The sequence below is a fragment of the Sorex fumeus genome, unplaced genomic scaffold (genome assembly GCF_029834395.1).
Source record: "Sorex fumeus unplaced genomic scaffold, SorFum_2.1 ptg000024l, whole genome shotgun sequence".
NCBI classification, from domain to species: Eukaryota; Metazoa; Chordata; class Mammalia; order Eulipotyphla; family Soricidae; genus Sorex; species Sorex fumeus.
In genome coordinates, this window is record NW_026606081.1 from 21,490,001 (window position 1) to 21,555,055 (window position 65,055).

The window sequence follows — 65,055 nt, forward strand, 5'->3', positions numbered from 1 at the left end:
GGCGGAGAAGGCAGCTTTCAGGGGACCGAAAGCAGGCTCGGTTGTGCTGGGACCCAGAGAGCCAGGGAGACCTGGCAAGGGGCCCTGTCCACTGCCACGCAGCACAGTGCCAGGCGCCCACCTTCCTTGGGAACCAAAAACAGACCCAAGTAATGCAGGGGCGAGGAGGCAGAATCTGGGTAAATTCTGGTGGGCACGGGGAGTTGGTCCTGAGGATGTTCCAGAGAGGAGGCCGAGACCCCCAGACACTGGCACACCTGCCCCTAGGGTCACACCTGGTAAAGGTGGGCCACAGTTTAAGGTGGGAGATGCCCCAGGCTGCAAAGCAGAAGGACTTTCATTGGTAGGTTGCTGGCAGGTGTGGCATGGTTGCTGTTGTGAGGGTGGTATGGTTGGGTTGTGGTTATTAGTGTGGTTGCGGTTTACGGTGTGGTTGTGGCTGTGGGTGTGGTTATGGTTGTGGTGGTCGGTGTGATTGTGGCTGTGGGCATAGTCGTGGTTGTTATTGTGGGGGTGGGGTGTGGTCATGGCTGCGGTTGTTAGTGTAGATATAGTTGTGGTCATGGCTGTGGTTGTTAGGGTGGCTGTGGGTGTGTTATGGTTGTGGTGGTTGGTGTGGTCGTGGCTGTGGGCATGGTTGTGGTTGTTACTGTGAGGGTGGGCTTGTGGTAGTGGTTGTGGTTGTTAGTGTGGTTATGGTTGTGGTCATGGTTGTGGTTGCTGGCATGGTTGTGTTTATGGTCATGGTTGTGGTTGTTAATATGGTTATGGTTGTGGTTGTGGTTGTTAGCATGGTTATGTTTGTGGTCGTGGTTGTGGTTGTTAGTCTGGTTGTGATTGTGGTTGTTAGTGTGGTTATGATTATGGTCATGATTGTGGTTGTTAGTGTGGTTATGGTTGTGGTTGTGGTTGTTAGTGGTTATGGTTGTGGTCATGGTTGTGGTTGTTGGTGTGGTTGTGGTTGTGGTTGTTAGTATGGCTGTAGGTGTGGTTACGGTTGTGGTGGTTGGTGTGGACGTGGCTGTGGGCATGGTTGTGTTGTTACTGTTGGGGTGGGCATGTCGTCCTGGGGAAGATCAGAGTCTTCGTTCCCTCCGGGCCCAGATTGTGACTGTATTTTGTTTCCATTAAGCGGCTCGTGGGGAGGGTGTGTGGCTTATTCCTGATTTGGCGAGAACAAACAGTGAACCCCAACCCTGGCTCCCTCGCCTGCTCGCCAGCTGTCACTCTCACCCTCCCCCGGCCCTGCTGATTTCTAACGGCAAGGCCTGGGTTCAGGACGGGAGCCCCAGCTCTCATGCTGGGCCCTCGGGATCTCCACTTCTGGCATCCTTCGCACTCGGTGCCGCCGTGGGAAAATGAGGGCTGGTCATGTTGAGCTGCACCCACATTGTCTGGTATGTGTACGTTCGAAGCTCACCTTCCTTCCCCATTGTAAATGCCCATCAGTGCCCAGTCAGGACTCCTTCCTGGCCTGCTTCTGAGTTTCTGCCTCGAACCCGCCATGCCACATGCAAATCTCCTGCCCTGCTTGCCTGTGCTGGTGGCATTGTATGCTCCTGCTATCCCCCATGGAGGTGCTCGGGCCAGGATCCAACACCTCCTTGGAGCTAATACTCTTTCCTCCGGTCAAAAGCTGGCCATTTGCTTTTCCGATTTAAGGTAAAGGTAAAGGTAAAGGCCCTCCCGTTGATCGTCGATTTGCTCGAGCGGGCCCAGTAACGTCTCCATTGGAGACTTTGTTGTTACTGTGTCTGGCATATCGAATACTCTCGGTAGCTTGCCAGGCTCTCCGAGAGGGGCTGAGGAATCGAACTCGGGTCGGCCATGTTGGCCGCTTGTAAGGCGAACGCCCTACCCCCTGTGCTATGGCTCCAGTCCGATTTAATTTTAAAATATTAATTTTTATGCTTATCTCAACAGTATAAATTTGGGGAGAATTTTGGGAGTATCTAAGTTTTTAATTTTCAAAATGTGTGTAAAATCTTATAAATGACAATAATCCACATAGACTCAAAGTCTCAAATAATTTCATGAGCTCTGGATTGCGCTAACGCTGAACTGTTGGGGCCGGAGCAATGGCAGAACGGAGAGAGCGTTTGCCTTGCACGTGGCAACCCAGGTTCGATTCCCAGCATCCCATATGGTCCCCCAAGCACCTCCAGGAGTCATTCCTGAGTGCGGAGCCAGGAATAACCCCTGAGCATCGCTGGGCGTGACCCAAAAAGCAAAAAAATAAAAATAAAAAAAATAAAGCAGAACTGTTTGCTCATGAAATCTATTCACTGGCACCAAGTAAGAGGAAGAGTCACTCCTTGGCCCAAAGGTCTTCATGCCTGGCAACCTTTGTCTGACCCAATGATGGCCCACAATCCCCCAGCCCCACACCCTACCGAACCCCACACCCTCCCACCAGCACAGGGTCAGCAGTTCTGTGTGAATATCAGTGAGCGAGTGATACTGTCACCCAGTGGGGTGTATCCACGACAAAAAAAAGTTTGTGGCATCTCATGTGAGAGGAGAGGAGAGAAGAATCATCTTTCTCATTTTTCAGACATTTTCGAGGGAGGAGTCAGGGCCAGATCCAGCAGTTCTCAGGACTGACTCCTGGCTCAGTGCTCAGGGCTGACTCCTGGCTCTGTGCTCAGGGTCACTCCCGGCTCTGTGCTCAGGGGTCACTCCTGGCTCTGTGCTCAGGGTCATTCCTGGCTCTGTGCTCAGGGTCATTCCTGGCTCTGTGCTCAGGGCTTACTCCCGGCTCTGTGCTCAGGGCCACTCCTGGTATTGAGCAAGGAACCAAGCAGTGCTGGACCCCAGGTCAGCCAGGTGCAGGCCAAGCTTCCCTCGTGCAGCCTCTCCAGTCCCACTTGTTCATGCTTTTACAGCACTCTGACATCACTGTGCAAGGAACTAACTAAATATTCCAATTCAAAAGATAAATGCCTGTGAAAAGAGGAAGTAATGTCAAAGGTGTCACCAGAAAAGGATAGAAAATAAATACACTAAATTCCTGGGACCATAACCCCATTCTTTTATAAGTGCCACAGATGAACAAATATTTTTCTGAGCGCATGAGGCAAAGAACTGAAAACAAACCCTCCAGATTTATATTTTGAGGACTCAACATTCTTAAGATTCCTGGTAAAAAACCCATTTCCAAAACTGCTTTATGAAGAGGAAGAAAATGGAAACCAATCAAGGTGTGACCCCCCCCCGCTTCTCTCCAAAAGACAGTTTCCAGATGCTTCCTCTGCTGAGTTATTTCCAATCTCATCATAAATCAGCTCCTACCTTTAAGTGTCTCCAGACCAGAGAGGCAGCGCTTCCCACCTGAGTTCCTTGGGACAGGTGGCATAGTGACACCCAGTGACTCCTGACCAGGCCAGTGTGTCATGAGATCATTCACACACGAAGGAGCTCTCTGGCTCAAGAGCTCATTTGGTTCTCATGGTGGCATGTGAAATAGTTGCTATGACCCCCTCTTCGTGGATAAGAGAACTTGAGGGTAAGTGGCCCCTCCAAGACCCACAGCAGTAAGCGGCGTGTCTCTGAGGTCACCCATTTTGTGGCACGAGCTGTTGACCTCGGGTCCCTCAATTCCGAAGCCAACATGTGCCTCTCTCAGGGATAAATGAGCCCACCCTCTGAGCTTGAGGACTGGCAGGTCTAACTTAGAAGCAGGTTCAAGGATAAAAGAGCAGAAGGGACACACAGATAGGAGGAGAAAGCAGATACGGCCAGAGGAGGTTTGTCGAGAAGCCAGTGCCATGCTGACAGGCCCTGGCCCGCATGCACTCAGGGGCGAGGCCAATGGGAGCAAATGCGGATATTGAGTGGGTGGCCGTGGACTGGACTCCAGGCAGGGGCCCCGGTCAGCAGAAATGGAGAAAACAATTAAGTCGAATCAAGACGGCCATGGCACATGGGAGCCTTGTGGACAGCAGGTATGAGCCGGGGGTGTGGGGGCGACTAAAACCTCATGGGAAGGGGGGTGTTTCGGTCCGCCCTTCACGCCCTACCGAGGCCACCAGTTGCCCCCCACGAGCGGCTCTCCAGCACGGCCACGACTCCAGAACACAGAAACCAATTTCTTAACTATCTGACTTTCAGTAGAAATACTTCCAGGGTCAATAGGTAAAATAGCAGAAATCCAAAACCAACATTTAATTCTTGAACCCAGCTGTAGAAAGCAAATCACTTCACAATGCTTTTTCAGCATGTCTAATTTGGGGGGGGGTAAACTCTAAATAATAGTGGTGAATCTTTTATTGAAACAGTGAATCTAATCAAAGCAGATAGAGTGTTAACTAGAATTCATCTGCTTCACAGGGACTGGGAGGGGTGGGGGGTGGGGCTTTATTGGGGTTCTTCATGGTAAAAAATAAGTATTGGTAAAGGGAAATGTGTTTGATATTTGCATGACTGAGACCTAAACCTGAAAGCTTTGTAACCTTTCCCACAGTGATTCAATAAATAAATAAAGACCGGTCATGGAAGCCATTCAAAGGTGGCGTACTGGGGAAGCCACCCGGGCAGTCTGTGCTGGAAACTTCTGAGCTGACAGGCGCTTGGGGAGCCACACCCGGGCTCTGGCCCCGGCATGTGGTTTCACCGGGCTGCACTGCTGGTGGCTCTGCCAGCTGAATGCCAATGAAGTGTGCGGCTCACGATGGGGGTGTGTTGCTTCTGTTCATTTCTACCGAATACTTGACAACTGCACTAACCCTCAGACTCGCAAGACACTCCAAGACTGAGGCATGTGGGTGTGGGTGCCTCCGTGACTGTCCCTGACGAGCCAAATGTGGGTGCAGAGGGCAGGGGAAGGAGCCACCCAGAGCTTCTAGGGACCCCGTTACCGTGGCTAAAACGGAGGCGTTGGGAGCTGTCCCCAGCCATGACCCCAGATGGTGACACGGGGGCCACAAACACCTGTGTGTGAGGGTCGGTCACTCATGAAGCAGCACCGGGCGGGGGAAGGGCACCTGTGGCATCAAAGGTGGGCAGGGCTGGGCTGTGCAGCGGGTGGCGCAGAGAGGAGCCCCCCAGTCAGACGGACAGTGGGGCAGTGGAGGTCACAGGACGCGACCTGGCACAGACACTCCAGGCCCCCAGGAGGGGCACGCAAACACCCCTGCCCTCGGCGGGATGCTAGGGGGAGCCACCCCTCCTCCCTTGTCTTCACATAGGGTCCGCCCTGACCTCAGGTCCCTGTCAGGACACTCACGGGGGCCCAGGGCAGAGCTGGACATGGCTGTCAGCCTCAGGCAGGAATGTGCCCCAGCGGGTCTGGGTGGCGCTTATCAGGTGACCTGTGAGTCAGGCACTGACCCCTCGCACTGCCCGGCCATGCCAGTGACCGCAGGCTGAGACTCGAGGCAGGCACACAGGGGTCAGGGGCAGGCCATGTGCATGGCTGACCCTGGTTCAATCCCCCGAGTCCCACCAGGAGTTATCCCTGAGCCCTGCCAGGTGTGACCCCCCAGCCCAAGAAAGAACCCAAACTAACAGAGAATGTTGGAACCCACAAGCATCCCACACACAAACCGGCCCAACCTGACCGTGGAACAGTGAGGCAAGCCCACCCTTGAGCCTCTGAGTGACCCACACTGGCTCATCCACTGCGGTCAGTGGCCCTCCTGTCCTACCGCAGCCTCCCTCGGAGAGGCAGAGAGGACAGTGACGATGGGCCGGCAGAGCGTGCTTGCAGCAAGCAGAGGGGGCCCAGCCCCAGGCGTGGTCCTGACTGCAGTCACAGGTCACCTGTTGTCATTGGCCCCAAGACCAATGACAACAGACCTGCAATGGCAGTAAGGGAGAGAGGGCAGGCGTGGGGCGGGAGCCTTGCGGGGGCAGATTCCCACCCCCAGCTGCCCCCGAGCACCACCCCAGGACCTGGGGTTCCCAAACTCCACCCTGTGACCCCTAACACTGCCCTATGACCTGGGGATCCCCAACTCCACCCCATGACCTGGGGATCCCAACTCCACCCCGTGACTAGGCAGTTTCAGGCACCGCAGGCCCGTGTCCTGTACCACCAGCCCAGTTGGCCAGAAGTTGCCGTGGCCCCTGCCCTGGGCCCCTGGGCATGGCTGGGAGCCCCCTAAGTGCTCTCACAGCATTTCCACGCGTTCCCTACTGCTTGCTGGTCGTCTGTTCTGTCTTTCCCGGGTGCTGCCTGAAGCCGTGGCCATGGCTGGCCACTGTGTGGGCCCCTCCGGGAGTGTGTCCCTGGGGCGGCCCCTCGCCTGGGGTCAAGTTCCCTTTCTCTCCTCCAGATAAGGCAGAGTGACTGGCTGAAGTGTGGTTGGTTGGGTTTTGTTCTGTTTCCAGAATGGTTTTGGTCTGTCAAGCCTTTATCGGCGTAGGCCAGTGAAATGCAATGTTTCCCGTGGTGGTCAGTGGCCTCCCGGCCACTGGAGGTCCGTTTGCCTGCCGTAAGTCAGTCACCGTGAACAAGTCTCTGTGTCCGTATCCGTCCCTAACATGGCCACTCAGCTGTCTCAGCAGGCCTGGGTCAGACAAAGTCCAGTCCGGGTCAGCAGAACCTCTGTGAGCCAGGCAGCAGAGACCAGACCCAACTGAACCGAAGCAGGCTCGGGGCCTGCTCTTTCTGGCCACAAGCTAAGCTTTGGGTTTTTTTCTTTTGTTTTGTTTTGTTTTGTTGCTTTTTGGGTCACACCTGGGGATGCACCGGGGTTATTCCTGGCTCTGCACTCAGGAATTATCCCTGGTGGTGCTCAGGGGACCATATGGGATGCTGGGAATCGAACCCTGCGTTGGCTGCGTGCAAGGCAAACGCCCTACCCGCTGTGCTACTGCTCCAGCCCCTAAGCTTTGGTTTTTAAATGTCTTTAATAACTGTAACAACAACAACAACAACAAACAAACAAATAAACAGAAGAGAGCAAGAGAAGCGTGTGTGGGCAAAGCCTGACCTTTACCCCGACCCGGCCTAGAGCAACTCCAGGCTCGCCTTGGCCCCAAATCCCATCAATAAGAGGCCCCGGCGGGCTCTGGCCTGGAGCAGAGGGCAGCGAGCGGCTAGTCCTGGGGGGTCAGACGTGGCCCATCCGAGTTCCACTCCCGGTGAGTAAAGGCGTCGTGGCCCAGGTGCGCAGGGGCTTCCTCAGGGCTGGGTCTATTTGCCCTTCACAGAGGGGCAGTGACCGGTGGGTCTTGGGTTCCCTGAGCCACTGTCCTTTTTGACCTGTCGGAGCTTTCTTCCCTAGCCATATTGCTTGTCTTTTCCCATTTCCTTTGCGGTGTTTTTCGGCAAACAGAATTTAATTTGCAATTAAGTGCGTGGTCTCTGTTGGCTTTGAGTCTGGTCCTTATCAGAAGCCATAAAGATACTGAGTTATTGGAGTGACGTGGGCACCCTCCTGGCCTCCCCTCTCCCCCGGGACTGGCAGGAGCGTCAGGGAGTTCAAGCTGGGAGTGACCCCAGCACCCCCACGGGTGTGGCCATAATCTGCTTCCCTTTGACTTCAAGGCCCTCTCACGCCTCCCCTGAGCAGCTTCCGCAGGAGGGAGAGAGCCTGGACCCTTCCCTCATCCCAAGGTAACACCCAGTGGCCGCCCCTCCTGGCTCTTGTTCCCTTTGGTTTGCCAAGCCCAGGCGCCACAGCCAAGTGTTGGCTGCCTTGTCTGTTTGGTTTGGTTTGGGGGACACACCCAGCAGTGCTCAGGGCTGACTCCTGGCTCTGTGCTCAGGGCTGACTCCCGGCTCTGTGCTCAGGGTCGATTCCCGGCTCTGTATCAGGGCTGACTCTTGGCTCTGTGCTCAGGGTCACCCCTGGTGGAGCTCTGGGACCCTGTAGGGTGTCGGGGATGGAAGCTGGGTCGTCTGTGTGCCAACAAGTGCTGTCCCTGCCATGCTATCACTCTGGGCCCAAGGGTCAGTTAATGTTCCTCCTCTCAGTGATGGCATTCTCACTCACAAATACGACCCTGTCCTAAAATGGTTTAATGAATTGCGTTGCGGGGCTGGGGTGATAGCACAGCGGGTAGGGCATTTGCCTTGCACGCGGCCGACCCGGGTTCGATTCCCAACATCCCATATGGTCCCCTGAGCACCACCAGGAGTAATTCCTGAGTGTAGAGCCAAGAGTAACCCCTGTGCATTGCCGGGTGTGACCCAAAAAGCAAAAAAAAAAAAAAATGAATTGCGTTGCTTTTCATTCTGCTCTCCAACCAAAAAGGACTTTATCAGTATTTTCTTCTTTCTTTTTTCTTTTCTTCCTCTCTCAGTTGGTCTCTCTCCCTCCACCTTTATCTCCCCCCTCTCTTTCTCTCTCTCCCCTCCTCCTCCTCCTCCTCCTCCTCCTCCTCCTTCTTTTCCTCCTCCTCCTCTATCCCTCTCTCATTCTCTCCCTCCTCTGTACTTCTGCTTTCTTCTTTCTCTTTCTTTTCAACTGCCCCGTCTTGACTTTGAGGGAGCTTTCCGGGTCACATTCAGACATTCCCCCTTTTTGCTTGCTGAGACGCTGCCTTAGTGTTTTGTGCTTCTAAACTCGTGACTTTGATTTCCACTTCGCTTTCGAACTCGTCTGTTCTCCTCGAGGTGAATGGTGGCCTTGAGATGAATCGGCGAGTAGTCTTTCTCCATACGGACTTCCCACGCGTGCCAGCCGTGTGCCCATCCTCTGGCGTGGACGCACCCAGGCCCCGCCATGGCCAGGTCTGTTTCCTCTGGCTGGATCTCAGGGGAGACTCCAGCTCTTTGCTGATCACGTGACCTGTGCTGATGGATGACTTGCGCTCTCGATTTTTTCCATTTCATCCCAATTTGGGAACACGTGGGCTTCAGTGGCCCCCTCGCCGTTCTCTTAGCTTTCCACATCCGCTTCGTGTCCGCTAGTCTCTCCTGGGGGCAGTTCGCTGGCTGACCGTCGTCTCAGAGATTCAAGCTCGCATTGTCCGGCTGTCCCCCCTGGCTGATGGCCTCTGTGAAGTCGTCACTTTACACTTTGTTCCATTTCTTCCATTTTCACGGCTTCCTTCTGCTAATCGCTGTCTCGTTCCCCAGCTGGACACTCACCAAGTAAGACAGTTTCCTTCTGAAGTCAGCACCTCAGGGGCTGTGCTTCCTGCCACTCTCCTCTTGGATCTGGGACCTGCTGGGCCGCCTGGCTGTTTGTTCAGGCTCCCTGGCTGCCTTCCCTGGGCCCGGTGCTGTAAAGCCAGTGGAGTGGATGGTCTCCAGCCTCTTCCCTCCTCCTGCAGGGCCAGGAACGCTTGCTCCGAATGAGAACTCCTGGAGGTGATCGCGTTTATGATGTCATGCATGACAGTGCTGGGGAAAGCGTGGGCTGTGCGGCCAGACTCCAGGGTCCAGGTATTGCCCTGGACACGGCCAACTGCAGCCCTGAGTGCAACCTAGGAGACCGTCCGGCACTGGCGAGGTGGCCCAGGGTCCCAAAATGGTCTGGTTGTTGGCCAGAGAGTCCCCAGCGCCACGTGGCTGAAAAGTCATGTCCTGGGGACGTGGGCCGAGGGAAGGAGCCCAAGCCCCCGAGTACCACGGGGGACCCCGTCCCTGTGTCTTCTCTGGCTCTAGGGGGTGAAGGGCTCAGTGAGGGGCGGAGAGATGAGACGGCAGCAAGGTGCTGGCCGGGCATGAGTGGACCTGGGGTGGGTCTCCAGGAGCCTGTGCTCAGGGCCGTGTGTGGTGCTGGAGTCTGAGCCCAGATCAGCCTCTCCAGCCCCTCGGTTGCCTTTTTTAGGTTCCCTTCCAGCGAACTCTAGCTTACTTCGCTGTTAGAACGTGGCTTGTAGCACTCTGGTGGGTTATTTTGGCGGGGAGTGTAGGAACTCACACGCATGAGTAACTTTAACTCCTTCCCCACATGAGAGGGGGGCAGAGACCGACAGCCGTGACCCCCAAGGGACACCCTGTTGTCTGGGGTCTGGCTTGGCCTTTCTCCCCCGCACGGAGTGGGGTTCAGGGTTTGCATAGACTCACCTGGACACCTTCTCTACTCTCTGCTCACTTGCCCGACCACACACACGGCCTTGGTCAGGCCTTGCACTGTCACCTGAGTCCTCTCCTCAGAGGCTCCTTGGGAGAGCCGGGTGTGCCACTCCCTCCACGTTGGTCTTGCCGGGTCCAGCTGGACGCACTCGGCCAAACCTCGCCTTCTGGCCACAGAGTCCGGTAAACCCTGGCCCGACTGCCAGCCACCTTCTGGATCTTGGGGTGTCCTGTGAAGCCTCTGGATGCAGATGGACCTCCTGAGGGGAAAAAGACCAGGGGCCATGAGAGGGAGGAAGAGAGGGACGCTGAGGGGTGCCTTCCCATGCTTCCTTTCTGCGATTCTGAGGGCGCTTGTGACTCAGTGCCCCAGGCAAGTTTGCTCTGGGGTTCTCCTGCCTGCCTCCTGGACTTAGGGTCTTTGTCCAAGACCCCTGGGCCCCACGTCCAGCCCTCGGCCTGTGGTCAGTGCCAGCCCCTTCGTGCTCCTGGTTTTCTCTGCCTTCCTTTCACTTTCTTGCTGGAGGCTCACTAGTGCCTTTATTTGTTTTCAAAAAAAAACTGTCACTGTCCTCCCGTTGTTCATCGATTTGCTCGAGCGGACCCAGTAATGTTGTGAGACTTATGTATTGAATACGCCACACAGGGAGTTTGCCAGGCTCTGCCGTGCAGGCGAGATACTCTCAGTAGCTTGCCAGGCTCTCCAAGATGGGCGGAAGAATAGAATTCAGGTCTGCCAGGTTGGCTGCATGTAAGGCAGATGCCTTACCTGCTGTGCTATCCCTCCAGCCCTTTATTTATTTTTTTAAATTTATTTATTTATTTATTTTGCTTTTTGGGTCACACCCGGCAATGCACAGGGGTTACTCCTGGCTCTGCACTCAGGAGTTAACTCCTGGCGGTGCTCAGGGGACCATATGGGATGCTGGGAATCGAACCTGGGTCGGCCGCGTGCAAGGCAAACGCCTTACCTGCTGTGCTATCTCTCCAGCCCCTGCTCCAGCCCTTTAAAAAAAAACTATGATTTTCAAAGTTATTGACAGTTGAGTTTTAGGCATTTGTTTCGACACCAACCCCACCATTGCTGGTGCGTGGGGGGGGACCTTTTAAACACATTCCCCAGCTCTGCTCTTGTAGAGGCCGGCAGGCTGCGGGGCAGTGTCCGTCCCGACCCTCGGCAGGCCACGGACATCACAGCCCCAGCTTAGATACCCTCTGGGTGACCTTGGAAACCTCTGCCCAGCCGTGGGCAGCCCTGCGAGCTCAGTTCTCCGAGTGTCACCTAGTGCTCTGTCGATTCCTGCCATGTGCCCACTCTGGGAAGAGCCCCAGTCCCCCTGTCCCGGAGTCGTCACTTGCACCTTGTAGCCGTGAGGGGAGCACATATGAGATAAAGAGACAACCCCCCCGCCCCCAGCTGAAAACCCATGTCTGAAAGTGATGAAACCTCTTTGGGGTTTTATTTGGTTTTTTTGGTTTGTTTTTTTTTGCTTTTTGCTTTTGCCCTGTACTCTGAAGATGCTCATTCCCTTTTTTCTGCCTAAAAACCAAAGCAGGGCTGGAGCTATAGCACAGCGGGTAGGGCTTTTGCCTTGCACGCGGCCGACCCGGGTTTGATTCCCAGCATCCCATATGGTCCCCTGAGCACCGCCAGGAGTAACTCCTGAGTGCAGAGCCAGGAGTAACCTCTGTGCATCGCCAGGTGTGACCCAAAAAAGCAAAATAAATAAATAAATATATTCTGAAGATGCTCATTCCCTTTTTTCTGTCTAAAAACCAAAGCAGGGAAAATTTCTGAACCACTTCCTGCGGTCTTTTTTCCCCTCTGTTTTCCGCAACTAGATCAAACTAAAACTACGATGTATGCTCGGGGACTGAGGAGACTGAAAAATCTTCATTCACAAACCTGGGATAGAATGAAGGTCTTTAATGAGACCCCAGGAGATGGCCCAAAGGGCTGGAGCATGACCTTGGCACGGGGTGGAGCCTGAGTCTGAGTCTGAGTGAGCACTGCAGGCTGGGCACCCAGCAGAGCCGCGGGCTGCAGAGGGGCCTCAGCGGCAGTGACCCCGCATCTGGAGCACTGCCGGAGTTCTCCCGCCAAAAACATAGAGAAAAAAGTCAGAAATGTTCTTTGTTTTCTTCTTTCTGCTCTGAACTTATAGGTATTATAAACAAATCAGGCCAAACAAATCTTGTATTCTGTTAAACTGTAAAAATACACTATAGCTTTCCAAAGGAAACTTTCTCTTTAAAATTTTTTTTTGCAAATTGAAAAATAGAATCTCCCTTGAAATTTTGAATCATCGAAGTGTTAATTCGAGGCATATGAGTTCAACCTTGTGTTTCCTGTTGAAATATAAACGTGGGAATTCTTTTACCCCAGACAGTCCTTCCCACCACCAACAGTCATTATTATGTTAATCAGTAGAAATGCATCCAATGTTTAATGTGCGCTGGGTGCTGTAAGAAAGAACCAGAACTGGGTACAAGAAAAAAATGAAAGGACTTCTCTAATTCATTTTTATTCGCCGCTAATTATGTAAGACCCAAATAACATTTTGGTAATTTAGCTGCAAAGCAATAAAGACTAAGCCGTGAAGTGTTTAAAAATGTCGATTTCCTTGAGAATGAATTTTCCTAAATTAACCCTTCTTGTCACTGAGGAAACGTGTGTGTGTGAGTGTGTGCATGTGTGTGTGCACTCACACAAACACGCACATGCACACACATGCATGCACACACATTCATACACATGCACTACACATGCCTGTGCATCCACTACACATGCCTGTGCATGTGAGGCTGAGCTGAGGTCTGTCCCCTCCGGCCGGGATTCCGAGGCCACAGCCGCCATAGCTCGGGGCACACCCCAGCAGCACACCCAGTTCTGAGCTCTCTCAGAGGTAAGTTCCGGTGCTCACACCTGCCCACCAAACAGCCGCAAAGGGAGGGCTTGGGCCCTGGGCACCCCGACCCAGCCAGCGGTGTCTGTGGTGGCTCTGGGGACCAGCAGGAGCCTCGTGCTCACAGGGTGGGGGTGTCAGTCCCACAGCGGGTTTCTGAAGGGCCACAGAGCCGAGAGACCGCACTGCCTTCTGACACGGCCAAAGATCACCCGGCACTTGGAGTTGGCCGGTCTCAGTGCTGCCCCCATCCACCCAACCACCTTTCACCTTGACCAGCCACCTGCCTCCTCCCCGGCCTCCCGCGGCCCTGCCCGTGGCCTCGGTCCCCTCCTGGGCACAATACAGGCTTCCTAGAGGCTGTGCCCTGAGCCACAAGTCTGGGACGTGGGTAAACACGTTTCCTCTCTGTTCCTGAATCTTAGGTGCACAGTTCGAATTTCAGAGGATGCTGGGGAATGTTAACTTCCCCCAAGTCCCTGCCACGCTCCTTTAGGGAGTGACCAGGGCGGCTACAGGGTGTCCGCAACGTGTACCCACAGGGTGTGGAGAGCCAAGAGGGCCCAGCACTAGCTGTCCCTGTGCCCACCACGGTTCAGAGACCGCTTCACTCTGCAGATATCTCTCCCCTGTGCAGGGATCACTGTTTCCTTGGCACTTGTCCTGTTTCTTGCTTTGCTCCACTTTCTACTATAAAAAAAAAAAAAGAGAGAGAGAAGAATGTGTCGGGCGGGGTGAGACTGTCCAGGAGGGAATAATCTGGATATTACCAGCGAATCATTCCCACCTGTGTTCCAGTATGACAGGGGGAGGGGGGAGACAGGGAGAGACAGAGGCAGGGGAGAGAGAGAGGAGAGGGAGAGGGATAGAGATGTGTGTGTGTGAGCGATTGTGTGAGTGTGTGTGGATGAACTTGTGTGTGTAAGAGAGAGACATATGTGAGTGTGTGTGAGTTTTTGTGTTTGTGTGTGAGTGTATGTATGTGTGGGAATGTATGTGTTTGTGTGTGGAATGTATATGTATGGTGTGTAAGAGACAGAAACACGTGAGTTTGTGTGTTTGAGTGTGTTGGTGAGTGTGTGAATTTGTATGTGAGTATGTGTGTGTGTGTTTGTGAGTGTGAGTGTGTGAGTGTGTGTTTGTATGTGAGAGTGTGAGGTGAGTACATGTGTGTTTGTGTGTGAATGTACGTGTGTGAGTGTGTGTGAGTGTGTGTGAGTGTGTGAGTGTATGTATGTGTTTGTGTGAGTGTGTGAATGTGTTGAGTGCATGTATGTGTTTGGGTGAGTGTGAGTGTGTGTTTGTGAGTGTGTGAGTGTTTGAGTGTGTGAGAGTGTATGTGTGTGTGTGTGTGTGAATGTGCGAGTGTGTGTGAGTGTGTGGGCATGTGCGAGTGTAAGAGAGAGATCCTACGAAAAGATCTTACGAGAGAAAAGAGATCAAAGTTAAAACTCCTTGAATACTTGGCATTGAATCATTGAGCTAAAAGCCATGGAAGGGGAAAAAAAGCAGAACAAAACAAGCCCGGGCTGTCTCGGCCAGAGCTCCCGACTCGGGACGCGGCGGCTCCGGGTCTGTGGCCGGCGGGAGCGCGCGGCTGCGGGGCGGCGGGGCCGGCGCGGGCGAGGCCCTGGACGTCGCGGTGCCCGGTGCCCGGTGCTCGCTGCCCGGTGCCCGCGGAGACTGAGGGGCCGGGGCCGCGGGCGGGAGAGGGCGGCCCGGCGGGGAGGGCGCGGGCCGGGAGGGCGGCGCGGGCCGCCGCGCTCAGGGGCCACCCGCGCTGCCCGGGGCACCGGCGCCGCCCCCTCCCGCGGGTCCTGCGGCGGGCGGGGGCGGGGGCGACGCGCCGGGCGCCGGGATGCGCCGGGGGCGAGGCGGGGCCGGGCAGCTCCGCGCTCCCCGCCGCGGTGAGTGTCTCGGCGGCCCGGGGCTCCGACCTGCCCGGGGTCCGCTGGGCGGCGGCGCAGGCCGCTGGGGCGCAGGGTCCCGGGGGGGCGCTCAAGTCTCCGAGATTCACAGGGTTGGGGCGGGCGCGCAGGGTCCCGGGGGGCGCGCGGGGTCCTGGAGGGCGCGCAGGGTCCCGGGGGGCGCGCGGGGTTGGAGCGGGCGCGCAGAGTCCTGGGGGGCGCGCGGAATCCCGGGGGGGGGGGGTGCATGCGGGGCTCGGGGCGCGTGCGCGGGGTCCCGGGGGCTGAGCTGGGTCTTGGAGGGCGCGCGGAGTCCCGGGGGGTGCGCGGGGTCCCAGGTGGCGCGCGGGATTCGGGGAAGGCACGCGGGGCCCGGGGGGCGCGCTGGGACCCGGGGGGTGGCGCGGGGCTCGGGGCGGGAGCTCAGGCTGCCTTGGGGAGGGCCTGGCCCGGCGAGCGTTGGACGAGACACGTGGGCTTCGAGCTGCAACTTCTCCGGAATCCCACCGTGAGTCCCGCCGGCACCGGAGCTGGGCGCTGGGTTGGTCGGAAAAGGCGAGCCTCGAGGGGTGGGGTGTCCGGCGGGACGCGGCTGGCGGGGAGGGTGGGGTGCGCCCAGCAGAGGCTCCAGGAGAGCCCAAGATCCGGGGCGAGCGCGGGGTGCGGAGCGAGCGGGAAAGGAAGGGGTCCCAGGGCGAGCGCGGGGTCGGGGCGCGCAGGAGGTCCGGAGATAGAGCGGAGTCCGGGGCGATCGGGGGATCCGGGGCGCGCGCGGAATCGGGGGCGCGCGCGGGGTCGGGGGCGATCAGGGGTCCCAGGGCGAGCGCGGGGTCGGGGGCGGGCGCGAGGTCGGGGGGGCGATCAGGAGATCCCGGGCGAGCGCGGGGTCCGGAGCGAGCGGGAAGGGGAGGGGTCCCAGGGCGAGCGCGGGGTCGGGGCGCGCAGGGGGTCCCGGAGAGCTCGGGGTCGGGGGCGATAGGGGTCCGGGGCGCGCGGTGCAGATTCTGGCCAGGCCGTGCGCCCGGACCCCGCGCGCGGGGCTGTCGCGGTCAGGAGACCGCGGCGAGTCGGGGTCTGTTCGGCCGCGGGGGATCAGCGGCGCGCGCGGGCGGGTGGGGGGGCCGGGCGGGGCTCGGACCGTCGCCGCCGCGCCCTGAGCGCATCCGCGCTCCGGCCCGACTCACCTCGGCTGCTCCCAGCCGCCCCCTGAGCCCAGCCGCCCTCCCACCTCCACGTCTTGCTTTGCTTTGAGCCGCGATTTCGTTCCCGTTATATAATTTATGCGGCTGCTCGCGCTTCGCGTCGGGTGCAGCCAGCACAAGTTTCCGGGGTGCGGATCCATCCCGGAGAGTTGGTGCAGCCCGACCGGTCTCTGGGTAAGGACTTGCCCAGGTCCGATGCCTCTGGCTGCCCAGTGGGAGACAAAGGTCACCAACTCCTGGAAAAACCGGCCGAGTCCGGCTACCTTTGGACCTGCGGGCAGGCAGCTGGCGGCCAAGGCGTCCAGTTCCCCCTCCCTGTCCTGGGCACCCGGGCCTGGGGTCTCCTGGGTCTGGGCTGGTATCTCCAGGACACCACCAAGGTGCAGCTTCTGCCCTGCCTAGGAGCGGGAGCGGAGTCGGGGTTCCCCTTGGGTGCCCCTTCCCACCCATCCACCTACAAGCCCTTCGGTCCTGCTTGCATCTCGGTACAGTTGGCCCCGGAGCTGCAGAGCCAGGAATGCAGCCATGTATGCTATGAAGGGTCCAGCAGCCAGGCCCTCGAGCTCCCCGGGGACCTTGGGAATTGAGGCTGGCAGTAGCCATTCGTCCTCTCCTTCCCAGCCCCTGCAGGGCATGTGGTGACCCTCTGTCTCGGCGCCGTGCAGGGACGGTGTGTGAAGGAAGGCCTGTTTGCTCAGTCTGCTTCATACGGGACTCCAGACTTCACTGTGTCCTACTTAGTGTCTGCCACTGCACGTGTAACCGCCCGCTGCCGCCTGCCTGAAGTGCTCGAAGGGCTGGGCTGAGTACAGGGGTCAGCATTTGCCCTTCGCATTCCAACCCCAGTCCGATCCCCAGCGCCCCATGTGGTGCCCTGAACACCTTGAGCACGGAGCCAGGAACCCTGAGCACTGCTGGGTGTGATCCAAAAAAAACAAAACGAGGCTGAGAGTGAGCAGCCCGGGGTTTGGCCCCAGCCCCGAGGGCTGCCAGGGAGGCTCCGGGCTCTTGAGTAATGTAATGACTTAAGGCAGATGGAGAAAGAGTCCCCGGGGACATGCGGGGGGGAGGGGGTCTTTGCCTGCTCGGAACAACATGGCAGCCGCCAGGAGCTCCCCGGGCCTCCCCGACAGCCGAGTGCGGGAAACCAAGGAGAACCCAGGGCGCGTCTCCCCAAGGACACAGCTCGCCCGTTGCTGGTTCCGTGAGCAGCCTGACTGCAGCTTCCAAGGAGGAGCATGAGGAGAGAAAAGGGCCCCACAGGAACCTCCTCTGGGTGTCTCCGGGGGTCCCTGGAGATTCTCCAGCGAGTGAGCTGAGCAGCCTGAGAGCCCCTTGGCTCAGTGTCCTCTGTTTCCTCACTGCCTCCCTCCCGGCCGTGTCCCCGTCTGCAGCCTCCAGCCTGTGCTTCTCTCCCGCGGCCTGCACCTGTCTCTGCTTCGAGATGGAGCGTTGAGTCCCCGGGAGCGGCTGAGTCCGGAGGAGTCTGCCCCCACACAGCCACCCTCGCGGCACTCACAGAGAACGTGGTGTTTTCATGGCCTGATAAACTGTTCTGGCTTCTGAGCCTGTCCTGGTTGTGGTCCCGTGTAACCATGAGGACGGGGTGTCTGAGACTCGCCCGGCAGCCGTAAAGTCACCTGTGATCCACGTACTGCTCCCTGGGGAGGTTGGATTCTGGCGTCCGCTGGAGACCAGATCTCAGCCTCTGTCCATGCTGGTGCCTCCGTGTCATGCAGAGAGCCCTCGCAGCCAGGGTCACGGGCCCTAGGCCCGTGTCGGCAGCCTCTTCAGGTCACACACCTTATCTTTATGACACTAGCGACAGCTCATCAATTCCGTACAGCCACGCAGAAAAACCCAAGTGCTAAATGGTCGATGGCTGCTGACATCACCAGGCCTCTCCAAACAAGCAAGGGAAAATGTGTGTTCTGCTTCAGTTTCTTTGTTTGGGTTTGATTTGGGGGCTGCCTCCGCAGTCCTAACCGCTGACTCCCGACTCTGTGCTCAGGGATCACTCTTGGCAGTGCTCGGGGGACCATAGGGGAGTGCAGGGGGCTACACCTGGTATGTTCAGCTCTGTCCCTCACTCTTGCCGCCTCCTTTCTGCGTGCTGGTCTCGTAGCACTTGTGGCGGGACAGAAGTTTTATTTCAAACTGTGACTGCTGTGATCTCTACAGCATACTCACTAGCTCTACTGGTTAGCGGTCACCTGGACGTCCTCAGCCCAGTCTGTGAGGGGTGCCGTTGAGAGAGTCATAGCCACCTCAAAGAGGGGATGGGTTCATCCAGGCCAGGCCCCGAGAACAGCTCTGGAAGGGTGCTGGGAAGCCCAGTACCGCTGACCGCTGCCAGCTCTGCCCCCCATCCCAGCAGGGAGGTGACCCACATTGCTGACCGCTGTTGGCCACTGCCCTCAGCCCAGCCAGGAGGCAGAACCATCCCTGCAGCTTCCTTCTTTTTTGCTTTTTGGGTCACACCCAGTGATGCTCAGGGGTTACTCCTGGCTCTGCACTCAGGAATCACTCTTGGCAGTGCTTGGGAAACCATATGGGATGCTAGGAATCGAATCCGGGTTGGCCATGTGCAAGGCAAACGCCCTCCCCACTGTGCTATTGCTCTGGCCCTGTGGTTTCTTTCTTCAGCTGCATGATGAGGGAAGAAAGATGGCCCATGGTTTTCCTCTTCCGTGGAAGCTGCTGACTCTGATGAAGTGGGGAGATGTTCTCACAGGATTCTCTGGGAGGTGGCCATGTGCCCCGGGTTCCCCCGGAGGTGGCCGTGTGCCCTGGGTTCTCTGGGAGGTGGCCGCGTGCCCCGGGTTCTCTGGGAGGTTTTCGTGGGAGCTGCTCTGGACTCTGAAAGTGAGTGTCATTTATAAATTAGAAGTGTTTGCCCTTTGGTTATCACATTGTTGCTTAGTCAAGACCAGGAAGAGTCAGTCATTGGTCTCCCATGGAGGAATGAGATAGTACCGCACCTTTGGCTCTGTCCAAAGTTCAGACGCGTGTCGAAGCAGACTTAAGGCCCCGGCCGAGGACTCAGCCAAGGGGCCCACGCAAGCCTCCCGCTGCTGTGCTGGCCTGACTCTGCCCACACCCACAGGCAGCCCCAGTGACCAGGACCTGCACGGGTCATTTGTTTTCAGAATCAGACTCTCGACTTTCACTGAAAATACGCTGATTTTTCACAAAGCATACGTAAGCGTCCTCGGCCGCCTGTGCTCACCCGCTGTGCTTTGATTCGCGCTGAGTCCTCTCCTCTCCTTGCAGACGCTAGGTGATGGGTCTGTCCGAAAGTGAGAGGGACATAGCAGACATGTGCTCATCCAAGCCCCGGAGGCGGTACGGGTCACCACTGGAGATCAGCCTGTCAGTGCTGGTCCTGCTGCTGACCATCATTGCGGTCACCATGATCGTCCTCTACGCCACCTACGACGGTGAGTGGCACCCGCTCGAGTGCAGGCCGTGGGGGCAGCGGGACGCGAGGAGCCAGGCTGGGACTCTAACGGCCTCCTGGAGTCAGGGAAGCCGCTGTCCTCAGTAGCAGTCAGGACAGGGCAGCTGCTGCGTAAAGCGAGAGGGCACCTCAGACCCGCAGTCCGCCTGAGTGGGGAGAGAGGCAAGAAAAACGCATCTGGAATGAGAGCGGCTGACCTGGGTTCGATCCCGACATCCGGCCGACCCGGGTTCGATCCCGACATCCCCTAGGGTCCCCTGGGCCCTGCCAGGTTGGCCTCCAAACAGAACAGTTACGTTTTTCCTCATGAAGGACAGCTCAGATGCAGACTGACCTCTGGAGATCCCTGCTGCTTTTGTAACTACTGACAGTGACCCAGAATGTTCAGAGTCTCCCTGTAGAGCTTTTAGATGGGCAAAAGGGAAAGTGAAGGCAGAAGGTGCCTTACAGATGCTCACACCCCTCCCCCATCCCTTCCTTTCCAGATGGCATCTGCAAGTCCTCAGAATGCATCAAGTCAGGTGAGAGCTGCATGGGGTATCTGGGCTCTTGGTGCTGGGGGGCTCAGAGTCGGCGGCTCCGGAGAGGAAGCCTGATGGCCAGGCCTGAGGCATTGCGGGCCAGAGGAGGGGCTGGCTGGACTCTGCGGGGCACTAACCCCTCCATTGCTTGAGCCAAGACGGCCTCAGGACTGGTCAGCTGGTAGGCGGATCCCCAGTTGGACCGCAGTAGAGGTGACGAGGCACCCGGTGGTCTGTGGGTCTGATGGCCCGGGCAGGTGAGCGTTCCTGAACAGAGCTGCCACCAGGCTCTCTGCTCACGGGCAGTGCTGACCCAGGCAGCCCTGGGCTTGGGTCAGGCACTGGGTATCGGCTCCAGCCTTGGGCATACTTGTGTCCCCGTGGGAGAAGATGGGTGGACACAGGCCGTCCCTTGGGGTGGAGTCTGGAGACAGAGGAGAGGCAGCTGGAACCTGGCTTGTGCCCAAGCCTGGGCTTCTGCCCTGACCCAGGAGGTGGCCACTTGGGCTCAGTGGCCAGTGAGACAGGGAGGGTCTGTGCTTCGGCTTCTCGGCTGGCCCCCGGGTGTGCCCATGGCTCCCTGCCCCCCCCGTCCTGTCCAGGCACCTGAGATGGACAATTATCTGGACGTCCATCATCTGCTCACGAGCAGTGCTGACCCAGGCAGGAACTGCCGCATTGCCTGAGCTTCCACACTCCCTGCTGGCCTCTCTAGGCGCCGCCTGTGGCCTCGCCATGCCCAGTGCCAATCACAGCCCCCACAGCTCTGCCCCTCGCCCTGTCACCTTGCTAGTGTCACTGCGGCCAGCTCCCGGCCAGGTGGGCCCAGAGCCCTGAGTTGGGGCTGAGCTGTCACCTCAAATGTGGTCTTGGCTTCCCTGGCAAGTGTCCGCTCGTGAGTCTGAGCCGTGTCCTTCCCTGGCCTAGGAGAGGGGTTGTGTCAGGGGACACCACCGGCAGAACAGCCTTGGGGCACGAGGGGCTGGCGGTGTCCCTCGCGGTGGTGGCGTCTGCGGGCAGGGCGTGTGGGTGTAGAATCCACGGGCAGAGATGGCTCTCGCTGGGCAGGAGAAAGGGAACCGAGGGGAAGCGTAAGGAAGGGGACGCGGGAAGAGGACCGAAGCAGGAGTGCAGGCCCCCCCCCACCCCGAGAGGCTGCTCAGGCCAGTGCCCACCCCAAACCCACCCCAGGCCCCAGGAGGGCTCTGGTGGGCACCACCCCCTCCCCAGCCCTGCCCTGTGGGCCCTTCGTGTGCTGTCCACTCTCCTCTGCTGCCCTGGGGACACGGGCGGGGGTCCAGCGGCCATGGGAGGATCGAGAGCTCGGGCTAAAGCCTCCGCCTTGCAGAAGGGGGGCCGGCTCAGGGACCCCCAGCCCCACTAGGGGTGAGCCCCGAGCACCTCTGGGTGACCCAAAACCCAAAAAGCAAATTGTGGAACACAGCAGCTGAACGCGCCGGGACGTGGACAGGGGACTCAGCCCCGATCGCTGCTGGGGGTGGGGTCTCTGGCTGGGCTCATGCGCGGGGCCAGGTCCCCTGTCCACCTGCCTGGCCACGCCCCTGCCGCCTGCAACCCAGGGCCTCTCCCAGCTCCTGCCTGGTCAGCAGTGCCCAGATGAGCCCCAGCTCTGACCCTGTGGCCAGCAGGGCCGCTCTCCCAGGCTGCCCGAGCCCCACCCAGGTCCTGTGACCCAGCCGCCTCCTCGGGCAGACTCTGCTCTGGTGATGGGGCCAGGGGCCCTGTGGGGCGGGGAGAAACCTTGTCCCCAGTGGCCAGGGCCTTCTGCAGTTCCAGAGGACAAGAGGGAGGGCAGGGCAGAGGGGCAGAGGTAAGCATCATGGTCATGCGCCCAGGGCAGGGCAAGGCCAGTGCACCCCATGGCCCTCCTGGATGCTGACCTTAAGAACCAAAGCGCTGGGCCAGAGAGAGAGCCCAAGTGGTTAGGGCTCTGCCTCATGCGTGTCCCGCCCCGGCTCACTCCCAGCTCCTCCGGGCCCCGAATACTGCTCGGGGTGGCCCATGCAGGGCTGGAGTAGGACCCTGTCCTCAGGCCCAGTCAGCTGAGAGTCTCTGGGGGCCTGTGCACCACTGGGACTCCTCCTACAACGAGATGACGAATGTGCGCCGTCGGCACCACAGCGGGTGGGGACAAGGCTGGGGACGGTCCCCCAGGCACTATCTTAGGGAAGATGTTCAGGCCTGGGCTGGGACCAGGCAGCCTTGTGGTCAGCAGGCAGGGGGCAGCGGGGCGGGTGGTCAGCAGGAGAAGGGCCACAGGGCAGGTGGTCAGAGGTGGGCAGCGTTTCTTCCTGTCCTGCCTCAGCCCCACTGCAGGAGTGGCCCCCGAGTCGGGAGCACTGTCAGCCTGGGGGGTCCTTGTGGGCCTTGGGTGCGGGACCCGAGTGAACCCCTCTGGCCTGGCGCTTTCGAGCCTCACCCCCTCATCCCTGCCTCTGATTCTTGCAGGAAGCCACGGGGCCGTGAGCACCACACACCAGGCAGGGGAGGGGCCCGGACAGTCACCTGGGGGCCCGGGGACACGTCATGGCCCCTGCTGGCAGTGGGCACAGGGGACCTGAGGGCAGCGCCAGGCCAGACAACTGAGGGGCAACACCCACTGGGCCCAGAGGAAGCCGGGATTGTGCCAGGACCAAGCGAGCATTGCGCCAGGATTGTGCCGGGCTGCACAGAAGTGGGGCAGAGGCCGTGGAGAGCCTAAGCTGCCCGCTACCCACTCATGGGGGATGGCGCAGGCCCTGGAGACATGGGGGGGGAGGGTTCAGGGGAGGAAGTGGGGGGGTGTTGCTCCGTCCCTGTCAGCCGGGTTGCTGGGAGCATGGGTCATAGCGGAGACAGATGCAGGGTCTGTTTCTGTTGAACTTTTCTTGGTCAGTCGATTGGATAAGGGCCACACCAGCAGTGCTCAGGGTCACTCCCGGCTCTGTGCTCAGGGCTGACTCCCAGCTGTGTTCAGGGCTGACTCCTGGCTCTGTGCTCAGGGCTGACTCCTGGCTGGCTCTGTGCTTAGGGTTCACTCCTGGCTCTGTTCAGGGCTGACTCCTGGCTCTGTGCTCAGGGTTCACTCCCAGCTGTGCTCAGGGCTCACTCCTGGCTCTGTGCTAGGGGTCACTCCCGGCTCTGTGCTTGGGGTCTCTGGTGGGGTTCAGGGCCCTCTTTGGTGCCAGTCCTGGCAGCGAGAAGTGCAGCTGCCATAGCTGTAGGCCACAGTGCCTGTCCGGGCCAGTGGGCAGGTGGCAGGCCTGAGGTGGGGTGACTCAGCAGGTGGTTGCAGGTGGGAGGCGGCCAGTGCGCCCAGCGGGCACTGGGCAGTGAGTGGTCCCACTGGGGCGGACTCAAGCGGGGAGCACTCAGCCCTCGTGAGCCCCTACTGGCGCAGGGGCCCTCAGGACTGTCCTTAGGGTCTCAGTGTCACGTCACGTCCCTTAGGTTTATCCCCCACCTTGTCACACACTCGAGCAGCACAGTGGCCAGTATCGGGGTCAGAGGGGTCACTTACAAGGCAGTGCTCACCACTGAGCCATGTCCCTGGCCCTCCAGTCACCCTGTCCAAACTGCTCCGATCCAGATGGCTGTCACTGCACAGCCCACAGGAAACATCTGGAGCTGGGCCTAGAGCCGACGCCACGGTACCGAGAACGTGACTGGCACAGTGCCCAGCGGAGCCAGAGCAGGGCCAGCTTCGGGGCCGCCAGCGTCCCTGGGTCAGAGCCAGCGGGTCCTGACCCCAGTTCTGCGACCCCACACCCCCAGTTCTGACCCCAGTCCCCAGCTCTGTCCAGCCACGTCCCGCACGTCCCTCCTGGACCTGCCTCTGGCTGAGTCCCAGTTTGGAGAGTTCCTGCCTCTGTCGGGCCGTGACCTCTCACCCCCTCCCCTTTCCCAGACCTGCAGAACCTTCTGGCTCTGCCCTGAGCCCTCTCACCCTTGCGCCCAGTGGAACTGGGTCCATCTGGAGGGCCGCCGAGCCCAGCCCAGGTGCCAGCAAGCCCTGGGGGCAAGGGTCACATGCTCGAGCCTCTGGGACGCGCCACGCCCTGTCCGGGAGTGGCCTGCCTCCTCAGAGCAGGCGCGGCCAGGGAAGAGGAAGCCAGCCTCCCCGTCCTCTGTCCCCAGGCTCACGGGGCAGGCTGGGCGGCCAGCACCTCCCTGCAGGCTCCAGACGAGCTGCCTGCCCCATCCGAAGCAGACCCCTGCGTGCCGGCCACCGCATCCACCGTCCTGCTGACGTGGCCCTCTGCAGCAGAAAGAAGCACAAGGGGAGGGTCAGACCCGAAGAACTGCTTGGACACTGCCCAGCTGCCCATGTCAGCCCTCGGGCTCCCGTGCTGCATCTGCCTGCAGCCAGCTCTGCCATGCAGGGCCAGAGGGGGCGAACGCAGCCAGTGCATGGGAATCCAGGCGCCCCTTTTGGTCCCCGAGCACTGTCACAGAGCCAGGTCGAGCACTGAGCCATGAGTCCTGCTCTTCATGCAGACTCTCTGGGAGTGGGCCTCAGACCCTCTAGCTGCTGGAAGCCACCCCCCAAATGAGGGCAAGTGTTAAGGGTCTAGGGATGAGCTCCTTGGTGTAAGAGCAGGAGGCCAAGCCGGGTCACAGACTGACTGCTGTCTCCATGACAGCTGCCTCCTCGTCCTGCAAGTACTGTCCTCAGTTCCAGCATGTTCATGCTGTTCCTCTAGCGTTACTGTTACCAGTGCTGTTCCTCTAGCATTACGAGAGGAACTTGAATATTGTTCTCCATCTCAGTACTGTTCCTTAGCATCACTGTTGAATACCTCAGTCTCAGCACTGTTCCTCTAGCGTTACTATTGAGTATTGTTCTCGGTCTCAGTACTGTTCCTCTAGCATTGCTGTTGAGTATTGTTCTCAGCATCAGTACTATCCCTTTAGTGTTACTATTGAATTCTCTGTATCAGCATGTTCCTGCTGTTCCTCTAGCATTACTATTGAGTATTGTTCTCAAGTATCAGCACTGTTCCTCTAGCATTACTGTTACCGTTCTCGGTATCAGCACTGTTCCTCTAACGTTACTCTCAGTGTTGTTGCTGTTTTACGACTGTCGGTGCTGTTACTGCCATTCCTGTTACTACTATTGGTACTGCCGCTTTCCTTACTGCTGTTTACCCGAGTACCTTGGCTGGTATACCTGCATGGAGACCCTAGGGGAAGTGTCAGCCTTCTGCTCTGGCTCTGATGACAAATGAGTCCAGGTGGGCTGTTCAGGGGCGCTGGTGCCTTGGGTCCAGCTATTACAGCTTTGCTCTGGGTGGCCGGACACCGGGGCCTAAATTCCTGCCCGTCAGTACAAGGGGACGGCGCCCAGAGGACGGGTTTGGAGCCAGCGGGTGGTGCCTGGTGTCGGCCTGGATCCTTAGGAAGAAGCAGCTTCCCTTGTCTGCATGTGATTCTTCTCTGCAATGATAAATGAGCCCTTCCCCAGGGCCGGGCGCTCAGCTCAGGCCAACCGGGAAGCCCAGATAAGCAGAGTCGGAACTGGAGCCGGGGCTGGCTCAGTGCCAGGGACGGGAGACCCAAGGCCCCAGGGGGCCCAGCTGGCCCAGAGCCCGGCTTCACATCTGCTTATTCCGGGCAAACTTCTTGTTTGCTTTCAACCCGCCCTTGTCTGCTGGGGCGCCGGGTCGTGGATGAGAAGCATCTGGTCAGCTCAGGTGTGGCTGAGGGGGAGAGGGGCGTTCAGAACAGGGTCCAGCGGCGGGAACCAGGCACCAGGTCGGCCCCTGTGGGCGGCTGTTCCCTCCCAGCCCCCGGAGCCGCAGGGAGGTGGGGGCGGCAGCTCAGAGACCAGCTTTAGGACTGGGAGCCCCTCGGCTGTGTGTGCTGGGCAGGAACTGGGCCAGCAGCCGCCTCTGACTGTGCTGGGCACATCAGCTCAAGGAGAGGCTGGTGCAGAGTGGGGAGGAAAGGACCCAAGGCAAGCCACAGCTGCGCCTCCCCCCCAGTCCAGGACAGTCCCTCCCCCCTCTCCCCAGGGGCTCTGAGCTGAGTGTTCCCCGATGGGGGTGAAAGAGGTCTTAGGGGCTGCCTTGTGGGAAGGGAGGGGGGAGAGGGAGCAGGGGAGGGGAGAGAAAGGGAGGGCAGGGGAGGGCAGGGGGAGGGAGGGAAGGGCAGGGGAGGGCAGGAGCAGTGCAGGGGAGGGGAAGGGAGGGGAAAGGAGAGGGGGGCAGGGGACTCACCTTTTAAGAACCAAGCCCAGGGCCAGGAGACAGCACAGTAGTTAGGGCTGTAGTTAGGGCTCAGGCCTTGCAAGTCCTGACCCCAGTTCTGTTCCTGGACCACGTCCCTTGGGACCACGTCCCTTGGGACCACTGGGCCCAGAGCCCCCAACCGTCGGCCCCTGCAGTCCTGCACTGACCCTCCACCTGGCTAGCCAAGGATCCCGGCGGGACCCCGGCTCTCCTGGGCACCCCTCGGGAGCCCCCAAACGAGAGTCACACTCACCAGCTGTGTCCCGGCTGGGCCCAGAACTGGCCAGCGGGGTGACCGAGAGAGCAAAGCAAGTGGGGGGGCTCCCCGCCCCCGGGCCCCTCTCCGGCACAGTCCCCATGGTCCTCCACTTTGACCCTACAGCCGCCAGGCTGATCCAGAACATGGACGCGTCGGCCGAGCCGTGCACCGACTTCTACCAGTATGCCTGCGGGGGCTGGATGAAACGCCACGTCATCCCCGAGACCAGCTCCCGCTACAGCAACTTTGACATCCTGAGGGACGAGCTTGAGGTGGTGCTGAAAGGTGGGTGTGCTCGGGTCAGGCTGGTGCAGGAGTGGGCCCCACTGTGCTCCGGCTCTCTGACCTTCTGGAAGTTTCTCGGTGAACCAGCCGTGTCGCCGTTCACTGGCCTCCAAGCACGCAAGACGGGCGGCCCGTCCCCCCGCGCCCACCCAGCACACAGAGCTACTCTCCTCCGAGGCCAGACCTCTGCGCTGGTTCCTTCCCTCTCCACCCAACCCCAAGCCCCCCAGCAGCCCACCCGGCGCCTTCCAGAAAGAGCCTCAGGACTCTCGGCCCCCGGTCTCGGCCTCTGCCCAGGCCGGGAGGTGGGGTTGGGATGCGGCCTTATGATGCTCAAACGTCCCATTTCAGACGTCCTTCAGGAGCCCAAAGAGGGGGACATTGAGGCCGTGCAGAAGGCGAAGACCCTGTACCGCTCCTGTGTGAACGAGAGTGAGTCTCGCCCGGCCTTCCCCAGGGGACCGCGGCCACCCCAGAGGGGCCCCGCTGGGCGCTTCATACCAGCTGGTCTTTGTTGCTTCCCACAGCTGTGGTCAACGACAGAGGTGGGGTTCCTCTGCTGAATGTCCTGCCGGATATCTATGACTGGCCAATGGCGACAGATAAGTGGGACAACCAGCCCTACAGTGAGTCCCCCCCAGAGGCGCCGTCACCTGTGGTTCTTCCCACACTGGTTCCACGCCCACATAGTTCAGGCCCCACACGTGAGAGGCCTCTCTGTCTAGCCACTGACTCACCCCACCCAGCACGAGGCTCTCTGATCCACCACGAGCAGCAAATCGCAGGAGAAGGACTTCCTGAGAGCTCAGGGCCCTTCCACTGGCAGACGTGCCACGGGGCCTTTGTCTGTCATCTGCTCTTGTGTGGGGGATGTTTGTAGGTTTGGGCTGTTGTGTGTGGTGCTGCAATGAACTTTGGAGCACGAGTGTCTCTCCGAAATAGTGTCTCTGGGGATAGATACCAAGAAGCAGGATCGCTGGGTCACATGGAAGCCCGATTCCTAGTTTTTCCAGAAGGTTCCATATGTTTTCCCCAAAGGCTGGACCGGTGGACAAGAATGAGGGTACCCAGCAAGAATGAGGGTTCCTCCCCCGTCCCCATGGCATAGGAGGGGCTGTGCTCACTCCATCTCCCCTGTGACCAGGGTGCAGGGTGTGAGTATGCCCTCTTTTTTTAATTTTTATTAGTGAGACACCATGAGGTACAGTTGTAGACTTACAAATTTTTGTGCTTGGGTTTCAGTTATACAATGATTGAGTACCCATCCCTCCACCAGTACCCATTCTCCACCCCCACCAATCCCAGTATCCCTCCCACCCTCCGTCCTTCCATCCCCCCGCCTCTGTGGCAGGGCATTCCCTTTTGTTCTCTCTCTCTCTCCTTTCGGGTGCTGTCATTTGCAAAAGAGTCATCAGTGGCCATCATGTTCAGTCTATAGTCTACTTTCAGCATGCATCTCCCATCCTGGGAGGATCCTCCCAACACCCTTTGTTTGGTGCTCCCTTCTCTATCTGAGCTGCCTTTTCCCCTAGCATGTGCGGCTGGCCTCCAAGCCATGGAGTAAACCTCCTGGTACATATCTCAGGCGAGCATGCCCTCTTAGACAGTTGGCTGGTTGCACCTTCTCTGGGGTGTCCATCTACCTCCCATCCCCGGGGGGTTCAGCTGCCACCTGCTCCTGACTCAGTTCCCTCTGGCACCTGCAGATGCTGCCTGGACAGCAGAGAAGTCTATGGCCCAACTCAGTTCTAAGTATGGAAAGAAAGTCCTGATCAACCTTTTTGTCGGCACCGATGACAAGAACTCCTCAAGCCACATAATCCACGTATGTGCGTCTGGCCACAGCAGGCTCCTGCTCCATCCGACGGTCACTGTGCCACTGGGAGGACCTGTCCAGGGCGCTGCTCCCGGGACCTGGGCCAACCTCACCACAGACCTGGAGAGAGCCGGGATCCCAGGGTGGGGCAGGGCTGGACACAGCTGGTCTCACAGTGCGGCCCTGTGACATGGTTCTCCTGGGTCGTAGAAACGTCAGCCCCTTGCCTGCCGTGTCCACCCTCAGGAGGGAGCAGGAGGGTCCCCCAAGGCCGGGCTTCCATGGGGCCCACGGCCAGTAGACACCCACAGCCTCAGCGTCCTGGGCTCACCGGGCAGTGCTCAGGTCCCTCCTGGCGGGGCTTCAGGGACCAGATGTGGTGCCTGGGTGGACCCCAGCAGGCCACGTGCCAGGCCAGGTCACACCTGTGCTGCTCTCTGCCCTCCCTGGTCGTTTTTGCTAAGATCCCAGAGGTCCTTCTCGTGGCCATCTGTCCGGCGCCGTACCCCAGACAGCCAGAGGGTACTGGCCTCTGGTTGCTCAATGGCCTTCATCTCCCTGCACAGCTGGGGCTGTCCTGTGCACTGGCCACAGGTGGTGGACAGTCAGGCATGGAACCCGGAAGGTTCTAGCGCCCACGGAGGCCTGTCCCACACCACAGGGGCAGGGCAGGGGTGGCAGCCCTGCAGGGCAGAGCCGGACTGTGGCAGAGGTGAAGCCCCTGCTGGAGAATAGTGAGCACATCCCCGGCCTCCCGGGCCCTCGGCAGCTGGACTGTCCAGGGGGGCCTGCACATGACCAGCCCCGGTGTGTCCCTAAGACTGGTGCATGGTCAAGATTTGGCCCCCGTGAGACGGTCACTGACTGAGATGAGCACTGACCACGAGGTGGGCACTGACTGAGAAGGACACTGGCCACAGCCTGTCCCTGGGCTCCTGCTTGCCCCTCGCCCGCCCCTGGACCCGGGTGTCGTCCCTGTGTCAGTCCCTGGCCGGGAGGTGCCCCTGGCGTCCCAGTGGCCCGACCCTGGTCTCCACCCCCCTCACGGCTTCTCTCTCCGCCTCCCCAGATTGACCAGCCGCGGCTCGGGCTGCCGTCCAGAGACTACTACACATGCAGCGGGGTGTACGCAGAGGTGAGGCGGGCGCGAGGTGGGCGGGGCCACGCACAGGGCCAGCCCCGGAGTGACCTGAGTACCGCTGGGGGTGGGGGCAGGCCAAAGGGGGACGACACGGAGGCCAAGATGGAGTTGAGTGTTTCCCAGGTGCCTCCCCGGGATGGGGCTGAGTGCTCCCTCCAGTGCCTCTTCGGGCCCAGGCCTGGGGCTCGCTGGGAACAGGGAGACGTGGACTCACACCCAGGCCCAGCACCTGAGTCCGAGCTGCTCCATGCTTTCATGCCCATACACGGGCTCAAACCAGAGGACAGCAAGACCCCCAAGGAAATGGCGTAAACACCAGAGCAATAGAGCAGCTACTGCCTTCTCCATGGCCAGCCTGGGTTTGTTCAACAAGAAATCCTGGTCCTCTGAGCACCTCCAGGAGTCACCCTGAGCACAGAGCCCGGAGTGACCCTGAGCATAGAGCCAGGAGTCAGCCCTGAGCACCGAGCCAGGAGTCAGCCCTGAGTGCAGAGCCGGGAGTGAACCCCGAGCACAGAGTCAGGAGCGAGCCCTGAGCACAGAGCCGGGAGTCAGCCCTGAGCACAAGCCAGGAGTGACCATGAGCACAAAGCCAGGAGTCAGCCCTGAGCACAGAGCTAGGAGTCAGCCCTGAGCACAGAGCCAGGAGTGACCCTGAGCACAGAGCCAGGAGTGACCCTGAGCACACAGCTAGGAGTGATCATGAGCACAGAGCCAGGAGTCACCCCCAAGCACCGCTGGGTGTGGTCCCCTAAAAACAAGAAATCCTGGTTGCTGAAGAAGAATGTAGGCAGACCCATGCAATTGCCCTATAACTGGACCATGAAGACGCACAGCATCCTGTGAGGGGACAGAGCAGCCCACAGCCCTGCCACAGGCCCAGGTCACACAGTCTGCACCGTCCTGCACCATCCCAGCTCTCACGCTGGCCCGCACACCGCTGCCTCTGTGCTTCTCTGCCCCTGGCCAGGCGGGGCTGTCGGCCATGGCTCTGGGGTTCCTGCGGGTAGCCTGTATCATGTCCACCAAGGGCCCCCAGCACACGCTTGAAGGGTCTCAGAGCCCTTTGGCAGGAAACGTCTCTGCTACAGCACCAAGTGTCCCCCTCAGCGCCCACGTCTGTGACTTCCTCCTGCCCCAGTAGGGCAGCTTCCTCCGAAAAGGGCAGGAGGAGCTTCCTGGGACCAGGGGACATAGAGCAGGGCCAGCGGCGGCCAGGTCGGGGAGTACCTTCCCCTTCCTGGAGCGGATACTTTAAAGACGTAGAATTGGGAGGTGCTCAGGGCTGACTCCCAGCTCTGTTCAGGGCTCACTCTTGGCTTTGTGTTCAGGGTCACTCTCGGCTCTGTGTGCAGGGCTAACCCCAGGCTCTGTTCAGGGCTCACTCCCGGCTTTGTTCAGGGTTCACTCCCAGCTCTGTGTTCAGGGTCACTCCCGGCTCTGTGCTCAGGGCTGACTCCTGACTCTGTGCTCAGTGGTGACTCCTGGCTCTGTGCTCAGGGATGACTCCTGGCTCAGTGCTCAGGGATGACTCCTGACTCTGTGCTCAGTGGTGACTCCTGGCTCTGTGCTCAGGGCTCACTCCCAGCTCTGTGCTCAGGGCTGACTCCTGGCTCAGTGCTCAGGGATGACTCCTGGCTCTGTGCTCTGGGTCACTCCTGGCTAGGGTCAGGGGATCAGATGTGGTGCCTGGATGGACCTGGTTCAGCTGCATGTCAGGCAAGTGCCTTCCCACTGTCCTGTTGCTCTGGTCCCAAGTCGCTGCTTTAAGTGCTGAACACAGTAGCTGGCTCTAGCCTCCTCCCCAGAAGCAATTGCTTCTCTTAATGGCTGGAAAGAAAAATGGATTTCAGTCTTTTAAGAACCCTGGCGGGAGTGTGGTTTAGATACTAAACCGAGCGCTACTTTCTCTCCCAATCTAGCAATTATGTTACTTGACATTTTACGTATTTCAAAGTATCTCTCGGAAAGAAATACAAAGTCTTAAAGTAGAACCACCTGGAAAGGCTGAGCTGTGAGGCTGTGCAGCTCCCAGTAAATCTGGAGGCAGGAGAGAGGATCGAGTCAGTAACTGGCTTCCTTTTGCTGGTGACACCGACACTGTCCCTGGTACGGGAGCCCCTGAAAGGCTGAGGTCCTGTGGCTGCGCGAATCCCCGCCTTGATCCTGGCCCGTGTGTGCTCGACGCAGAGCCAGCTCGCGGCCAGCAAGCCCACTGCCCGCCTCTTTCTCTCTCACCTGCTCACAGAAATGCAAAACCCCAAACCCCCAACTCACAGAGTGATGCTGGAAACTTCAGATCACTGTTTCCTCGGTGGTCCGTGGAGACCCCCTCCTGCAGACAGGCAGGACTTGTGGGCCAGTAAGGCAGTGCCCAGTGTCTCTGCGATTTCCTCATGGAGTGAGAATTCTGAATACCAGACATGGGCAAAGGGGAGCTGGCAGGGATGGCCATGGACACTTCCCCTGTGTCTCTGCTGCCCGGGGACTAGCAGAGAACAGGCTTAGTGCCGGGAGGGGTAGGGTGGTGCCCGCACACAGGGTCTAGCCTGGGCTTGTCCCTTTGCCCGAGTAAAGGCCCAGAGGGGGGACCCAGACCTCCCGATTGTCTGTCCTGGTTCCTGCTGCTTCCGTCCCTGCTGGGGTGACCCTCTTCACAGCCCTGATGTTCGCTAGGTTTCTGCCAGCCTGTGCACCCTCGGGCTCTGGGCCTGGCGGGGACAGAAGCCCCTGGGTGTTCCCTTACCTTCCTTGGGCGGGTCCCCGTGTGCAGCCGAGCAGGGCCTCCCCCGCCTGCAGTGGGCTTTCCCCGGGCAGTGGGCAGCAGGGGCGCTGGGCCTGCGTGCTCTCGGCTCACTGCAATAGGGTCACCGCTTACCCTTGGTGCCTGGCAGGGCTGAGATGTCCTGGCCGAACCCTCCCCTGGGCTCAAATGGGGCATTGGGGGTGGGGGTCCTAAAGGAAGGGCAGCCGGACGGGCTCACAGCCTGCGTCTCGGAGGGAGAGGCCGAGCTCCTCGAAGGAGCCAATCTGGACGGAGGTAAAATCGCCCCGTCTTAGGGAGCAGCTGCAGAACTGATGAAAACCCACAAGTTTACGTTGGAGGAACTCAGGAAAATGTGGCCTCGTAAACGCAGAATACTGCTTGTCTAGGGGGACAGACATAAAGAATCCTGGTAGTATTGTATGATCTTAGGGTCCTGGTCTCATAAATGGTTGACATATACGAGCAGAAAAAAAAGTCTCAGTTAAAGGGCATTTTGTCCTGAAAGGTATTATGACAGTAAAAATGGCTGGTGATTGTGAACTGACTGTTCTTACAAAGGCAGCACGAAGCAGCTTGGCTAAAGTCCCCAGAAGCCAGTAACGACCAGCCCCCGGTGCTTTGCCGTCACCCTTCACTTCTCTGTTGCCCCCAGAGACTCCGAGAGTTCTAGGGATCTGTGCGGGACATTTCTCTCTGGGTCCGGAAAGGATTTGCTTTTCATTTGTGCTTCATGGGTTGGCAAACATGAATGATAAGGGAAAATTAAGACCGTTAATTAAGTCCGTTCATTAAGCATCAACGTGTGCTGCTGTTTCGACAAAGGTTGCCAGTTTTTCCACTGCCCGCTTCTCCCTCAGGCGTGCAAGGCATACAAGGAGTTCATGGTTTCTGTGGCCATGCTAATCCGGAAGGAAAGAAAAGTGGCGGTCGACGAGGCACAGATCAGGAATGAAGTGGAGACAGTGATGCAGCTGGAGACGGCGATTGCCAACGTGAGCTCCCTGGCCCCGGGCCGTGCCTCCCACCTTCCCTGCCTCCCTGTTGCGTGTTTGCGGGTCAGTCTGTGGCCTCTGCGGGTGCCGCCTGTCGGGAGGAACTTTGAAACCCTTAATTAAGCTGAGCAAACAGCTGGCCGCTCCCCTCCGGAGGCGACAGAGGTGGCGAATATGAAAGAGGCTCCGACTCAGCTAGTCTGAGCCGGCAGCGGGGTCCACTCACACCTGCTGCACACCACTGGCCACGTTGGCCACTCTCAGTGCACCGTCCAGCGTCATTTCCCCACCACGGGGAGGCCAGCTCGGTCCCTGCAGGGAGACGGTGAGCCGGGCAGTCTGCTGTGCCCAGGGGACGGGGCCAGCGGGGAGGTTTCTCCACATTCCCTGGGCCTCGGGTGCTGGGAGTCTGGGTGGGCACATACTCACCCAACCCCCACGAGCTCAGCTCTGCAGCTCCTGTCTGTGGTGTCTTCACAGAACCCGGGCTCCATGAACCTCATCTACACCACACCTGGGGTCCATGAACCTCATCTACACCACACCCGGGGTCCATGAACCCTGTCTATACAGCACCCGGGATCCATGAACCCCGTCTATATAGCACCTGGGGTCCATGAACCCTGTCTAACCGCACCCAGGGTTCATGAACCCCATCTATACAGCACCCGAGGTCCATGAACCCTGTCTACACAGCACCCGGGCCAGAACCCTCTCTATACGTCACCCAGGTCCATGAACTCCATCTACACAGTACCCGGGTCCATGAACCCTGTCTACACAGCACTCGGGCCCATGTCTATGCAGCCAGCCCGGGTGGATGGCACCTTGTTCAGAGCAGAAGCTGAGGCCTCCTTTTCCCTGGCTTGGCAGACCAGCCTCCTGCCTCGGCCATGTGTGTGGCCATGCCCTCAGGTCAGGGTCCCAGGGCCAGTGTTGGTTTCCTGGGGCTGCTGGAAGCCAAACACCCGCTCAGAGCAGCTCGTGGGGGTCAGCGTGAGGTTTGGGGTCCCCTGCTCAGCCTCCCCGCAGGGTCACTCATGTGCATCTTCCCCGCCGTGTGGCCCCCAGGGTCCTTATCCATGGTTGGCGCTCGGCTGCTCTGTGCTCGCCCGTCTCCTGCCTCGACGTGTCTGCGGTGGGAACTCTCAGGGCAGTGGGGACAGTTGCTGCCCGGGAGGGCCAAGTGGGGGACAGGCCCGGGGCTGCGGCACTGAGTCGGGCCAGGATATTCAAGAGAGGGCAGATGATGAGAGTTTTCGGCTGTGACAGACAGTGCCAGACAAAGGCGAGCGGCCTCAGTGGTACAGGCCCAGGTGCAGCCTCTGTGGTGGCCCCGCTCAGAGAGGCTGGAAGGCCCCTGGACCCCACAGCCCTGCCCATCAGGCGAGAGCAGACCAGCTCAGCTAATCTTTGCACTGACCCAGCTGATCACACATCCAGGCACCCTGCAGCCCTGCGGTGCCGTTTCCAGGCCCATTTCCTCTCTGCACTGGGGGCGTTCTGGAGACTTCCAGCTCTGAAATAACGATCAAAAATCAAACCCACAGGCCACCACCAAGGCAGAAGACCGGAATGATCCAATGCTCCTCTATAACAAGATGACACTAACCCAGGTCAAAGTTAACTTCTCCCTGAAAGTGGACAATCAGGTGAGTGACCAGCTGTGTAGACTCACTGTCACTACCTAGTGTGTAGTCCTGAACTCTGGTTTATTAAGATCCAGTGGTTTATTTTTTGAGATAAGTTCGACCTCCAAAGTAATATAGATGGCACCGACTGTTTGGTATCCTTCAGAGACTGAAGGAAAAAATATTTTAAATCCTTTTTTGGAGTGAACTTCACTGGGAAACACAGGAGAGGCAGCTTCTCCGGAGAGCTCTGGGTGACGGCACAGAGGACCACAGACGGGTTGGAAGCAGGGTCCAGGGGTCCAGGCCACACCACAGGGTGTGCAGGAAGGAGAGCACCGTGGGCCCCTCTGGGCTTGTGGTCTTCCCGCCCGTTCTCCTCCCTCCTCTCTCATCTCTGGCCATATCCCGCCATCCAGGGAAGAGGGCGTCAGAACCAGAAGCCTCTAGGTCCCCTTTGTGGTCGGCGCTGGCCTCTTTTCCTTTCCTGCGACTCACTGTCTAGACTGCAGCAAGTCATGGGAGCTCCACTCTAATCTGGTGCATCGGTTCATTCACACAGGCAGACAATGCTGCAGTCTGGGAAAGTGCCCATGGCCCGTCCCTCTGCCCAGCCCACAGCCTGCCAACAGCCCATCCACAGCCTCATCCACGGCCCATCCACGGTCCATCCCACAGTGGCTACTGCCCTGCTGTAGCCATCTAGGTGGGGTGTTCTTAGCACAGCATGTTGGAAAGGGCTTTGCTCCTGAAACTCCTTAGTGGGGTCAGGACTGAGTTCAATGAGGGGACGGGGAAATGACTCAGGGACCTGGGCGGACACCTTGCATGCACAGTCAGCTTTGATCTCCAGCACCCCAAAGCCCCCAGGTTCCAGCAGGCACGACCCCGGTGGGCCAAGCAGTCCTGCATGGTGGGTCCAGCCCGGTGCAGCAGGTGTAACTGGAGTGGCCCCGGGGCCCATGAGCGTTGCTTGGAGATCCAGATGCAGAACAAGGAAACAAAGGAGGTCCCCTGGTGCCCGCTGCCCATGCTCAGATTCGCCACTTCCCGGCGTCCTCACGCTCTGAGCCAGGGTGCCACGGCCACGCCCCGCCGCCCAGGGGTGAGGGACGGACGCCCCCACCTCGAGGCACCACCCAGGCAGCCACAGCCGCACAGCCCGGACCTCGGCCCCACGCGCCCACCATGATTCCTTCTCCATCATTATTATGGCTCAGACAAGAACATGCCAGTGACCCAGTTTCTGGCCTTGCCTCCCTGATCTCAGACGCTGGCTTTGACCTTCAGTGGTCAGCTTTGCGCTTTGATCGACTTAGTCATTCTGTTATCGACTTAGTCATTCTGTTATTGATTAGCTTGATTACTGAATATTGAGCTCTGTTCAAACACGGCTGGGGACCATGGAGGGTGACCTTCAGCAAATGCCAGTGACCGGTTGCTGGGCAGAAGGGGATGCCCACCAGATACCCAGCCCCTGGCCCCCTGCCCCCAGCCCCCAGCCTCCATACCCCTGTGCCCATCCCTGGGCAGGGAACTCCATCCCAATGACTGATTTGTGCTTCTCCTTTTCAGCCATTCAACTGGTCCAGTTTTATCAACGAGATCATGAAGACCGTGAATATCAGTGTTCCAGATGAAGAGAATGTGATTGTTTATGCTCCAGAGTATTTAACCAAACTCGAGGACATTCTTATCAACTATACCAAAAGGTGGGTTTCCCAGAAGCCTGGCTCAGGGCTGATGCTGACCGTACCCTCCACACCTGAACCTCACCTCTGCTCTGCTGACGTGTCTTGGACAGAGATGTGCAGAACCTGATGGCCTGGCACTTCATCATGGACATGGTCAACAGCCTTAGCCGGAACTACACGGAGTCCCGCAATGCTTTCCGCAAGGTGAGGGGACACTGCCCGGAGGCAAGGCCACAGCTTCTGCTGGGCCCTGGCCACTACAGCAGTCCCAGGCCTGTGCTGGGTACAGTGGCACCTCCCACAGTGGCTGCTATGGTTTTGCTGGGGGGGTTCTTCTGTGGTCACCATGGTGGTCAGCCGTGGTGGTCTGCCAAGATGGTCAGTCATGGTGGTCAGCCATGGTGATCAGCCAGGGTGGTCAGTCATAGTGGTCAGCCATGGTGATCAGCCAGGGTGGTCAGCAGCAGTGGTCAGTCATGGCAGTCTACCAGGATGGTCAGCCGTGGGGTCAGCCACGGCCCTGTGACCCAGGGCTCAGGGAGGAGAAGAGCTTGGTTTCTGGCTGTGTTGCGAGTGACCCGACCACTTACCTGGGCTGACCTGAGTGGACTCGGCTTCCTGATGCCCCATTGCTGAGCAGACAGGCAGGCCAGTGGGGTGCACTGGTGTGGACGAGCCGGAGACCGCCCAGGCCTGTGTGAGCCCCTTATATCCCTGGTGCTGCCTCCTCGTTTCCTCCCAGCAGGAGGAAGGAGAAATCCTAGCCGGGGGCCAACCAGTGTCCTGGGAAAGTCTCTGGTGGGAACGTCTGTCCCACAGTCAGGAAAGCACAGGTCATGGGGGCGTGTCAGGCCAATGAGGGGTTAGGTTTCAGGCCCAATGAAAGGTCAGGTTTCAGGTCCAATGAGGGCTTAGGGGTCGGCCAATGAGGGGTCATCATGTCAAGGTGGGTGATGCTGCCCCGATGTGGCAGGTTCCCCGGGTGGGGGCTGGGCTCTTGGGAGGCCACGGTGCTGGTGGTTGGCAGAGCAGGCCCTGCCGTCCGGGCCTACAGCACTGCTTCCCCTCCCTCCACCCCGCCAGGCACTGTACGGCACCACCTCTGAGACGGCAGCCTGGCGGCGCTGTGCCAACTACGTCAATGGGAACATGGAGTCTGCGGTGGGGCGGCTGTACGTGGAGGCGGCGTTTGCTGGGGAGAGTAAACACGTGGTAACGTCCCCGCACCCGCGCCAAGGCCCGCCAGGCCTGTCCCCTCCCGGCCCCTGGGTCCTGCCTCTGCTGAGCCCGGCTGGCCACTCCTCGCAAATCGTGCCCTCCTAGGGGCCGGGACGGGGGCAGACAGCGACGCCGGCACGGGGTGAGGCTCACCCGTGCCCGGGGTCCCTGGGCCCCCAGTTGAGGCCCCCTGGCTGAGAGCGGGTCCCGGACCCTCCCGATTGCTGTCTGCGAGCATCCAAAGAAAACCCTGTTGGAGCCCGAGCGGGGGAGGTCCAGCCCTTGGAGGCTGGGCAGCCCTGGAGACGCCCTTGGCACTGCCCCTCCCCTGCCTGCTTCATGCTCGAGGAGCCTCGGCCTCCGGGGCTGTGTCCAGTGTCTTTGTGGAGGCTGGTGTCCCCATCACTGCTGGGGAGTGAGTGGCCGGGGAGATGCGGCGTCCGGGCCTGGCCCCCAGCTCGTCCGGTGGCTGGGGCACATCTGCAGAGCCCTGGCAGCACCTGAGTCTGTCTTTGCTCTCCCACCCGAGGTCGAGGACCTGATCGCACAGATCCGGGAAGTTTTCATCCAAACCCTTGACGACCTCACCTGGATGGACGCGGAGACCAAGAAGAAGGCAGAGGAGAAGGTGGGCATCAGCCGAGGGGGCGGCTCTCGGGCACTCCATACTGGGCACGGTTGGCGTCATCTCTCCCCTACCCAGCCGCCTCTCCCCTCTCCCGCCAAGAGCACCAGCCCCGACTCTCCTCCCTCTCCCCAGGCTTTGAGAGGTGTTTCGGGGCTCACACGGTGTGCGGCCCCAAGGTCAGCCCCCAGCATCACAGCGGGGGACACAAAGAAAGAGAAACAGAAAGATTCTGATTCCCCTTAATTATATGGGGAGGAAAACTCCAGAAAACAAGGGGGCCGGACTTGATGAGCAGATAGTGGGGCCGGTGGTCCTAGGCCCGGGCTCCTCCCCTTCCGTGGACGCTGTGAAAGAGGCGCCCAGCTCGAAACAGTTGCTCTCAGCTGCAGGTTCCCTAGAGCACCCCTTGGCCTGTTTCTTTCCTGACCTAAGGAGGAAACAGGTGTGAGCTTCCTGTCCGAGCCGACAGGACACGGGTCTCGAATAGGCTGAGGGCCAGGCCACCTGCAGGCTGGCCACAGACGAGCTGGCTCTGGGCTTTGACTTGAGACGCCGTGACCCGCGGTGAGCGTGTGGCTAGGTTGGCAGCATTCCAGCCCCTCCACGTTGTCACGGTCCCGTCTGGGCCCTCGGCACCGTCCTCTGAAGAGAGTGAGAATCCACCGAGCTGCTGGCCCGGCCAGCGCAGATGCTCGCTGAGCAGTGCTCGCCTGTGCTGGGACGGTGGGACGGAGCAAGTAGGTGCGGGAGTGTGCCGGGGATGGCCACATCAGGGTGAGCGATGAAGGACAGCCGGCTTACCAGGAGGGGCCAAGCGTGGCCCCCTCGTCTGTCCGACCCCCGCTCAGGGCCTGGCATGGCCCCTTGCGTGCGCAGCTCCACCCTCAGAACACAGCTCTGCTCCTTGGAGCCGAGGGGATGTAAAGCTCGAGATTGTCACCCCTGCAGGATGTGGAATGAAAGTGTGCGTGTGACAGAGGGTGCGTCTGTGCAAGTGTGTGCGAGGGTGAGAACATATGTGGGACTGTGTATGGAGATGTGCAAGAGTGTGAGTGTGAGCAAATGTGTGTGTATGTGTGAGTGTGCGTGTGAATATGTGTGTGGATATGTGTGAATGTGTGTATGTGTGTGCATGTGTGTGAGAGTGAACTGCGAGTGTGCATGAACATCAACATGTGGGACTGTGAGTGTGCATGTAAATATGTGTGAGTGTGTGAATTGTGGGAGTGTATATGAGTGTGTGGGTACATATGTGAGTATGTGTGAGTGTGTGTGTGTGTGTGTGTGAGGCTGTGTATGAGAATAACTGTGTGTTCGTATGTGTATGTGACTGTGTGTGTGTGCGTGTGAGGCTGTGTATGAGAGTATATGCCTGTATGTGTGTGTGAGTGTGTGTGCCTGCCCGTGGCATGTGTGCCCTAGGGCTCGGCACCGCGGACACTCCCAGCCAGTGTCCCCTCTCGTAGGCCTTGGCCATCGTAGAAAGGATCGGCTACCCTGATGAGATCATCTCCAACAACGACAAGCTCAACAAAGAGTACCTGGAGGTGAGTCGCTGCACGGGCTTCCACGTGCGCGCTACCCCCTCACCTGCGGCCTCCAGCCCTGAGCCCAGCTGGGAAGCGTGCTGGGTTCTTGGGCTCTTGTCCACCACACACGGTGTTCACACAGACTCACGCTCACTCAGGTTCACTCTCACACACATACTAATTTGCACAGATCCACTCTTGCACACTGGCACGTCTCAGGCCCCTCGCACTCGTCCTGAGCTGCCCTAGACTGGATGTCACCCCCCTGTGTGCCACACCCTGTGGGGGGCCTGGTTCCACTCTCCTGAGCTGGGGGCCGAGGGTTGACGTGGCCCCCGGTGAGCGGAGCTGGGGCAGTTGTGTGCAGGGGTGTGGGGAGACCAGGGCACATTGCAGACCCTGGCCCAGCAGTCTCCTCTCCTCCCGACGCAGCTGAACTACAGGGAGGATGAGTACTTCGAGAACATCATCCAAAACCTGAAGTTCGGTCAAAGCAAACAGCTGAAGAAGCTGCGGGAAAGCGTGGACAAGAACGAGTACGTACTGCTGTGGGCCAGGGTCAGCGATGGGTCAGAGACAGCCTGGGGCACGGGGAGGGCATGGCTCGGAGGTCAGGGTAGCCATGGGGGACGAGTGGAGAACAGCGGCCAAGGGATCAAGGCAGCTGGGATCAGGGCCCAGAGACACCCACCGAGCGTCCTGCCCCACACTTGGGCACCGAGGGGCCACCACAGACTCTGAGTCCCGACAGTGCCCACATGCACATGGATGGCTGTGCATACCCCATGTGGATGGCTGTGCGTGCTCCATGTGGACGGCTGTGCATGCCCAGTGTGGACGACTGTGTGTGTCCTGTGTGAATGGTTGTACATGCCCCGTGTAAATGCTTCGTGTGCACAGCTGTACATGTGCCGTGTGGACGGCTGTTCGTGTCCTGTGAGGAGGGCTGTGCATGCCCTGTATGGACAGCTGTGCGTGTCCCATGTGGATGGCCGTACGTGTCCCATGTGGACATCTGTGCATGCCCTGTGTAGACGGCTGTGCATACCCCGTGTGGATGACTGTGCATGTCCCATGTGGATGGCTGTGCGAGTCCCGTGTGGATGGCTGTGCGTGCCCTGTGTGGACAGCTGTACGTGCCCGTGTGGACAGCTGTGAGTGCTCTGTGTGGACAGCTATACATGTCCCATGTGGATGACTGTGCATGCCCCGTGTGGACAGCTGTGCGTGCCCTGTTTGGGCGGTTGTGTATGTCCTGTGTGGACAGCTGTGCATACCCATGTGGACGGCTGTGAGTGCCCCATGTGGACGGCTATGCATACCCTGTGTGGATGACTGTGCGTGTCCTGTGTGGACAGCTGTGAGTGTCCATGTGGACAGCTGTGAGTGTCTCATGTGGATGGCTGTGTGTGTCCCTAATGGACGACTGTGAGTGCCCCGTGTGAGTGCTGAGAGTGGGCGGAGGGGCACAGCTGGTGCCTGGTCTGTGACAAGGGCCTGAGGGGCTGGGCTGCAGCTCACATGGGTGGACACACCCTCTGGGCCCTGCAGGGTTTTGTCAGTTTTGAAGCTTCTGTCCCGGCTCGCCCAGCTGCAGGTCACTTTTTGACAATGCCATTTTACATGGCCACGTCCTCAAGAAGCCCACTAGGCTGGGAGAAGTCACGGTGCTTTCGCTGGACTTGGATCCAGGATCTCGTGGCTGCCCTGCGATGCCCCGGCAACGGGCGGGCACCATGTCTGATGTCAGCGTCCCCTGGTCCCCAGGTTGCCAGTGGATACCCTGGCTGGCTCTGGACTGCAGTATGGCAGCCAGAAGTGGGCACGCTGCCCGTGAACCAGCTCCCCCGGGGCCCACTCAGATGTGGGGGCTGGAGTGTCCGTGTGAATTTCTGGTTCCTCTAGAATCACCATGATGCTCGGCTCATGAGCAGGAGGGCGATGAGTCCGATGACTCACGTAACGGGTAACAAACCCTGTGTCCCCTCCAGGTGGATCAGTGGGGCCGCAGTGGTGAACGCCTTCTACTCCTCGGGCAGGAACCAGATAGGTAAGGCTGTAATTAAACTTCATGCTAGATCCTTTTTGGGGGAGAGGCTTTTGAGGTCACACCCAGTGATGCTCAGGGTTCCTCCTGGCTCTGCACTCAGCAATCACCCCTGGCGGTGCTCACATGGGATGGCAGGGATTGAACTTGGGTCGTCACATGCAAGGCAAATGCCCTCCCTGCTGTGCTATTGCTCCAGCCCCCTAGACCCACTTTTGAAGCCCCTTCTCTCTCCCCATGGGGTCTCAGCTGCTTGGGACGCATCAGCTTCCTCACGGGATTGAAGTTCTAAGAATCAGCTTACCAGGCTTCCTCGGGGCAGCTCTGCTGGGCCTCTCTGTCCCTATCTTCTTTCAGATGTTTCTGGGGGCTCTGGATGCGGAAGAGTCAGTGATGCCGGTCACCCAGAATGTCTTAACCAATTTTGGCTCTGAAAGCTCAGCTGTCTGTCATCAATAGCGCTAGAGAACTGGGCACAGAAGCGAATGCCTGAGTGATATTAGTCTGATGAATAACTGGCGAAAGGGAGATAAGTCTCCCCTCCCTTCCTGGCTGTGACGACCAGCTCTCACCGTCACAAGAACCCTCTTAGGACCGAGTCTCGTAAGAACCCTGTTTGGGACCAGAGCTAGCACGCAGTCAGAGCACTCGGCCTACATGCAGCTGGTGCAGGTTCGAACCCCCACGCCACATGAGGCCCCCGGAGCCCTGCAGGAGTGATCCCTGAGGGCAGAGCCAGGAGTGAGAGCTGGGCACCACCGGGTGTGCCCCCACAGGAATAATCTTCCTGAGGGATCTGGTGGGTTTGCACCCAGCAGCTACCGAAAAGCCCCCTGAGGTGCCGTGGTCCCCCAGGCAGGTCTCGGCCTCCGCTCTGCGTTTCTAAGTGTGCCCAAGAGTTCAGAGGGTAGGGCCCCCAACACTGCCCCCACCTACTCAACGTCTGCCCTGATCCCAACCCCCCCAGTGCAGGAATCCCAGCAAGCCTTTGCCACTCCTGATTTTAAGACACTGTAAACTGTAAAATCCCAGTTCTCAAGCCTTTCCCGCCTTGCCCTGAGTCCACAAGAGCCAAGAAGTTCTGTTTCCTCTGTACTTGAGAGTCAATACCATCCGTCCCCTGTATGGGCGTGAGGTGAAAATGAGTCACAGAGATCACCAGGAAAGACTTGTTCTGGACCTGCCGATCATAAACCAGGCGTGTCCCCTAATAAACCAGGTGCGAGTCCGCGCTTGGCAATGCGTGGAAAGGCTCCCTAAGCGAGCCCAGGCTGAAGGTCGGCTCGTGCATCTTCTCAGAGTGTTCCTCCAGACCCCCCAGGTCTTCACGGCTGTGCCTTTCTCTCTGGGGGTCCTTGGCTGCAGACAGGCTGTCCCCATAAGCCGTGATGTATTGAGACTCGAGCCACGTAATTCACTTGTCACGGAATTCCACAAATTCTGTGTCTGTTTGTTTGCGTTTCTCCCTCCAAAAGATAAATCCGCACCTTGTTTTGCAAGCTTGGGCTTAACTCAAAGATGCTGAAATGAATTTGCTTCAGCCCCGAAAGCCTGAAGCAGTAGTGGGAGGGGAATCTAGGAGGGACGAGGAGAAGCGCCCTCACCACGCAGACCAGTGCCTCTGTTGGTAATTAACCTGTTGACAGTGTTGGACATGAACAATGTGCAACTCGACAGCTGGTTGGTCTCAGTGATGTGAAGTCCTGTGGTAACAGCAGTAAGTCAGCGGGGGAAATCCTCACAGCAGAAATCCAGCTGACAGGGGAGAAACTGTCACTTGCAGCGCTGAGCTTGAAAAATGCTTAATAAGAGCCATAAAAATCTTATCAGCTGCCCGCAGGGGCCGGGCATCATCAGAGCAGAGGGACCTTCCTGGCTGATGTGTAGACCGCGCGTTTCATAAGAGCGTTTATATAATGGGCGGGTTCACAGGAAAACTCCTGGCGTGGGGGATGAGCTCCAGCACTGCACATCTCTCACACTCGGAGCTAAAAATAACTCTCGGCGCTGCTGAGGGCGCAGGGGCACACGTGAGGCGTGGCTGCCCGCAGAGCCCCGAGTCTGCGCTGTTCGCCCCGGGGAGCTGGGGGGAGACCGTCCCCAAGGCCTGGCGAGTGCCCAAGGCCTGGTCCCCTGTCACTCTGTGAGTGTCTGATGTTCCTTCCCAGAGCCCCCGGCCCACTCAGGGGCAAGAGCTCACACTCCTCTGGGCCTGCGGCCAGGGCCCTCCCCCACCCAAGGCTTGGCGTGCAGCATGGATGCAAGACCGTTGTCTAGGTCTAAGAGGAGGGTCCGGGAGGGGGCCAGATACCGGGTCACTTACCCGTGGTCTCTAGAATAACAGGACAGAGAATGTGAGGGGCCGAGGAGAGATGGCCCGAGAGTGGGAGTGAGAAGGGAACGAGGGAGGAAGCAGGGGTGGGAGGGGCGGCAGGGGTGGGGGGCGTTGGCTGCAGCAATAGGTGAGACCCAGCAGGGCTGTAGGCAGGAGACCCAACCCACGGGGACCAGACCCGGGATGCCCGGAGGGAGACGGACACTGGCTGGGGCTGTCAGGCTGCCCAGGACCCTGTTGGGAACTTGCTCCCTCACATGCTCCACCTTCACAAAGGAGCGGGGTGAGCTGGACAACAGGGCAGTGGCCTCACATGCGCTGACCCAGCCCAGCCCTGGCACCTCCAGAAATGAGCTCTGGGCAGAGCCAGCAGGAAGCCCAGAGCACTGTCCCGCGTGGTCACCTCCAAACACAGAGCGGGGTGGGTCAGGGACTCAGCGGACGAGCCAGAGCCAGAGTCAGGGTGTGAAAGGGGTGCAGAGGGGCGGCTGGATCCTGGGACATGCGATCACAGGCGGGGAGAGAGAGTGGACGGTCTGGACAGGAAACTCAGACTTCCTGAGGCGAGGGAGGAGGGGGGAGCCAACCAATGCAGGAGGCAGGGAGGAAAACGGGGCCGGCCCCGGGTGGGCAGTGGCCAGGACGCTGCGGCTGGCGGGGGCCTGACTGCATCCCCCCATCCCCGCAGTCTTCCCCGCTGGCATCCTGCAGCCCCCCTTCTTCAGTGCCCAGCAGCCCAAGTCTCTCAACTACGGAGGCATCGGCATGGTCATTGGGCACGAGATCACCCACGGCTTTGACGACAACGGTGAGCGCAGCCCAGGCCAGGAGGTGCCCTTGGGACATGCCAAGAGTGGTTGCCAGGGCCCCAGGGTCATGGGCCCCAGTGCAGGGCGGGTGGCAGTGGCCCCTGGGGGCCAAGTGAGCACTGCGGTGGAGAGTTAGGGAATGACAGGAGCATTTGGGGTGGATCCACAGCGAGTTTGCAGAAGGAAACAGAGGTGGGGCCCCTGCTGACTGCTCCCAGGGAGGCGGCCAGTCACACCAGGCCAGGGAAGGGTCACTCTGAACACCCCAGCAGGCCACATGTGTAGCTCAAAGGGTGGTAGAGATGGGGCTGGGATCAGGAACACCAAGTCTGTGGAACCCGCCCGGGCCCACCAGGGCAGAGGGATCTCACGTCCAGTCAGGAAGGCAGGGAGGGAGGGGCCGCAGGGCAGGAACACGGGGAGCCTGTGTGCTCTGGGCTCAGAGAGCAACACCAGCAAACAGACGCACAGACACGCAGTAAACACGCACAGACATGCAGACACACAGACACACAGAAAACACACACAGACATGCAGCAGATGCAGACACACACACAGCAAATGCAGACAAACAGACACAACAAACACACAGAGCCAACACACACACAGACATACAGCAAAGATGCAGACACAGCAAACACACAGACATGCAACAAACATGCACAGACACACAACAGATGCAAACGCACACACAACAAACATGCAGACACACAGAAAACATGCACACACAGAGCAAACGCAGACACAGATGCACAGACACAGACGCACACGGGCACTTGGCAGGCGTGTCCCTGGGTGGGGCTGGGCTGCAGAGGCTGTGGACGAGGCCTCAGCCAGCCGGAGGCACACAGGCTCCCAGAGGGGACGTGGTGGGTGGTTCAGGGTCTGTGTATGTGCAGAAGGGCGGGTGGCCAGTGGAGTCGCTGCCAGTGTGTCCCCCGGGGGACACAAGTGCCTCCTCCCAGCCCTGTCCCCGGGAGCCCCACGTGGCTTCCACCCCATGCTGACCGGCGCCCATGCACTCCAGGCCGGAACTTCAACAAGGACGGGGACCTGCAGGACTGGTGGAGCCCGCAGTCGGCCAAGAGCTTCAAGGAGCTGTCGCAGTGCATGGTGCAGCAGTACGGCAACTTCTCCTGGGACCTGGCCGGCGGGCAGTTCGTACGTGCAGGGTGGCCCGCCTGTGTCCCCATCGCGCTCACTCATTCCGGGCACCTGGACTCTCCCCCAGAGTGCAGCCCCCAAGCGTCTCTCTGTGCCCAGGACTGCCCACAGGCCAGCCCAAGGTGGTCTCCTGCCTCCCAGCAGCTGCTGTTCCCCTCCCCCCCACCCCCACCCACAGTCCCGTGACTTCCTCTTCCTCTTGCTCACCAGCTCAATGGCATCAACACTCTGGGAGAGAACATAGCTGACAACGGAGGCCTCGGCCAGGCCTACAGGGTGAGTGAGGGAGGGGCTCTGCCCACCTGGCCACAGGGAGTGTCAGACTGTCCCCGGGCATGACCCTGGCCCTGTCCAGGCACCACTGAAGGAAATCTCTTGCTGAAGTCACATAAAGTGGTCAGTGCGCTGTGGAAGAGTGGCAATGCCGTGGGGCCTCTCCAGAGCCAGGGCCCTGGGTGACACTGGCCCTGGGTAACGTTGACCCTGGGTGACGTGGGCCCAGGGTGACATGGGCCCTAGGTGACATTGGCTCTGGGTGACACTGGCCCTGGGTGACTCGGGCACTGGGTGACATGGGCTCTGGAAATCAAGAGAAGAAGCTGTGTCCACCACAGACCCGAGTGGACAGGCCATTCCACGTCAGGCTCGCCCTTGAGGCTTCCTGGGGCGCTGGCCTTCTGGGACACTGGCCTTCTTGGGCACTGGCCTTCTGGGATGCTGGCCTTCTGGGACACTGGCCTTGTGGGGGTGCTGGCCTTCTGGAGCGCTGGCCTTCTGGGGCACTGGCCTTCTGGGACTTGGGCTTCATGTTCTGGAGCACAAGGCCGGACGGGAGACTCTGGGATCCGGGGGTCCAGCAGCTGCAGCTGGGCCAGACAGTCCCAGGGCCAGTGGGGAGAGCTGCTGTGGGTGCCCGGGTCTCAGTGTATCGCGGCAGGGAGGGCCCAGGCCTTCCCAGGTAGCTGACTATGCCCTGTCCTCGCTGACCAGGCCTATCAGAGCTACATCCGGAAGCACGGTGCTGAGAAGCTGCTCCCCGGGCTGGACCTTAACCACAACCAGCTTTTCTTCCTGAACTTCGCCCAGGTGTGGGCTCTGTCCGGGGGTCGCCTGGGGGGGGGGGTACCTCAGCCCAGTGAGTTGGCCCCACTCGGTGTGGAGAGGCCGGAGCTCCCCGGCCCTTCCTTCCGCCCCACTCTTCTGCCCTATGACTTGGGCAGAAGGTTCCGGAAAGTGCTGGTAGGTGTGGGAAGCTAAGCCGACCCTGCCCGTGTCTGCAGGTGTGGTGCGGGACCTACCGGCCAGAGTACGCCGTCAACTCCATCAAGACAGACGTGCACAGCCCAGGGAACTTCAGGTGCGTGGGGCACAGACTGGCATTGGGGGCAGGAGGACCCTTGCGAGGGTGAATGTCCTGCGGGGAAGGGCTGCTCTTGGCCTCCGGGCGGCTTGGATCTGAGCAGCACCAGGACTGGCAGGTGTGGCCCAGAACCACGGCAGCAGCTGCTCACACGCCTCCGTCAGTCACCCAGAGGGCTTGGCACAGAGGGGGCAGTGTGGGAGCTAGAAACAGCCAGGCCGGCTTGTGCCTTATGCACACAAATGTACACACACACACAACAGACATACACACGTCACATACATACACACATACACACAATAGATATACACACGCTCACATGCATACATACACACACATACACACAATAGACATACACACATACATTCATACACACAATAGACATGCATTCACATACACAAACATACACACATACACATAACAAAACATTCTCTCACATACACACACATACTCACACATACTCTCACACGCAGCAGACACTTACACAAGCACACATATTCTCACACACACCTCCTCATACATACACACAACATACACATACTCTCACACACTCTCACATAAACACAGCAGACACACATACATACTCACACTTACTCTCACACACAGTAGACACACAAAAACACATATTCTCACACACAGCAGACACATGCATACACACATGTACACACATACACTCTCACATACACTCACACATGCACATACGCTCACAAACTCACACACATGTACCCATACTCATATACATACATACACATTTGCTCTCACACATTCTCACATACACACAGCAGATGTGTCCCGACCTCAGGCAGCCTGTGTGGTCACATCTGCTGGCAGGGACTTTGCAGGCTCCTCACTGCACAGATCCTGTGTGTGTGTGTATTGTGCACGTGAATGTGTGTGAGTATGTGTGCATGTGTGTATTCATGTGTGTTTGTGAGAGTGTGTGTGAAAATATGTGGAGAATATGTGGAGTATGTGTGCCTGTGTGTGTTTGTGTGTATGTGTGTTTGTATGCATGTGAGTATGGGTACATGTGTGTGAGTTTATGAGCATCGGTGCATGTGTGAGTGTGTGAGAGAGAGAGAGAGAGAGAGAGAGTGTGTGTGTGTGTGTGTGTGTGTGTGTGTGTGTGTGTGACCAGGGTCTGGGTCTACCCTCTGGCGCCAGGACACAGAGTGTGTTCAAGAGTGCACCTCAGCCGGTGACCTCTGCCCCTCGGGTCCTGGCCTTTGGTCTGTATGTCAGGAAGAAATGCTCAGGCGCCTTGGACAGCTGCCTCCTCAGCGAGCAGAGGGAAAGCGCCCAGCCCCTGGGGAGGGGAGAAGGACCCACCCCTGGGGCACAGCAGACCGACCCTCACTGCACAGGAAGTGCCCACCCCCGCGTGTGCATGACATGCACACGCACGTGCACAGCATTTGGGTTATTCACACACATACACGCACACACACACACATATGCACAGCATTTGGGTTATTCACACACACATGCACAGCATTTGGGTTATTCACACACATACATGCACATGCACACAGCATTTGGATTATTCACACACACATGCACAGTATTGGATTATTCACACACATATACACACATTCGCATAGCGTTTGGGTTATTCACACATACACACACAGTATTTGGATTATCCACACGCGCACGCACACACATGCATAGCATTTAGATCATTTACACACACACACACACAGTGTTTGGAACACTTTTAGGTCTGAGAGCAGCAGGACGTGAGCATGTGTGAGGGGCCTGGGGGGTCCTGGCAATGCTGGGTCTGACTCTCCGATTCCTCCATCTGTGTAGCGCCTGGTGCCCAGCGTCCGGCCTTCCCTCTCCCCAACCGAAACATTACTTCCCTCTCCCTGTGTAAAATGACGGTCACTGGTTCTGGGGACCGTGCTGCGTGCCCTCTGCCCAGCAGCCGTGTGCCTGGCGGGCCCGCCGGAAGGCGCTCTCCTCCCTGCGAGTTCGGTGAACTGCTCTCCTCTCTCCTTCCTGTGGATTTGGGGAAGGGGCTCTCCTCTCTCCTCCCTGTGGTCTGGTTGCCTGGCGCAAGGCTGAGTTTGCTTCCAGCTCTGGAAATGAGCAGCTTCCTGGCTGTACAGAGCGAGAAATTTCTCTCTCTAACGAAGCCTGAGTCACTGTGGGACCCCTGGCTGGTGTTAGATGTGGGCCTACGGTGCCTCGGGGGGCTTTGTCAGAACTGTACCAACACGGCAGGCCGGCCACTGAGCCTCACCATCCCGGGGCCCACAGGCTCTGGGCACAGCAGAAGCCTCACCCGGGCCTTGAGCTGCCTCGAGCTCAGCGTCCTGCGTGCAGGAAGCTCAGGTATGCAATGGGACTAAAGTCCAGCCTGGTCACACTGTCCCGCTCTGTCCCTGAGGGTCATGAAAACAAGCGCCCCAGTCAAGGGGACGAGACAGTCACCTCTTTCATGTAATAGAGTGAAACACCTGCATACATCGCCTTAGCCACGAGACCCCGGTCTAGCTTCCCACAAGCACGAAGACAAGAGCTGTCATTGACCCCATTTGGCGGCAGTCATGGGGAGCCCCCCATGCACTGTGCCCACCTTCTGTGACACCCCCTCTGCACTGTGCGCACCTTATGAGAGACCCCCTCTGCACTGTGCCCACCTTCTGAGAGACCCTCTGCACTATTCCCACCTTCTGGGCAGACCTCTCTGCACTGTGACCACCTTCTGAGACACCCTGTGCACTGTGCTCACCTTCTGAGACACCCTCTGTACTGTGACCACCTTCTGAGACACCCTGTGCACTGTGCCCACCTTCTGAGACACCCTCTGTACTGTGACCACCTTCTGAGACACCCTGTGCACTGTGCCCACCTTCTGAGACACCCTCTGCACTGTGACCACTTTCCGAGACACCCCTCTGCACTGTTCCCACTTTCTAAAACGCACCTGAGAACCTCCATCTGCAGCCTGGACACGGGCCTCACTGGACAACCCTGGAGCTCATCCGTGTCACTGGGACCAAAGGGAGTGACTGTCCAGTCGCCAGGCGGCCGGGGCGGGTCAGAGCACGGCGCGTGGCATGCTGGCCCCCTCCTTTCCCACACAGAGTGTCATGGCGGCTCCTGGTGACGTGTCCTTGCTCTGCTTTGCTTCCAGGATCATCGGGACCCTGCAGAACTCCCCTGAGTTCTCCCAAGCCTACAACTGCCACAGTCGTGACTACATGAACCCCACCAAGAAGTGCCGAGTGTGGTGATCTTGGGGCCCGTGCCCTCGGCTGGACTCGTCCTGGGCCCCATGGGGCTCCATCCCCCTGGAGTACCGTGTGTGCAGGGACGCCGAGCTGACGTGGCGGGAAAGCGGGGGGCCGTGGCCAGTGTGGCTCAAGTCTCTGCAGACACTGGCACAAGTCTCTGCAGACACCCAGTTCCCGTCCCTCGATGCCTCCTGCCGGCCGGCCGCGCCTCTGCCCGCCATCCACGTGGTCAGGGGACACTCCACCCGAGGAAGACGCAGAGGCTGAACCTCACCAACGGGGCAGGCGGGGCTGGTGCTGACGAGACCTGGGATATCATCCCTGAGCAGCCGAGCGCCCCCAACCTTGCAGAGGCCACTGCTGGCCGACGGGCAGCGCCCAGGCTGCACTCCGAGGGTCACCCCGGCACTCACTGCCCCTTCCCAGCTAAAGGCCTCTGACGGCTTCCTGCGGGGTCGGCTCAGATGGATCCCGGAGTCCTGTGGCCCCTACGGTTTCTAAGACAGTCTCTCCCCCTGTCTCTCTCTCTCTCTCTCTCTCTCTCTCTCTCTCTCTCTCTCTCCTTTTTAAGATATTTGTAGCCATGTATAAATGATTTTTATATTTAATGATTAACCACGCTTATGGCTGAGCAGCTGTTGTCACCAGTGATTCTTCTCGAAGCTTCAGGCTGGGGCCCACCATCTGAGCCAAGAGCTGTGAAGGGCTGGAGGAAGGAGATCCAAGACCTTGGGAGCTCAGAAACCGCGCAATAAAGACAAAGGCAGCCGCCCCAGCAGCCTCCTGGGGCAGCCGCAGACGCTGGGTGGGTGCTGCCCCCAACGCTTCTCTGGGTCTGCGTCACCTTCTCTGTCCTGGTTGTCACCCGATGGAAATATTTTCATAATAAATTGATGTTGTGATTCTGTTCTGTGCCTGGAGACTCGAGGTCTCTGGGCACCTTGGGAACCAGCTTCGAGAGACGCATTCCCTCAGAGACCCCTCAGCCACCGTGCACCAGCAGGGACCAGCTGCCCGGCTCTGCCTGGCCAGGACAGAACTGCCGGTCACCTCCAGTGCACTGCGCCCACTGCAGGCCTTGGGACTCGGGCCAGGGTCCCGCTCTGTCCCTGCTGGAGCCCCCGGAACGCCCAGAACCCCCCGAGCCTCCACCTCCACCCACGGGAGTCAGAGCAGACCCTCCCGGCCCCTCCTGACTCTTCCTGAGGGGCCCCTGGGCCCGACCGTCTGATGGCCCTGGAGTGTCCTTGTGACCTGGCACTTGCAGCTGGGATGGGAGCAGCCACCTGGGGCCAGCGTCACTGACCCAAGACACGAGGACGAGGGCGCCCTGGCCCAGTTCTGGACACCCCCAGCTCCAGAGACTGCCTCCTCCAGAGAGGAAGTTGAGCAAGATTTTCTGGACCCGCCTCTGCAGTTCCTGGATTCTTCTAGAAAAGCAGTTTCCGGGCTGAGGGGTGATGGGCAGAGCCTTGGGCCTCCCACCCCTCCCCACGGGGTGCAGTCCAGCAGGGCTGCACTGGGCTCGACCACCAGAGGGGCTGACCTGTGGCTTCATACCAAGGCCCAGCACTGGTGACCCCAGCACTGGTAGGGTGGGGATGGGGTGGTCCTGGTGGCACCCCTAGGGCACAGTGGGAGCACGAGAAGGGATTCCCCGAGGTGGCCGAAAGTGACCACAGGGTATAGAATATGAACAGGGGTGACCACAGGGTATAGAATATGACCACAGGTGACCGTGAGTAACCATGGATGACTGTGGGTGACTGTTAGTGATCACGGGTGACCATAGGTGACTTTGGATGACTATAGGTAACCATGGACGACTGCAGGTGACCATGAGTGATAGTGGATGACCATGTGTGACCGTAGGTGACTTTGGGTGACCACAGGTGACTGTGGTGAGCATGAGTGACTGGGGGTTCCCACGGGTGACTGTGGATGACCTTGGGTGACCATGGGTGACTGCAGGTGGCCATGGGTGATAGCAGATGACCGTGGGTGACCTCGGGTGACTGTGGCTGACCGTGAGTGACCGTGGGTTGGGGCCTTCCCTGCAGTCTCTGTTGGCCTCCCCTCATGCCCGGCCCTGCCCGGCAGCCCCCGGAGCCCACAAGTCCAGGCATGAGGACAGGGTCTCCCAGGTCCTCAGCATTCCCGCAGCCTAGTGGACCAGTCCACGGCATCCCATCTGGGGTGTGGCAGTCCCACCCCAGCCCCAGGCCAGAGAAACTCACAAACAGCAGCTTCTGGCTTGGAGCCCTCCGCCGTGCAGCCAGCCCTGACCTGGCCCCATGCGCCAGAACCCCTGGCAGGCTGAGGGTGCTCGGGCCAAAGGGGCTTCTCTCCGCAGGAGTCCATGCCCCTCCACCTCTCTGAGGCTATTTTCATTCCTAGGGGTCTCTGACCCCAGATGTGACCAATGAGGGCCACCCAAAAGCTGTGTGGGGTGAAGTTAAAACTGGGCTTCTCAGCTGTCCACTCCTCCACTGCCAGTGTTCAAAGGTCCACTGCACAGTGAAGATGCTGGGGAGACTCTGGGGAGATGCTGGGGAGACGCTGGAGGGGGACATGCTAGGGACATGCTGGGGACATGCTAGGGACATGCTGGGAACATACTGGGGACATGCTGGGGACATGCTAGGGACATGCTGGGGACATGCTGGGGACATGCTGGCTGTGGATGCTGGCTGCAGGGCACCCCAAATGTGACGCCATTTTGAACTGGCTTCCCCCAGGCTAACACAGTCCTACCTCGTGACCATTCCCAGCCTCCCCCTCCCCCGCTGCCACAGGGGCCCCGAGTTCTCCGCCTGTTTCTGGCACAGCCCCGGCTGTGGTGAGGGTGCTCCCGCCTCTCCTGGCTTCCAGTCTGTTTGTCTGCTGAGCCCTGGGAGGCCGGGGCAAAGCTTAATAACACCATTTGCCAACCTCTTTCTCTTGCTCATGCATTTTCAGCCATCATTAGCAATGTTGTCTCTGGTTATCAGGAGATTCATCCACATTTTATTACAGTTCTGTGTACCCAGGATTGTAAACAAGCTCCCGGAGAACTTTTTCATGCAACACCCACTCACGTAACACAAACACAAGCGTAAAGAGCAGTGCCAGGGGTGGGGCCACCCCGTGCTTTGCACAAGGGGCTCAGAGGGTCCCCAGCACTGTGGGGTCCCAAGCACAGAGCCAGAGGTAGCCTGGTTTGGGGGCCACCGATGTGACTCCAAAACCAAAATCAATAAAAAACCAATATCGATGTTGGGAATTTGCATGGAGGACGCAGAGTGCCGAGCCATCGGTCTGCCCAGAGCCGCCTCTGCATGAGGGAACGCACCTTCGTCGGGCTGCTGCCTCTGGGGTAGCGTCCAGGCGCCAGGGCCAGCTGGGCCCTCAGCGCCAGCCTCGCGAACAGCAGGCGTCAGACCTCCGTCCCGAAGCAGCAGAGCAAGAGGCGCCAGCAGGGGCGGTGCAGCACCTACTCCGATCTGGGCCCGGGCCGCAGTCTGCCACGGGAGAATAGAGCAGCCTCGCGCCTGGCACCCACAGGCCTCCTCCGAGAGGCTCGCAGGCCTCAGCGGGGCCTCTGGGCTCCCCCGGGAGCCGCTGTGACCTTGGGCTAAGCTGCGCTGCGCCTTTCTTGTTTGCAAACTGCGGATCACGGACCTTGTGATGTCCCCTCCCAAGCTGCCGTGAGGGTCAGATGCAGCAGCAGCACAGGGCAAGCTTTGTCACGGCGCCTCTGTGCATGTTTGGGGGACGCGAGCTCATTCCTGCTTTCATCCGAGAACAAAGAGAGGCCCTGTTGAGGGAGAAAACAGCCAGCCTGGGTCCCGGCCACAACACAGGCGAAGGTGAGCAGGCTGGCGGTCACAGGACCGCGGGGAAGGAAAACGCCCTAATCGCGAGCAGCCGCGCTCACCTTGCTCCATTTAGCCAACACACAGGCAGGTATTGGCGCAGTGGCCCCCTGGCCCCCATAAGCAACTTATAAAAGTGTCCCTTAGAGGGGCTGGAGCAATAGTACAGCGGGGAGGGCGTTTGCCTTGCATGCGGCCAACCCGGGTTCGATTCCCAGCATCCCATATGGTCCCCTGAGCACCGCCAGGGGTAATTCCTGAGCGCAGAGCCAGGAGTAACCCCTGAGCATTGCCTGGTGTGACCCAAAAAACAAACAAACAAAAAAAAAGTGTTCCTTAGAGCCGCGTCCTGCATCTTGGGTCTCGCTTTCAGACACTGCCCAGACCCCACAGAGCACAGAGACGCTTTCAGGAACAGCAGAGAGGGCTGCCCTGGCCATGCCACGCAGAGTCCAGCCCTGAGCCCCCCAGGAGAGCACCTTCCTGCATTCCTATTACCGTCCCTGTCACTCTGAAATGTGGAGCCTTTTTTTAAGCGCTATTAAAATAAAAATCATCAGGAAATCAGAATTCTAAAATTAGAAGCAAAAGCAAACGCTCTGAAGCAAAATGAATCTTACTAATGTCAATCGGAAAATGCAGGCGTTCCCAAGCTCCCGGGACAGCTCCCTCCCATGCCCCGCCCAAGGCAGTTCCAGCAGGAACGTCCTCCAGGCCGCGGTCATCCTGTACCCCCAGTTCCAGAGACCCGGACCCGACACTGCCGTTTCAGTGGGGGCATTTCCAAACGCTCAAACAAGCTCCTGTGGAAATACAAAATCCCCAGTAATGAAGCCCTGAATATCAATCCCACGGGAGTGACTCTCCGACTCCTAAAACAGCACCAAGGACGCTGCGCCTCAGCCCCCAGAAGAGCCTTGATCGGTTCTTTCGCACGTCAGACGGACAGAGTCATCTCACACAGTGCCTGGGGACCCCTGAGGGGCGGAGATGGGAGTCAGAATTGGTTCTGCCTCTGTGGAAAACAGCGTTTCAGGCCCGTGAGGGCAGAGACAGGACCAGCGTGCAAAGACACGGGAGCATCGTTCAAACAACCCAGGGGTTCCATGCCTTTCGCCCCTTCCACGCGCACAGAAACGTCCAGAAAGATAGAGGTGACTGTGGTGGGCAGCTCACACCAGTCAGGACGAGGACAAGGCTGACACAGGTGCTGGGGTAAGAGGCTGTGCTCGGCACACAGTGGAATACTACACAGCCATGAGATGAAAGGAAATCTTGCCTTTGCCCCAGCATGGAGGAGACCAGCGGGAGTTGGGTTCTGTGGAATAAGTGAGGGAGACATTCCGGCTGTCTCACTCACTCCTCTGAGGGATGTAAAGTAACAGAGCAGCAGGGCTGACCAGGCCTGATGAAAACAAACTCAGATGCCCACCACAGAACCGAGGCGGCCAGAGGGGAGGGGACAGGGCGAGACCTAGTGGGCCCGTGTGCAGTCGTGGGACACCTCGGTGGAGGGCACAGTGGGGTGACAGACCCAGACTCACACAAACAGAACAGAGCAAGAACTGTTTCTTGGATATAGCGTCTGTGCAGCCCGTTTCTGCCATAATAGAATCATTTTGTTAAATATAAAAAAAATATATAGAAAGCAGGAGAAAAAGAAATTCAGATGTGAAGCTTGTGAGAGGTGACTTAGCCAATGTTCTCACTCTGGAGTCAGAAAACAGGACACAGGAGGTAGGAAGCTCCACCACATACACACACACACACACACACACAAACACACACACACATACATTCTCTCTTGCATGTATAAACTCTCTCACACGCTCTCTCAGTCAGAATCTCACACTCGCTCACGTACTCTCTGACACACACACTTTCACACGCTCTCTCACATATATTCTCTCTCACACACACACACACACTAACCATATCTCACCCACATATACTCTCTCTCACACACATTCTCTCTCACACATATAAACTCACACACTATGCACTCTCTGTCAGAACCTCACTGTCACACACTTTCTCACACGTTCAGTCTCTCACACACTCTCACACACTCATCTACTCTCTCACACACTCTTTCACGCACACTCACATATATCCTCACACACATGCTCTCACACATTAACTGTGTCTCACCCACATCCACTCTCTCACACACACATACTCTCACATACTCACTTTCTCACACACACACACTCTGTCTCTCTCACATCTCTCCTCTCTCTCACATACTCTCACTCACACTTACACACGGATTCGCTTTCACACACTCTCACGTTCACATACCAACACACTCACCCACACACACTCACACACAACCAACCATTAAAGCAGCACTAATGGGGCTGGAGAGATAGCACAGCGGGTAGGGCATTTGCCTTCACGCGACCGACCCGGGTTCGATTTCCAGCATCCCATATGGTCCCCTGAGCACCGCCAGGAGTAACTCCTGAGTGCAGAGCCAGGAGTAACCCCTGTGTGTCGCTGGGTGTGACCCAAAAAAGCAAAAAAAAAGCAGCTCTAATACACAAGCCCCCTCTCCCAGTGGGCACAGCCAGCCTGGGCCCAGACCGCGGGCAGAGCAGTCCGTGGAGCTGGGGTCCAGGGCAGGCGGCCAGCCCGAGGCTGAACCCTCGCCGTGCTCCAGCTCCCCAGGGTTGTCCGGGTGGGCCGGACGCTCCCGGGGACAGAGATGAGTCCCTCGGGGAGGAGGGGGGAGGCAACAGGTGGCGGTGCTCTGGAGACGCGTCCAAGCTCCAAGCCACAGAGTTGGCCAGCCTCCACCGTCTGTCACGCGGTGCCAGACTGTCCCCCTGGCAAGGGGGTAAAGGTGAAAGGGAAGCCAGGCTTGACGCAAACGCCTGCGGGGTATGCAAAAGGCAGACACTGTGGCCTCATGGGCGGCCAGCTGAGGCAGCAGAGGCCATCCCGCTGGGCACTCTCCAGGGGCGTCACGGGGACAGGCCCTGCTGCTTGTGAGCGGCCAATGGTGCCCCCCACCCCCCCCCCCGTGGGCTAGACTGTGCCCCTGCTCGAAGCCATGACTGAGGGGCTGGCTGGGGCAGGGAATGGAGCTGCCACAGGAGGGCAAGGCCAGGTCCTCCCCAGCACTAACCAGGTTCCCGAGCACCCTGCCCGGAGAAGCCCCAACAACCCCAGCCCCGGGCACTGCCCAGAGCAGCCCAAACACAAAGCGCTTGGGGAGTGGCCTGACTTGTTTGATGGGGAGGGGGAGTATGAACACCAAGGTGCTCCTGGTCACTCCCAGCTCTGTGCTCAGGGTTGACTCCTGGATCTCTGCTGAGGGCAACTCCTGGCTCTGTGTTCAAGGTCACTCCTGGTCTGTGCTCGGGGTGCTCCTGGCAGGGCTCGGGGTCACTCCTGGCTCTGTGCTCGGGGTTGACTCCTGGCTCTGTGCTCAGGGTCACTCCTGGCTCTGTGTTCAGGGTCACTCCTGGCTCTGTGCTCAGGGCTGACTCCTGGCTCTGTGCTCAAGGTCACTCCTGGTCTGTACTCGGGGTGACTCCTGGCAGGGCTCGGGGTCACTCCTGGCTCTGTGCTCAGGATCGCTCCTGGCTCTGTGCTCAGGGTCACTCCTGGCTCTGTGCTCAGGGCTAACTCCTGGCTCTGTGCTCAGGGTCACTCCTGGCTCTGTGCTCAGGGCTGACTCCTGGCTCTGTGCTCAAGGTCACTCCTGGTCTGTGCTCGGGGTGACTCCTGGCAGGGCTCAGGGACCATGTGGCGCAGGGGATAGTACCTGGGTCAGCTACACACAGGGCAGTTGTCCTCCCTGCCTCCCTCTCGCCCTTTACTCCCTTTCTATAAACATATATTGGTGGTGGCTCTAAAAATGATTTCTCCACTACAACTTTTTCTTCTTTTTTATATTTTTTTAAATGTCATTTTAGTCTCCACAATTTACAGTTTTATGGTATTGCCAATGACGGAGTTTCAAACACACAATATTGCGTTCCCCCCACCAGGGCACCCGTCTCCCCACACCCCTAACTCGGGGTTGCCCATGCCCCCACACCTTAGTGAGCCCCGTCCTGCGGCCAGTTCTCAGGCTCTGTCTCCTTCAACCACGTCTTGTTCCCGACTGTTTCCTCCTGGCCCACATCTGAGGTTCCTGCTCTGCGTCTTTGCCTCTCCTGACTCGCTTCCTCAGCACAAGCCCCTCCAGGCCCACCCACAGAGCGGCCAGTTGTGGCGTCCACTCTTCCTGGTGGCTGCGCTCCCAGCGTGTTGGTACCACGGTTGGTACCCGTCATCTGTCCGTGGGTGCGGGGGAACTTCAAACTCTACCCACTGCAAACAGGGTACCGCGTCTGCTCTGAGGAGTCTGGGCTCTGGGGTAGAGGCCAAGAAGCGAGCTTGCTGGTCAGCAACAGACACACCAGCCACAGACCCCCTGAAATACCAGCCACAGACCCCCTGAAACACCAGCCACAGACCCCCGACACACCAGCCACAGACCCCCCCTGACACACCAGCCATAGACCCCCTGAAACATCAGCCACAGACCCCCAACACATCAGCCACAGACCCCCTGAAACACCAGCTACAGAACCCCGACACACCAGCCACAGACCCCCTGAAACACCAGCCATAGACCCCGACACACCAGTCACAGACCCCCTGAAACACCAGCCACAGACCTCGACACACCAGCCACAGACCCTCACCCTGACACACCAGCCACAGACCCCCTGAAACACCAGCCACAGACCCCCTGAAACACCAGCCACAGACCCCCGACACACCAGCCACAGACCCCCAGTGCACCAGCCACAGACCCCGACACACCAGCCACAGACCCCCACCCCGACACACCAACCACAGACCCCCTGAAACACCAGCCACAGACGCCCGACACACCAGCCACAGACCCCCAGTGCACCAGCCACAGACCCCGACACACCAGTCACAGACCCCCACCCCGACACACCAACCACAGACCCCCTGAAACACCAGCCACAGACGCCCGACACACCAGCCACAGACCCCCTGAAACACCAGCCACAGACCCCCTGAAACACCAGCCACAGACCCCCAACACACCAGCCACAGACCCCCAGCGCACCAGCCACAGACCCCGACACACCAGGCACAGACCCCCACCCCGACACACCAATCACAGACCCCCTGAAACACCAGCCACAGACCCCGATACATCAGCCACAGACACCGCCCCCCCGCCACAACACACCAGCCACAGACATTCCCAAGGACCTGCACTGGCTCTTAGCACAACCACTAACAAGCTTTGTGCTAGTGGGGCATGATGGGGCAAATTCAGGTCACAGTGTGACGAACGCAGACCCCCGTATTAATACAAATCTCTTAGACAGAGAAGCCGGCAGCCTGACGCCATAGCACCGCGGGAGGACATGTGCCTTGCATGTGGTCAACCAGGGTTCAATCCCCCCGTGGGTCCCCTGAGCACCACCAGAGTGAGCCCTGAGAGCAGAGCCAGGAGCAACCTCTGCGCACCTCTGGGTGTGACCCCAAAGCAAAGAAAAACCCCAGAAAATAGAAACTGGCCTGGACTGTGGCATGGCCTGGGTCTCTCGGCCATTCGTAGCCCCCCCACCCCCAGTCCACAAAAACAAACCAAAAAAAAAAAAACCATAAAAGAAGCTAGAAGCCTCGAAAATGAACAACCCTGAGGCCGGCTGCAAAAGTCAGCTCCCAGCACGAAGGTCTGAAGAGAGTGTCAGGAGCAGGTGTCCGGACGGGGCAGTGGAGCCACTCACCTACCCCCGCGTCCCAAGCCCAGTGATGACCCTGAGCACCTCTGGGTGTGGCCCCAGAACAGACTAAATAAACTGTCAAGCAGGAGGGCTGTCTGGCCTGGCAGTGGCTAAGGTAAGCTTGTTTCTCCCTCAGCGTTTGCCCCGCGTCTCCCGTCATGAGCTCTGACCACCCGTGGAATATTCTGCCACCAATCTTTCTTTTCTAATTTGTTTTTAAAGTGCTTCCTTGGCGAGTTTTTGAGTTGCTTAAATTTCAACATGAAAAGCACATGACAGGGCCGGGCACACGGTTTGTCTGGCATGGTGGGGGCCCTGGGTCCCACCCCCACAGCCAACAAAATTAATCCACCCATTAATCAAAACCATACAGCATCTGCATAAGTAGCAAAATCACTTTTCTTATGAGACCTGTGTAAATTCCAGTGCTGGCTTCCCCCCTCCCGTTCTCCTAAGGAAGAGATGCAAAGTGACAAGGACGGGCGTGCCCTGCATCTTTCCAGAGAGATCTCTGACACAGCCTCCTCCTCCTCCTCCTCCTCCTCCTGGGCAGGGAGGGGCTGGGGGGGAAATGCGCCAAACGCCAGCAATCTGAAATTGTCCAACAATCATTCATTCCCACGGGGTTGGGGGCTGACATTATCGCGGGTTAGCCAAAGGGTTACTAGGAGACCCTCTTCCTAACAGCCTTCACGGCATTATTCTGAAACTAATTCCTGGACTCGGGTGAGCCCCAGATGGCCCATCGCTCCGGAACAAGCGGTTTCAGCAACGGCTGTACATCCACACCGCCCTCGCTCCTCCGGGCAGGCGAGTGGACTGCTTAGGTCTGAGGAAGGGCCTCTCGCAGAGCGAGGGCAGCAGGCTGCAGGCCTTAGCCATCACGAAGGTCATAAAAATGCAGCGGGCCTCATAAATATTTCAGAGCTTATTTGTTACAGGGACGAAAGTATTTATGTTTTGGAAATCTGTGCCCATAAAAGACCATTCCCGTTGACTCCCTGTTATCAAGCAGCCCTTGTTTGATGTAGAGTTTTATGGGTGCATTATTACTGGAAAATCTGCCTTGAGACTATTAGAAAAACCATAAATTTCCCAGTCATTACTGGAAAATCTGCCTTGAGAACTTGAGGAGCATCGTAAATTCCAGGCATCATCTCTGTCACATGGGACAAAAACCAGTCAGAGCTGAGCCAGCTGTGTTTCAGCACAGACCTCTCCTCTCTTCAAAGGTTCCGACGGGAAGATCTGGGCCTCGGGCATGGACTTAGCAGGGTGGGAAATTCATGATGAGTTTAGATAACAAGAGTTGCCTGGTAAGAACTGATGGTTCTGGGGCTGGAGAGATAGCACAGCGGGTAGGGCGTTCGCCTTGCACGCAGCCGACCCAAGTTTGATTCCCAGCATCCCATAGGGTCCCCTGAGCACCGCCAGGAGTAACTCCTGAGTGCAGAGCCAGGAGTAACCCCTGTGCATCGCTGAGTGTGACCCAAAAAGCAAAAAAACAAAAAAAGAACTGATGGTTCCACCAAGTGATCATGGCAGTGTAACGCACAGGGGTGTCTCCAAGACAGAACACAATGCACTGAAAGAAGTTAATCAAAAACATAAATGGAGAAACATCTCAAACACCTGGAAATTAAATAGCTCACTACTGAACAATTGTTGGGTCAGAAGGAAATCAAAGAGAAATAAAGAGATTCCTGGAAACAAATGAGAATGAGGACAGGAGCTCCCAGAACTGTGGGATACAACAAAAGCGGAGTTAAGGGAATAGCTCATTGCCATGCAAGCATTTATCAGGAGGAAAGAAAGGGCCCACACGAATAACTTGAGTGTACAACTAAAGAAACTGGGAAATAACCAGCAAAAGAGCCCAAAGAAAGCAGGAGGAAATAATGAAACTTAGAGAAGAAATTTATGAACTGGTATAAAAAAAATCCAAAAGATCAATGGAACCAAGAGCTAGTTCTTTGAAAAAATAAACAAGATCAGCAAACCACAAGCAAGACAGAGATGCAGGGGGTGAGGGGGTGGAGAAAGAGAGGAGAGAGGGAGAGAGAGGAGAGGGAGAGGGAGAGGGGAGAGAACCCTAATAAACAGAAATGGCAGAGCGGTATCACAACAGACACCACACAAATTCAAAGGATCATGAGAGAATACTTTGAGAATCTTTATGCCACAAAATGAGAGAACCTAGAAGAAATGGATAAATTCCTGGACTCTATAACTTCCCAAGGCTGATCCGAACAGATGGACCACTTGGCCAGGCCTATCACTGTGAAGGAAATTGAAGTGGGGATCAGAAGACTTCCCCAAAACAAAAGCCCACCAGGCCCAGGTGGACTTACTATGAATTCTTCCAGATCCTTAAAGAGGACTTACTGCCTCTCTTCAGGCTTTCCCAGCAAGCTGAAAAAACAGAAACACTCCCAGGCAGTTTCTGTGAGGCAAACATCACCCTGATACCAAAAGCAGACAGACAGACACACAGACAGACAGACAGACAGACAGACAGACACACACACACACACACACACACAAGAACCAATATCCTTGATAAACACAGATGCAACAATAGGAGGAAATAGAATCCAAGGACTTGTCAAAAAGATCATACACCATGACCAAGTGGGATTCACCCAAGGATGCAAGGATGGTTTAACACACACAAGTCAATCACATAATACCAGTACAAGGAAACAGTCATCTGATCATACAAATAGATGTAGAGAAAGCATTTGACAAGCTCCAACGCCTGCCCATTCATGATTAAAAACTCTCAACAAAATGGGAATTGAAGGAACTTTCCTCAACATAGTCAAAGCCATCTACCATAAGCCGATGGCAAGCATTATCCTCAATGGGGAAAAACTAAAAGGCTTCATTCTAAGATCAGGGAAAAGACAGGTGCCCGTTCTCACACTTCTATTCAATATAGCACTGGAAGTACTTGACTCAGCAATTAGGAGGAAAAAAGATATCAAGGGCATTCAGAGAGGAAAGGAAGAAGTCAAGCTGTCACTATTTGCATATTTGGAAAACCTGGAGCTGGAGCGATAGCACAGCGGTAGGGCATTTGCCTTGCACACAGCCAATATGGCCAATCTAAGTTCGATTCCTCTGCCCCTCTCCGAGAGCCCGGCAAGCTACTGAGAGTATCTCCCCTGCACGGCAGAGCCTGGCAAGCTACCGGTGATGTGTTCAATATGCCAAACACAGTAACAACAAAGTCTCCAATGGAGACGTTACTGGGCCCGCTCGAGCAAATTGATGAACAACGGGAAGACTCTTTCTTTCTTTCTTTCTTGGAAAACCCTACAGATTCTACCAAAAAGCTCCTAGGAGTAATAGATTTGTATAATCAAATGGCAGATTACAAAATTAATATGCAAAAGTCCATGGTTTTTCTGTATACAAATAATGAAAGAAAAAATATCAAAAACAAGTCATTCACAATAGTGCCTCAGAAAATTAAGTACCTCAAAATCACCTTGACTAACGAGGTAAAGAACCTGTACAAAGAAAACTGCAAAACACGACTTCAAGAAATAAAAGAAGACACTAGGAAATGGAGACATGTCCCTTGCTCATGGACTGGGAGGAGGAATATCATTAAAATGGCAATACTCCCAGTGCAGTCAGTACTTATTAGGATACCCCTGTCATTTTTCAAAGAAATAGATCAACACTCCTGAAAGTTGTATGGAACAATACACCCCCATCTCCTGATAAATCAGTCCTTGGGAAGAAGATGGGAGGCATCGCTTCCCCAACTTCAAACTGTACTATAAAGCAGTGGTAATTACAACAGCAAGGTACTGGAATAAATACCAATACTCTATCCCACGGACCTGCAGATCAGTGGGATAGAGTTGAATATCCTGAGACAAACCTTCAGGCATATGATCAGTTAATCTTCGATAAAGAAGCGAAAAATATAAAGTGGAGCAAGTAAAGCCTCTTTAACAAGTGGCGATGAAAAACTGGTCAGCTACATGCAAAAATCTGAGCTCATCTTGCAGAGAAAGGAGCGAGCCCTGAGCACTGCCATCCAGAGGGTTCTGGAGGGACGCGGCCGTGGTCAGAGAGAGCTGGGCACTGAACAGAGAGCACCGAAAACAGCTTCTCAGAGCCACGACTTGCCGCGTGATGAAGGCTTGGCTTTCTGGAGAATACCCTCCACCGACAGTAAGGGGGGTCAGCACACAGTCAGATCATCCAACTGGTCACTTACAGCCCAGCTACATGGGTGCAGCCGGGGACAGAGCAGAGAAAACCAAGGCAGGGGCAAATGAGAGAAAACAATCTTGT

At 58.1% G+C, this 65,055-nt stretch overlaps 1 protein-coding gene across 1 annotated transcript; it reads left to right on the plus strand.

The window, feature by feature from the left end:
- Positions 1-14,675: 14,675 nt before the first annotated feature.
- Positions 14,676-51,614, plus strand: MME (membrane metalloendopeptidase). The gene is made up of 23 exons (XM_056114391.1): positions 14,676-14,786; positions 19,262-19,428; positions 19,934-19,969; positions 26,582-26,743; positions 27,095-27,175; positions 27,271-27,369; positions 28,450-28,568; positions 29,629-29,694; positions 33,325-33,459; positions 35,010-35,111; positions 36,666-36,802; positions 36,895-36,988; positions 37,868-37,996; positions 38,532-38,630; positions 40,097-40,177; positions 40,592-40,695; positions 42,151-42,209; positions 45,230-45,349; positions 46,378-46,511; positions 46,725-46,790; positions 47,505-47,600; positions 47,795-47,871; positions 51,020-51,614. Exons 2-23 carry the CDS (start codon positions 19,272-19,274, stop codon positions 51,117-51,119), a joined length of 2,253 nt encoding a protein of 750 aa, XP_055970366.1. The 5' UTR covers positions 14,676-14,786; positions 19,262-19,271; the 3' UTR covers positions 51,120-51,614.
- The last annotated feature ends 13,441 nt before the right edge of the window (positions 51,615-65,055 follow it).

Excerpts from the sequence above, each read along its gene's own strand:
- MME (XM_056114391.1), top strand. The coding sequence starts at position 19,272 with ATGGGTCTGTCCGAAAGTGAGAGGGACATAGCAGACATGTGCTCATCC. Across the intron at positions 27,176-27,270 it reads CCGCTCCTGTGTGAACGAGA|CTGTGGTCAACGACAGAGGT; the intron begins GTGAGTCTCGCC and ends TGCTTCCCACAG. Across the intron at positions 46,512-46,724 it reads ACCTGGCCGGCGGGCAGTTC|CTCAATGGCATCAACACTCT; the intron begins GTACGTGCAGGG and ends CTTGCTCACCAG.